Source organism: Triticum dicoccoides, chromosome 6A (assembly GCF_002162155.2).
Source record: "Triticum dicoccoides isolate Atlit2015 ecotype Zavitan chromosome 6A, WEW_v2.0, whole genome shotgun sequence".
Classification (NCBI taxonomy): domain Eukaryota; kingdom Viridiplantae; phylum Streptophyta; class Magnoliopsida; order Poales; family Poaceae; genus Triticum; species Triticum dicoccoides.
The window spans coordinates 494,926,047-494,998,135 of NC_041390.1; positions in this window are offsets into that span (position 1 = coordinate 494,926,047).

Genomic DNA, 72,089 nt, shown 5'->3' on the forward strand with positions numbered 1-72,089 from the left:
TCTCAACGGTGTTCGTTCATCCATCCCAAGTTGTCTTTGTTTTCCCACCCTCCCACCCTTGTTTCTCGAGGACTCAGAATTCTTAATCAAGTATCCTTTTATTCTTATGAAGTCTCTCCATCCTTTTCCGTCAATATTTTTATCTGGTGATTCTCATGAAGATCCTAACAGAGCTTCAAGTTATCATTCTTTGTTTCTTCTCTTCTTCGGCGGTTTCAAATCAACCTATTGGTGTTGATCATATCCCTTTTGCCTCATTTCTAATGTTTTTCATGCCGGTGCACCCTATATTCAGTCATTTCTCCCTATTCAATTGTTCCGGAGTGCTCAAGATATCTCGAAGATTCGTGTTTTCCACTCTGCATTCATTCAAGATCTTTCGAGAATGTTATCTTATTCAAGTCTTTTAGTTCAACCGGTGCTATCTCCTTTTTTTTCAAGTAATCATATCAACGGTGTTTTCTTTTGAGTGGGCCCTAACCCACAGGTCTTTTTCCCAGGATCTTACCTGACTCTTCTAAATTTTTCCGGAGTTATTCTCAAATTCTTTTCTAAAGTTTGACGTAAGAATGGATTATCATTAATCAAATGTCTTTTTCCAAGATCTTTCAAATTCTTTTCATCGTCGGTTCAACCTTTCTAATATTCATTCTCCCGGAGTATCTCAACAATTCATGGTGGTGTTTCTCGTCGTCATTCTCTGCATTTGAAGACCGAAGAAGTGTTTCCTCTAAATCTTGGTTTGTTCTCTTGAAGATTCATGGATCTAGCTTGTTTGCCATCCTCTCATAAGTGTTTTGATTATGAGAATTCTTTTCACCCATCCGGAGTAATTCAGGAGTCTTTTCAGTTTATTTATCTGAAGGCCATCAATTCAGGATTATTCATTCCATCTTTCAGCTCTCATTCTCCAAATCTTACCGGTGCATCATCCAAGTATTCTCTAATCAGCTTGGGATCTCTTTGTTTCACTTGTATCTAAAAAAATCTCTCAAGTATCTTCATTCATTTTCCAATTCTTCCCGATGAATTGTGCCTTTGCTACTTTCTTGTTCAATTCTTACGAGGGTTCGTTCAAGAGTAACTCTTCCTTCGTTATCATACAGATGTATTCGTTCTTCCATTCCTACCGGTGGTTCGTTGAAGACCTTCCGCAAGTTTGCGCCATATCTATATTTAATCTTTTCTACGAGAATAAGTAGTATGCCAAATCCATTTCTTGTCATCAATCTAAATTGGTGAAGGATAAGCATAATGCAATCCTTATTCTTGTTTCATTGAGTAAATTCAATTCCTTATTCTGGAGGTTCATCAAGTTCTTCGTTTTCAATTGTTTATCTTTTCTTTCCCGGAGTTCCAAGCTCTCGCATTTATATCACCACAGAGATCCATCTAAATCATTATAAGGCTTCACTTTGTGTTGTCAACTTCTCTTTCTTTTCATCATCCTTTTATTACCGGAGTTCTTTCAGCTTTCCTTTCATTTGACCATTCTTTTATTGTCGGAGTTCTTCGAGAGTTTCTTCATGGTGGCTCATCAAGGATTTATTTCCTTCTCGAAGCGTTCATCGAAATTCTTTTCAGAGGAGCTCATGTATTCTTCATCTTGTAATCCGGAGTGCCATTCTTTCTTCCGTATCATTGGAGGTGGTATTATGTCATTCTTGGTAATGTGAATTCATGTTTCACGATTCACATGTTGTCATGAATGAGATATTTTAAATCCATCAATCTCATCATTGGAGTTATCTTGGGTTATATTTCACCTAAAGCCTTCCCTAAGGTTTGTTGCTATCTATGGCGCTTATAAAGGACCCAAGTTCTTCTTTATCCTCCCGGTGAAATACTTTCTCGTCTCCTTGTTCATATCAATCCAGTTCTTCTTCCCGTGAGTGGCAGGTTCACCTCATAATTTGAGATGGATTCCATAAGACCATATCAAGATTATTCTTTTCGTTGTTGGTTTTCCAACAACTCCGTCCTAGCATTTGTTGTAAGCGTGCTCTCTTAAGATCGTGTTTCCCTTCGTTCATTCCATTCCATTCTTACTTTTGTTCCGGAGGCATTGTGTTGTTGCTCTCTTCAACCCTTCTTCTTGTTCTTGTCAGGACCTTGTTCTTTTCTTGCTTACCCATTCAACCGGAGTGTTGTGCCCTATTGCTCAAGTTCTTTTTGCTTTATCAAGTCTTCCATCACTTTTCAATCGGAGTGCTGCTCAAAGTTGCTCTTCTTGTCCCTCTTGCTTAACGGAGTGTTTTCAACTTCATTCATCCCTGTTGTACTCTTTTCTCGATATGGCTTAACCTTTTCAAGGTTGTTTGGTCTCACTCGTTTGTCAAAGAAGCAACTTAGTTTTACCTCTTCTCTTCCTCTTCCTTTTCCCTCCGGTGCCATTCTAGATCTCGGGACGAGATCCTCTCGTAGTGGTGGAGTGTTGTAGCGCCCCGAGACCGTTGTGCCAGGTGTCGTCCAGTTATTCGCTATTGTTGCCATGTCATTTGCTTGCGTGTTGCATCTTTTCATGTCATCATGTGCATTGCATCATCATGTTTCCGAAACTTGCATTCGTCCGGGTTTCCCCAGTTTCGTCCGTTGTCCGTTTTGAGCCCAGACACACTTGCACGCGCCCGCGGCATGTCTGAAATATTATTTTCTAAGTGGCTGGAAAATGTTCTCGGAATGGGATGAGAGTTGGTGTGTGGTCTTATTATAGTGTAGATAGACCGCCTGTCAAGTTTCATCGCATTCGGAGTTCGTTTGATAGCCCAACCGTTAAAACTATAGCGGCATTATAGCCGATCTTTTCGTCGGACATTTTCGGTCTCCGGAAACAGTCGCCGGGTCTCTCTCTTCTCTTCTCTCAACTCGAGACCGTCTACATAGATCTCTACCTACCGCCAGTTCCAACCTAACCTCTCTCTTCAGCCCGCACCCCCCCTCGCGCGCGTCCGAGAGTTGTCCCGAACCTGACCTGGGCAGTCGTCACCGTTGGATCCGGATCAACCCCAAACATCTACAAAACGTCTTCGTTTTGTTAATTGGACTTCCTAACCTATATTTTCTCAGCCGTCTGATTTAGATCGAAGGGCTTCCCTTAGTCTGCATATAGACCCACTTACTATATAAACCAGCAACCCTAAAAACTACGGCGTTTGTCCCCCTGAGCCGCCGACACACTCCAAATCCCCCTCGGGATCCATCCCCTAGGTAGCCACCGCATCTTCCTCGTTTTTCTCAGCCACCCAACGAGATCCACTTCCCCCTCCCTCGGATCCACTCCACAAACCACCACAACCTTCTTCCACTCGATCTGGACCGCCAGATCTCTGATCCGACGACCCAGGAGGCTCCCATCGCCCCAGCCTTGCCTCCCGCACCCTCCCACAGAGGCACTCACCTCGACCCCGAGCGGATCGAGCCAGCCGTCCCCGCCGGTGATGGGAAGCAGCACTAGCAGGACCCCGCGGCCTCCTCTGATCTCTCCTCGAGCCAACAGGTCCAAGGCCCCGTCCCTCTCTCTTCTTCCTCTACCGTTTCTTCTCTCTCTCACGCGTCTCCCCTTCTCTCTGTACCGCTGCAGCAGGGAGCACGTCAGGCGCCATCGCTGCCGAAGAAACTCCGCCGCCTCGCCGATTCCACGCATACGGGTCGCCATCCCTGCCGGACCTGCAGGACGCCAAGTACAACTCCGTGCTTCTCCTCTACCCCGAGCTCCTCCCATGGCGCCCTCGTTCCTGAGCAAATCGACCCCACCGCATTGATTTCCTGTGCCGAAGCACCACCTCGCGTGCCTCCGTCATTGATAAGAAGCTCGACCTGTTGCCGGCGACCTCGCCCTCCGACGACCTCCATCGCCCAGGGCCCCGGCGACCTCTCCGCCCTGGCCTCCGCCGCCGCACCGGAGAGCGCGACGCGGGAGCACCGCCTGCGTCGCTGCTGCCATCTCGGACCTCTCCTGCCGCTCCTTCGTAGACCCCGCGCCAAGTACGTGCCTCGTCGGAGTGGTCCTCGTCGCCGCCCTTCTCCCTCCGCCTTGCCCGCTCGCCGGAGCTCGAGCGCTGCTCTGCTTCGTGCCCGTTGGCCCTGTAGTGCGCTGCTCTGCTTCGGCCAAGCCTCCCCGTTCTGCTTTGTCTAGTTTAATAATTTGCAACTTTCATCCATGTTTGAAATTTTTAAATTGCTGTTTGTTTTAATTTGCTTAAATAACTTGCTAAAACGGTTTAAATCATAACTAAATAACCGTAGCTCGGTTTCTAATAAACTTTATATGTAAATGGGGTAGAATTTTGCCTAGTTTAACATGATGTCATCACTTTGCATGCTTAACAACTATAAAATTTGGTTTAGGGCAGAACAGCACCAAACCTAATATCTGCATATGGGGATTTACCGGAACTGTTGTTCGTTGCTTCCGGCCTCATTTAAACTTGACTAGATAGGTAGTTTTATTTTGCTTCACCCTCTTGCCATGCTAACAACATTTAATCTTGTTGGATACATAAACGAGATCGAACTAAGTAACTCGAATGTGGTGTTCCGTCAATATGCAACTCCGTTGCATAATGAGCTCAACTTAATTTGTAGGATTGTTTGTGCACTTTGCCATGACATGCTTCTTTAAACCGGACATGCATCATACTTGATTGTGCATCATGCCAGGTCTATGTGGTGGTTGTTTACTATGTTGTGTGCTTCTTTCCGGTGTTGCTTCTTCGGGTTGGTTCCGGTAACGTCGCGTTTGTGAGGATCCGTTCGACTTCGTCCGTTTGTCTTCTTCATGGACTCGTTCTTCTTCCTTGCGGGATTTCAGGCAAGATGACCATACCCTCGAAATCACTTCTATCTTTGCTTGCTAGTTGCTCGCTCTTTTGCTATGCCTATGCTGCGATACCTACTGCTTGCTTATCATGCCTCCCATATTGTTGAACCAAGCCTCTAACCCACCTTGTCCTAGCAAACCGTTGATTGGCTATGTTACCTCTTTGCTCAGCCCCTCTTATAGCGTTGTTAGTTGCAGGTGAAGATTGAAGTTTGTTCCTTGTTGGAACATGGAGATGTTGTTCCTTGTTGGAACATGTTTACTTGTTGGGATATCACATTATCTCTTATTTAATTAATGCATCTATATACTTGGTAAAGGGTGGAAGGCTTGGCCTTATGCCAGGTGTTTTGTTCCACTCTTGCCGCCCTAGTTTCCATCATATCGGTGTTATGTTCCCGGATTTTGCGTTCCTTACGCGGTTGGGCTATAATGGGAACCCCTTGATAGTTCGTCTTGAATAAAACTCTTCCAGCAATGCCCAAAATTGGTTTTACCATTTGCCACCTAGCCTCTTTTTCCCTTGGGTTCCGTGGACTCAAGGGTCATCTTTATTTAAACCCCTGGGCCAGTGCTCCTCTGAGTGTTGGTCCAACCTGTCAGCCGCCGGTGGCCACCAGGGGCAACTCTGGGCTGGCCTACCAGAAGTTTGGACAATCTGAGTGTGCCCTGAGAACGATATATGTGCAGCTCCTATCGGGATTTGTCGGCACATTCGGGCGGTGTTGCTGGATTTGTTTTAACTTGTTGAAGTTGTCTTGTAGAACCGGGATACCGAGTCTGATCGGAATGTCTCGGGAGAAGGTATATCCTTCGTTGATCGTGAGAGCTTGTCATGGGCTAAGTTGGGACTCCCCTGCAGGGATTTGAACTTTCGAAAGCCGTGCCCGCGGTTATCGGCAGATGGGAATTTGTTAATGTCCGGTTGTAGAAAACCTGAAGTTGACCTTAATTAAAATACATCAACCGTGTGTGTAACCGTGATGGTCTCTTTCCGGCGGAGTCCGGGAAGTGAACACGGTGTTGGAGTTATGCTTGACGTAGGTTGTTCTAGGATCACTTCTTGATCATAGTTGCTCGACCATGCTTTTGCCTTCTCTTCTCGCTCTCTTTTGCGAATATGTTAGCCACCATATATGCTAGTCACTTGCTGCAGGTCCACCTCATACCTTTACCTTACCCATAAGCTTAAATAGTCTTGATCGCGAGGGTGTGAGATTGCAGAGTCCCCGTGACTCACAGATACTTCCAAAACCAGTTTGCAGGTGCTGATGTTGCCGAGCAGGTGACGCAACCAAGCTCAAGGAGGAGCTCGATGAAGATCTTGTCCTTTGTGTTGTTTCGTTCTAGTTGATCAGTAGTGGAGCCCAGTTGGGGTCGATCGGGGATCTGTGTAGCATTTGAGGTAGTCTTCTTTTATTTTGGCTCCGTAGTCGGGCCCTGATTGTATTTGAATGATGTAATGCTTTATTCATGTATTTGTGTGAAGTGGCGATTGTAAGCCAACTATGTATCTTTTTTCCTTATGTATTACATGGGTTGTGTGAATATTACCTCACTTGCGACATTGCTTTCAATGCGGTTATGCCTCTAAGTCGTGCTTCGACATGTGGGAGATATAGCCGGATCGAGGGCGTTACAGCACCCATTGAGCACAACTCACAAAGTTACTTGGGGGCTCTTTGTGTCAAATACCAAAGAGCTTGAAAGGACCCTTGTAGCTGGGTATCGACCCACGTCTTGGAAGCCTGGTGTATTCACCTAAAACCCCGGGTTAACCTGCCTTCATCAAGTAAGCCACTCCTATCCAGGTAATCCTGGCACGACCCGTCGAATGTTTGACAGTTACTCTCATTGAGACCCTAAACTTGTCAAAGTTAAAACGATGATTGGTTAGTTGGAGGGCCATCTTAAAAGGCTTTGCCAAAATGGTTTAACTCAGTGGCCTGGCAGCCCATGAAAAGCCTCGATTTGGGCCTGGCAGCCCTCGAAAAGCCTTGACCATGGTGTTGACACCTCATTTTGGCAAGATACAGATTGCAATGAAGATGGTCTCGAGTGAATGAGTTTTCAGCATAAAAATATTCACGTCACCAAGTGGAACCACTTTGATGTTTCGGTCATATTCATTCGACTTTATCTTACGGACCGAAACTATACTCCGAGTGGCATAGTTCAATGTTCCGAGTTGTTTTTGGCCAATCACGTCTTCAAGATGACCTCGGATGAAGGAGCACTCTTAAGTAATTGTCTTCGTCTCATCGAGGCAATCGATTTTGATATATAAATCATCTCAATCCAAGTTCATATGCAAAAGTTAGAGGCAATATACTGCAGACTGAACCTCAACGGAAATATGGCGCGAGGTGCCAGACACTTGTCTGATAGGTTGCACGAGTAATTCGGCCATCAATACGGCCTTGAATCGAAAAACCTTCAACATGGAAAAGTTTCGTCTCGTCGAGCCGATTGGTTTTCATATAAATTTCGTCTCAATCCGAGATCATATGAGGCCTGGAGAGACAAATCAAGATCGGGCTATGTTTTTCAGTCGGAAATCCGAGTGAAAAGTTTACCATCCGAGTGAAAGTTTACGGTCGAGTGAAAGTTTAAGGTCGAGTGAAATTTTACGGTCGAGTGAAAGTTTGCTGACCGGATGAACTTATTATTATCCAAGTGGAAATGTAGTCATCCGAGTGAAATTGTCGTCCAGGTGAAAATATTCCGAGTGAAAAGATTACCATCGGGACGAAAACTTGCCGATTGAATAGGATAGTGCCTTCCGAGTGGAAATATAGTCATCCGAGTGAATAAGATAGTGCCTTCCGAGTGGAAATATAGTCATCCGAGTGGAAATATAGTCATCCGAGTGAAAGATTGTCTTCCGAGTGAAAAAGTCCAATCAGACGATCCGAGTGAAAGTATCTAATATCCGAGTGGATGAGCTCAAGTCCGAGTGAAATTGAACATGTGCTCAAAAGTTTATCAAAATGACCTTGGATAAGAAGTGGCCAATACAGAAGTTGTACGTATCATCAAGACAGTAAATTTTGATTTTGGAGTCATCATCATTAGAGATAATATATAGCCTACAAATTCACTACGAAACTCGGATAATCCAGTCTACTGCAAAACCGAGTCCGACTGGAAGATAAAGATGACCTCGAAAAGTATTCAAGATGGCCTTATTTGAAAAAATGATCAACATGAGAGTTGTACGTATCATCGAGGCGCACAAGTTTGATATTTGGGCCGTCTCGATCGGAGATCATATGCAAGCCCGGCGGCCCGCGCAAGAAGGAAGACAGAGTTTGGGCCAGATTCAGAGTGAATCCGAGTTGGAATAGAATTATGACTCTAGGACGTGAATTGATGTAATTTTTCTTGTAAGGAAAGCCTAGATGAATCCTTTACTTGTACGAGAAGTCCAGCCGCCTCTTTTATATGTTGGGGGTGATGGCAAATTGAATAACACACAATCGAACAAATCAATATACTACTTTTTCATCTATGTTTTATCTCTCCACCATTTTTCTATCTCGTTCTTCGCTGTTCTTCGTGTTTGAGAGCTGCGAATCCCGAGGCTCTATGGGCGAGCGAATCGACCTAGGGCAGACCATAGCCGCCGCACTCCCTGACGGGGTCCCTCCCGGGGGTGTGGGGTTTTTGGGTCTGCAAAAACACCCGTCGACTGTCTTGCGTATCGCGCTGTCGGTCGGGTCTCCTTTGACGTGAGCTGCGGTGCATCACCCCCGGCGTCGAGGGTACACGTGACATGTTTGTGTGTCAACACACTTTTTGGCGACTCCGCTGGGGAACAAAGATCAATCGTCATCATCCACCATGTCTGATATTCCCAAGCCATCTGAGGTAGACGCCGATAACATCATTAAGCCCAGTCTTGATGAGATATCGGCCGATCATCGCCAAGTTTATGAGGAGTACAAGAAGGCGCGCGAGGAGAAGGACTTGCAGGAGTTCCTTGCAAAGTTCAAGAAGGATCGCCAAGGCAACATCACTCCGATTGAAGAAATCAAGTTCCCTCCTCTTCAAGCCGAGCAGGTTAAACCCTCTGTAAGTACTGCCTTTTCTCCTGAGCAGTTGGCTGAGATTGAAAGTCGTATTGCTGATGGTAACAATCTAGTCTATCAAACTTTTATAGAAAATACTAATGCTCAGAAGAATATATCTCAATCGTCTAATGGTAATAATGGTGTAGCTGCTAGTGTGCAAAACCCTAATCTGGCTTTACCTATTGCATCGGCGCCTCCCGTGCCGATGACTTATTATCCTACCCAAACAAATCAGATTGTGACTACAGCCATTAATCCTATTATGAGCATGACAGGTTCGGTGGCAACGCCAAACCAAACTCTACCTACAGCTACAACCACTCGACCACTACCAAATTATGGGTCGACATACATGCCACAATTCCTACCCACAACTAGCAACCCTACTCCTTCTATGCCACTGCCACAAGCTGCATCGTCCACTATGGATGATGGTCTAGCTAATCTTAGAGAGGAGATGGCTAAGATGCTTCGAGAAAATTTTGGAGTTGACTTACCTCGGAATCGGATTTACCAAAAGCCATACCCCGTGTACTTTGATGCCATCCAGTGCCCTCCGGGATGTAAGATTCCAGATTTTGTTAAGTTTAATGGAGAGGGCACAAAAACCACATGGGAGCATGTTAGTCAATACTTAGCACAACTAGGTGAAGCAGGCTCACTAAATGAGTTGAAAGTGCGTTTGTTTCCTTTATCTTTAACTGGTACTGCATTCTCATGGTTTTCTTCTTTACCACATGGTTCCATTCGGGTTTGGTCATAGCTAGAGCAGAAATTTCATGATCACTTTTATAGAGGCGACAATGAACTCAAGTTATCACATCTAACATCGGTTAAACAGAAGCATGATGAATCGGTCTCCGATTACGTCAAGAGATTCAGAGAAACAAAAAACCGGTGTTTTAGTTTGGTGATAACCGAGAGAGACTTGGCAGACCTAGTGCTGAGTGGTTTGAGAACTCCCATTAGAGAAAAGCTAGAAGGTTATGAGTTCTTAAATATCAACCAAGTCTTACAAAGGGCTTTGGCTCAGGAAAGCCAAAGCAAAGATCTCAAAGAAGTGCATAGATACAAAGCCGATCGTCCAAAGATGAATATGGTGGAATATGATAGTGATCACTTGGATCATGAGGGTGATGTTTTTGCTACTGAATTTGTTTGGCCATCTAAGGCCAAACCCTTTACTTGCAATGATCTGAAACCGATTCATAAGAATCGTGATGAAGAGATGAAGTTTACTTTTAACATTGCTAAGTGTGATAGAATATTTGATGCTTTGCTGCAGGCTAAGATTATTAGAATATCTCATACTTTACCGCCGTTTGAAGAGCTAAAACGGCGTGCTTATTGCAAGTATCATAATTCTTTTTCTCATGCTACTAACGATTGCAATGTTTTTCGACGACAGATACAGTCGGCCATTAATGACGGACGATTGAACTTTTCTAAGATGCAAGTTGATAAACAGCCTTTTCCAATGAATACCATGGATTTGGAAGGGAAGAAGCTACTCATTCGGCCGGAGGTAGCCGAATCTGCTAATAAAGCTAACGTCATTGTTGGTGAGCCCAGGAAAGACAAGGAGGACAACAAGGTCTTGGGGAGACAGGTTGTGCTTGGTAAGCAACCCGATGGCAAGGAAGTTATCAAAATCACCATCAAGAATCCTACACTCGGGGGGCAACTGCAAGTGCAAGAAAATGCTCGTGTGAGATTTGTCAAGCCCAAGAGTCCAGAAATTGGCAAGTGGAAAAGGAATGAAGTTGAAGTACAATGCAAGCGGATCAAGCCAACTTTTGATATGTTGCTGTCCAAGTACACCAACCAGTCGGCCGATTCTAGCTTTAATCGGCCGACTCATCTGAAGTGACCATGGTCACCATCAGCTGATATGTTCAGTCAGTATATGAAACCGAGTGGACCGAGGGTGCCGTTTCCAGAAGAGCATACGCAGTCTGTTTGGGATCGACTTAACTATTCATATAGAGGCCGACTGAACATCGGTAAATATCGGTCGGCTGGTCAAAACATGCGACCGGATGGAAATTATCCGAGTGTAAGAATGCACCCAGGTGGAAGCTATCCGAGTGAAAAAATGTGGCTGAGTAGATTCCATCCGACTGAATTCCATCCGAGTGATATTCATCCGAGTGGATTCCATCAGAGTAAAAAGGTGCGCCGAGTGGAAATTTCATGCATCTGGAAAGTCGAAAAGAATGGCGTGTTAAATCACCAAGTGTTGCAGCGGTTGAGTCGGGAAAAGGCAAGGAGAAAATGGATGCCGACTCACTTATCTTGGGCACCGAAACATTCGCCATACAGCAGCCGATTGTGCATAGCAATCCGACTGAGCCGATACTTGCTATCGCGCCAAAGCACTCGGCTAATGACCATGAAGCAAGCACCAGCCGAGTAAAAACGAGAGATCCTAAATACACTCAGCCAAAGTGGTGTCCTCCAGGGCTAACAAAGACACAAAAGAGGAAACTACAGAGGTTAAGGAGTCGAGAGATGGCAGAACAGGAGGCCGAGAAACAAAGGGATAAGTTGTTCAATGACACTCGACCCATGGTTCCACCAAAACAAGTGTGGAGGCCTAAACAAATACAAGATACAACAGCTTCTACATCTATCACAACAATACCTACATCACCAAAGGAGGACGATGCAACAGATATGACATCGTCTGCGACACTTCTTACTTATCCATCACTCGGACAAATTTCAGAATCGGTGGATGCACTCGAGGAGGAGGCTGATATGTTGGACTATGAGTCTACGCCGGTTCATGAAGGTATGGATATCAATATGGTGTACTACTTACCTGCTGACTTTCGTGCTGTAGATGAAGAAGGGGAGGTGGCTCAGCTGGATTTTGGCCCTAAAAACGCAATATTCGAGAAGCCAAAAGAACCAGTAACGCATCTTAAACCATTATATCTCAGAGGTCATATCAATGGGTCGCCGCTCACTCGGATGCTTGTTGATGGTGGTGCTGTGGTAAATCTTATGCCCTATTCGGTCTTCAAGAGATTGGGTTTGCCTGATGAAGAATTGATCAAGACCAATATGGTGCTCAATGGATTTGAAGGCAAAGAGAAAACTGAAGCCAAAGGTGTGATGTATGTGGAGCTTACAGTCGGAAGCAAAACTTTGGCTACTGCATTCTTTGTCGCTGAGGTGCAAGGTAACTACAATGTCATACTAGGCCGTGATTGGGTTCATGCAAACCAGTGCGTGCCATCCACTATGCACCAGTTTTTGATTTAGTGGGTTGATGATGAAGTGGAAGTTATTCACGTGGATAGCTCGGCATGTGTTGCTTTGGTCGATGCATCGGTGGATTGGCAACATCCCAATGCTACTTGCTTGACGGGACGTGACTTATCAGAATTTGATTTTCTCAGCGCAACCAAGAATGGTTTTGTGCCCGTCTCTTTAAAGCCGAGTGAATGCAATCGGCTCCAAGGTATGATATGTTTAAATGCATCCTAATTCTGAGTGGTTACAAAAACGTCTTGTAAAGTATCGGTCCAATGAGAATGATGTGTATGAGTCTATAGAGGAGTTGGATGACATGGATAAACTTGGACAAGGTTTGACATCAGCCGATCCGTTAGAAGAGGTAGATATTGGAGATGGTTCAATCACTCGACCGACATTTATAAACAAAAATTTGAATGCCGATTGTAAGGCTAAGTTAATCGAGCTACTGAAAGAATATGTTTGTTGCTTTGCATGGGAATATCATGAGATGCCAGGGTTAAGACGAGAGCTAGTGGAACATCGGTTGCCTATAAAGGCTGGTTTTAGACCTTATAAACAGTCGGCCAGAAAATTTAATCCGAAAACATATGACCGGATCAAGGAAGAGATCGGTTGACTGCTTGAACCTAATTTCATTCGACCTTGTAGGTATGCCGAGTGGATTTCTAACATTGTCCCAGTAGAGAAGAAAGGATCTGGCAAGTTGAGGGTGTGCATTGATTTCAGAGATTTGAATAGGGCTACACCCAAAGATGAGTATCCTATGCCAATAGACGATATGCTTATTAATGATGCTTCTGGACATAAGGTTATTAGCTTTCTAGATGGTAATGCCGGGTACAATCAAATTTTTATGGCCTAAGAGGACATGTACAAACAGCTTTCCGATGTCCTGGTTTCCTTGGTTTATTCGAGTGGACAGTGATGACATTCGGATTAAAAAATGCTGGCGCCACGTATCAAAGGGCTATGAATTTGATTTTTCATGATTTACTCGGTGTCATACTTGAGGTTTATATTGATGATATTGTTGTCAAATCGGATGCTTTTGAATCTCACTTGGCCAATTTGCGTTTAGCTTTTGAAAGAATGAAAAAGTATGGATTGAAAATGAATCCTTTGAAGTGTGCTTTCGGTGTGTCAGCTGGCAAGTTTTTGGGTTTCATTATTCATGAAGATGGTATAGAGATTGATCCCAAAAAGATAGAGGCTATACAGAAGGTGGAGGCTCCAACATGCAAGAGAGATATGCAAAAGTTCCTTGGCAAGGTCAATTATTTGAGAAGGTTCATAGCTAATCTATCAGGGAAAGTTGATGCATTTACTCCTATCCTTCGGTTAAAGAATGATTATGATTTCACTTGGGGGCAAAACAGCAAGAAGCATTTGATATGATCAAGAATTATTTGTGCACTCCTCTGGTGATGAAAGCACCCAAGCATAGGGAACCCTTCAGACTTTATATTGCAGTAGAGGAAGGAGTTATTGGTGCTGTTCTAACTCAAGAGACCGAAGGAAAAGAGCATGCCATCACTTATTTGAGCCGCCGCTTATTGGACGGAGAGACAAGGTATACATTTATTGAGAAATTATGTCTATGCTTATATTATGCTTGCACAAAACTGAGACATTATTTAGTGCCAAGTGTTTGTGTAGTAGCTTGTCAAACCGATGTCATTAAATACATGTTGCATAGGCCAATTATTAGTGGTAGAATTGGCAAGTGGGCTTATGCTTTGATTGAATATGATTTGGCTTATGAATCTCTAAAATCCATGAAAGGCCAAATTGTTGCTAATTTCATTGTTGAACATCGGGTTAATAACAAGCATGATGTTGATATGGACCTTGTTTCATTAGTACCATGGAGATTATACTTTGATGGTTCAGTTTGTAGCAATGGCCAAGGTGTTGGTATTGTTTATATATCTCCTCATGGTGCTGTTTTTGAAGCCTCATGCCGCTTAGAATATTTTTGCACAAACAATCAAGCCGAATATGAAGCATTGTTATTCGGCCTAGAGATGTTACTTGCTATAGGTGCTACACATATTGAGGCTTATGGTGATTCGTTACTAGTGGTGCAGCAAATATCCAAAGTCTTTCAGTGTTTGGACGAATCACTTAATGTTTATCTTGATAGATGTCTAGATATAATTTCTACTTTGGGTTGCTTTAGCATTGCTCATATATCTAGACATGACAATTGGAAAGCAAATGAATTGGCACAACAAGCATCCGGATATCATGTTGATCATGGCATGTTTCATATCTCTCAAAGACCAATGTCTTGTCTTGCCAACATGGGAGAGGCCGAACCTGAACCCACTGATTCAGCCATTAAGAAAAAGTCTAGTGCAGGTGACAATCCCGACTGGAGGAAGCCCATTGTTGATTACTTGTGCAATCCGAGTGAAAGGGTGGACAGGGTTGTTCGGCGTATGGCTTTCAAGTATACAATAAGAGATGATGGTCTTTATCGCCGAACCGTCGATGATGTTCTTCTAAAGTGTTTGGACGAGGACCAGGCAAGAGTTGCTATGGGAGAAGTACATGAAGGTATTTGTGGCACTCACCAGTCGGCTCCCAAGATGAAATGGTTATTGCGACGTGCTGGGTTTTATTGGCCGACTATGATTAATGATTGCTTCAGATATTATAAGGGGTGTGAAGCTTGTCAAAAGTTTGGTGATATTCAATTGGCTCCTGCTGCTATGTTACATCCTATTATCAAACCGTGGCCTTTCAGAGGTTGGGGTTTAGATTTCATTGGATAAATCCATCCGTCTTCCTCAAAAGGGCATCGGTTTGTATTAGTGGCAACTGATTATTTCACTAAATGGTCTGAAACAGTAACTCTCAAGAACATGACGCATACGGAGGTAATTCTATTCATAACCGAGCACATTATTCATAGATTCGGTATTCCTCAAACGTTAACTATAGTTCAAGGTTCATCTTTCATGTCACACCAAGTCAGAGAGTTTGCCGAATCTTATAACATAAAGTTGCTCAATTCCTCTCCATATTATGCCCAAGCTAATGGACAAGCTGAGTCTAGCAATAAAATTTTAATCAAGCTCATCAAGAAGAAGATTGAGGATAATCCAAGGAGATGGCATGACTTGTTGTCTGAGGCATTATGGGCACATAGAATCTCAAGGCATGGTGCTACGAAAGTGACTCCATATGAGCTAGTATATGGTTAGGAGGCTGTTTTACTGGTGGAAGTAAATTTGAATGCTTTGAGAATAGCCAAACAAAATGATTTATCGGCAATAGACTTCTATAACTTGATGATGGACAACGTTGATGAGGTTGCTGATAAACGTTTGGCTGCTTTGAATGCCATAGAGAGAGATAAGTTGAGGGTGGCAAGGGCTTACAATAAGAAAGTCAAGTTGAAGAATTTTCAAGTTGGTGATCTCGTTTGGAAAGTGATTCTGCCGATAGGTTCAAGAGATAGAAAATTCGGGAAGTGGTCTCCAAGTTGGGAAGGTCCTTTTAGAATTACAAGAGTTGTTCCCGGAAATTCATATTTGGTGGAATCAATACAAGGGGCATTGTTACCTCGAGCTCTCAATGGCAAATATTTGAAGAAGTACCACCCGAGTGTGTGGCAGGAAGCCTAAGTGGGCAATGGCCGATATATGATTATCGCCCTTAGCACAAACATGGCCAATACATAATTATTGCCCTGAGAAAAATAAATGTCCGATGGAGTGTTGATATCGTCCTTAGAACAAACACTATGCATATTATTTTTCGGCGTGCAAGCTTTGCCGAAAAACAGGGGGGCATGTGTTGACACCTGATTTTGGCAAGATATAAATTGCAATGAAGATGGTCTCAAGTGAATGGTATTTCAGCATAAAAATATTCACGTCACCGAGTGGAACCACTTTGATGTTTCGGTTATATTCATTCGACTTTATCTTACGGACCGAAACTATACTCCGAGTGGCATAGTTCAATGTACCGAGTGGTTTTTGTCCAATCACGTCTTCAAGATGACCTCGAATGAAGGAGCACTCTTAAGGAATTGTCTTCGTCTCGTCGAGGCAATTGATTTTGATATATAAATCATCTCAATCCGAGTTCATATGCAAAAGTTAGAGGCAATATACTGCAAACTGAACCTCAACGGAAATATGGCGCGAGGTGCCAGACACTTGTCTGATAGGTTGCGCAAGTAATTCGGCCGTCAATACGGCCTTGAATCGAAAAACCTTCAACATGGAAACGTTTCTTCTCATCGAGCCGATCGATTTTCATATATAATTCATCTCAATCCGAGATCATATGAGGACTGGAGAGACAAATCAAGATCGGGCTATGTTTTCAGTCGGAAATCCGAGTGAAAAGTTTACCATCCGAGGGAAAGTTTACGGTCGAGTGAAAGTTTATGGTCGAGTGAAATTTTACGGCCGAGTGAAAGTTTGCTGACCGGATGAACTTATTATTATCCAAGTGGAAATGTAGTCATCCGAGTGAAAATATGATCATCCGAGTGAAATTGTCGTCCAGGTGAAAATATTCCGAGTGAAAGGATTACCATCGGGACGAAAACTTGCCGATTGAATAAGATAGTGCCTTCTGAGTGGAAATATAGTCATCCGAGTGAATAAGATAGTGCCTTCTGAGTGGAAATATAATCATCCGAGTGGAAATATAGTCATCCGAGTGAAAGATTGTCTTCCGAGTGAAAAAGTCCAATCGGACGATCCGAGTGAAAGTATCTAATATCCGAGTGGATGAGCTCAAGTCCGAGTGAAATTGAACATGTGCTCGAAAGTTTATCAAAATGACCTTGGATAAGAAGTGTCCAATACAGAAGTTGTGCGTATCATCAAGACAGTAAATTTTGATTTTGGAGTCATCATCATCAGAGATAATATATAGCCTACAAATTCACTACGAGACTCGGATAATCCAGTCTACTGCAAAACCGAGTCCGACTGGAAGATAAAGATGACCTCGAAAAGTATTCAAGATGGCCTTATTTGAAAAAATGATCAACATGAGAGTTATTCGTACCGTCGAGGTGCACAAGTTTGATATTTGGGCCGTCTCGATCGGAGATCATATGCAAGCCCGGTGGCCCGCGCAAGAAGGAAGACAAAGTTTGGGCCAGATTCAGACTGAATCCGAGTTGGAATAGAATTAGGACTCTAGGACGTGAATTGATGTAATTTTTCTTGTAAGGAAAGCCTAGATGAATCCTTTACTTGTACGAGAAGTCCAGCCGCCTCTTTTGTATGTTGGGGGTGACGGCCGATTGAATAACACACAATTGAACAAATCAATATACTACTTTCTCATCTACGTTTTATCTCTCCACCGTTTTTCTGTCTCGTTCTTCGCTGTTCTTCGTGTTTGAGAGCTGCGAATCCCGAGGCTCTAGGGGCGAGCGAATCGACCTAGGGCAGCCCATAGCCACCGCACTCCCTGACGGGGTCCCTCCCGGGGGTGTGGGGTTTTCGGGTCTGCAAAAGCGCCCGTCGACTGTCTTGCGTATCGCGCTGTCGGTCGGGTCTCCTTCGACGTGAGCTGCGGTGCATCACCCCCGGCGTCGAGGGTACATGTGATGTGTTCATGTGTCAACACTGTGTTTTTGTTTGCTTTTTGCCAAGTTTTTGTTTTTCGTAAGGTTTATGTTAAACCGGTGTTTCTTAACCCGGTATGGCTTACAGATCTTCTGTTAAAGCATATACAATTAAAGTTAACCCGGCATCCTTCAAAACCGGTCTGGCTTTGACACCTTGTCTCCAGCAATCGACCGGTGTTCATCACAACCTGGTTCTATATCATATATATACCAGCATGGCATGGTGGAAGTTGGGTTTTCACCCTTCTTCAAATCACAATTGGTAAACCAAACAACAATGTTTGTATCACAGATTTTTCTTATGCAGACACAGGGATTGCATAATATTGTGAAAATACATAAGCCAGTACCAAAATTATCATGACCAATCAACGCAAAGTGTATCCCAGTGCACGATGGCAATGGATTAAAGTATTTTCACTAGCCCATTACAAGGCGCTTGAAGGCCCAAAGTATGGTGTTCCCAACAGAACAAGGTTTCTAGAGCATCACTCTGATTGCCGGATCAAGTCTCATTACCATGTTGATGCGAAGTTGATGGGTCATTTGGCGTCGGATCAGCCTCCTCCTCCACACCTAGCGGCTGGAAGTTTGTGGTGGTCCAGTCAATCCGGGTTAAGGCCTGAAAGATAGCTTCTTCACTGATAAGTTCTGACGGATCAATGTCAGGGGCATAAGTGTTCTTACGGATTCGCGGAATAAGATTTTGTGCCTCCAGCATAACAGTGTTAACCCGTTTGTTGTTGGCATCATAATAAGACCGGTGAACAGTCAAGTTAGCATCTTCTGCCAGCTGACTCGCCAGAGGACGCATTTCCCTTGTCACTTTTTTAAGGGCTTCATCATCAAAATCTGCCCCGTTTTCTTGTGTGCTTGGAAAGCCTTTGGCAAGGTCAGCCGGATCCAAGTCAACTATCCACGCTTTGGCTCGGGTAAGTGCCAACAAAGCGCCAGCCCTGGCAGCAGATCGCTTTACCTCTTCTATCTGTGCTGGTGCCATGGATAGCCTTGCCAGAGTGTCCTTGATCAGTGTTGGGGCCGGATTGTCATAGGATGCTGCGCAGACAACATGTTGAGCACCGGCGTATATTTGTTCAAGCAGAGTATATGCTGCTTTTAGCTTCATCCGTACATCTGAGCCCAGATGAGTAATGCGGCTACCTGCAACGGTTTAAGAATTTCATATTTCAACCGGCACATTACAAGATGGATATTTCAGATGCCTTGATAGGAGTACTTACCAAATACTGCGGAAGTCATGGCGTTCGCTTGACGCTTCAACCCAGAAAGTTCTTCTGCCACCGGTTTAAGAGCAGACTCGGCATCTTCAGCCCGTTTCAGTAATGTACCCTTCTCAGTGTCCCAACTGGCACGTTCAGTCTTGAATTCTTCCTTCAGTCGTTCCATGGAAGTTAAAGCGGCTCGAAGTTCATCTTTGGCCTTAGAAGATTCTTCTTGATGAGATTTGATACTCTCTTGAAGATCAGCAATCTGCGTCCGTTGATGGTTTATGTCAGCCTGCCACAATCAGAGGAGCATATCAATATTTTATCAAAAGTCCCAAGCATACAACTGGTTCTACACTTGGCACTTGGGGGCTAATGCGGATTGCTTCTTTCCTACTGCTTATTCAAAGTCCCGAGGATTAATACAAGTTTCAATCCTGGCACTTGGGGGCTAATGTGTATTTGTTTAAAAAACTTAAAAGTCAACAATGTGCAGTTTGGAAGTTCAAAAGTCCCGGTTTGTCTTTACAAGCTAAACCAGCCCTTGGGGGCTACAGGATACAAGGCAGTGAAAATACAAAGATAAGGATGAAAATGTTTACCTCATAGCGTTCCTTCATTAGATTTACCAAGTCAGCCTCATTATTTCGGTTTGTATAAAGCTAGTTCAAGAATCCGGAATGAAGATCCTGGGCAGAAAGATTAGCATATTTTGACAAGTCAACTTCCATCTTCCTCTTGCCCATAGAAGTAAACTCATCCTTGGCGGTATGTTTTGCCAAGGTAACTGGATTGCCCGGAGCGGTATAAGCAGTGCCAGTAACAATAACGTCATCATCTTTGGCTGGGTTAGGAGTGGTATCAGGGCTTGGAGGATTAGCAGTTGACCTCAGTGGATCAAAAACCGGACTTGCAGGTATAGCATGTGAACTTGAGGTGCCATCATGTGCGGCCGGATCAGCTTCCGGTGGATCAGCGTTGTTAGTTGGCTCCGACGGGACAGAATCATCCATGATATTATCAAGATTTTATCAGGATTTTCAGGAGTTTTCTCCGGTTCAACTTCGCCGGTAGGGGCACTGGTCTTGGCCTTCTTACTCAGACAAGCTTTAGCACTAATATTAAAAACAAGGATTAGCATGATTAACCGAATTATGAAGGAGAAGGGAGGGCTGTATGCTTACCCAGGGATGGTTTTCAGTGGAGGCAGCTGAGTGGTTGATGAACCGCCGGATAAATTAGAAGATACCTGGTAGTTTGAATCAGATGGATTGAGAGGGCATCGGAAGAAACCTCTCAAAAGATAATGTTTTTCAGGAGAACAAGCAACCTCTGGACGACGTTTCCGGTTTGGTGTATGAGGTAAACTGGAAGAAGTGACCTGTTGACCACTGTGCCTGGTTGTGCGACGCCCTTCGGTTTGCTGTGTCTTCAAAGAAAGTTTTTGATCCAAATGAGCAACAGGGTGAGAGCATTTCACTTTCCGAACTACACGGCGAAATCGTTGAACCGGCACAAGTTCTGAGTCAGAAAGACAAATTACCTCAACATGATCTGCATGGCTGGCCTCCACGTCATCCTGGGAGTAATCATTATCAGTAAAATATGTGAATAGAAGTCAAGGGAGTCAAACTTTACCTCTTCAGCTGAGTCACCGACATCCTCTGGTGGTTCCGAAGACTCAGCAGTTTTCTTTTTGGCAGCTCTCTTGATGACCTTGGTCCTAACACGAGGAGCCTTAGCCGCTTTGTCTTGAGATTTCCTTTTCCAGAAGGAGCTACTGGCCTATGAGATTGCACAAAGAGTTATTATAGCAGTGTTAAAGCGGAGAAGGATCAGGAAAAGTACAAGGTTAAAATCTTTACCGCTGGTGGTTTGTTGGAGGTATAAAAAGGACGCAGACCAATTTGAGTACATACGGTGAGCGGTTCGTCAAGTATTTTCTTTACACCTTCAGTGACTTCATCGTCAGTCAGTTCTATTTCATTAAACCGTTGTGGAGCATTGGTGATGCCGGTATATTCAAACATTAGTCCGGGCCGGCGGCTTAAAGGAAGAATGCACCATGAAATCCAACAGCGGACGAGATGAACACCAGTTAAACCATTGGCAAGGAAAGCCCGGAGTTTGGCTAGTTGAGGTGCATAGGCTTGTCGGTCTTTGGCAGACAATCTCTGAGGTAAATGGTGATTATTGATGAGCCGGTGTGGACGATAGCCCGGTAAAGGATTCTGTTCAGCAGGGGCAGTATTCTGACAGTAGAACCAGGTTTGGTTCCAGTCTTTTGGATGGCTATGAAGTTTGGCGTGAGGAAATTCAACCTCTTTCCTCTTTTGGATCGACACACCACCAAGTTCAGTATTGGGTCCACCAGAAAATTCAGTCCAGCGGTTTAAGTGAAAGAGATCTTGAAAAAGGTCGACAGTTGGTTCTTCTTGCAGGTAAACCTCGCAGAATACTTGGAAATCGCATATGTTGGACACCGAATTTGGTCCAATATCTTGAGGATGAAGTTGGTACCTGGCTAGAACATCCCGGAATTTTTTTGATCTAGGAGGACTGAAACCTCGAGCTAGATGTTGCATGAACACAATTACTTCTCCAACTTGAGGCTCAGGAGGGCACTCAGGGCCAGGAACTCGCCAATGGAGGACATTTTTTGAAGCTAAAGCACCTGTGGTGACATATTCATTGAATTGCGTTTCTATGATCCAAGATGGAACCCAGTTACAAGCAGCAAATTGCTTCGTCATCTTACAAAGTCTGTAAAAGGAAAATGGACGGTTTACGATTGGCGGTTCATATGTGTTTGTCAAATGTTAAACCGGCAATTCAAGATATACGTATGAAGTGAACCGAGCATTGTTGTTCAAGTCTAGATGGCGGTTTAAGAGAGGGCTAATGACATATGATGGATTATCAATACTAAAGGATAAACCGCCCTTGGGAGGCAGAACCCAATCTGAAAATTTGTTAAGTGTTGCGGAAACAAGTTTCACAAGGTGGTGATATAATTTTGGATCTACCATTGTTCAAAAAACAAATTTTTCTGAGTCTTACAATGGTGTTAAACAGAACAGAGAAGGTTCAGATAAGGATTTATACAAGAACAGTAAGATGCTGTAGTACAGCAGATTAAAGCTACAGATCCAGCCGCAAGGGGAAACTATCAAGATTAAAGCTACAGATCCAGCACGCATCGGCGCAAAGCTAGATTCAGTACGATGCTAAAGGAAAAGCAGAGAAAGTACTGATGAACACTGACGAACACCGAAGAAACTTCAAAACCCTAATGCAGATTTAACAAGTAAAGGGAAGGAGTATTTACCAGAGACACGCAGCGGTGGAGTATCTTAAGAGATCTGGTATGAATAGGGTGATGCAGCGGCCTAGTTGGTGCAGACTGGAAGATTGACGACGGCGGCGGCGGCGATGCTTGAGGTCTTCGGGTCGCGAGGAGGAAGTCGATGCGAATAGGAAAGGGGGGAAATGGAAGGCGCCCCAGTCTTATTTATAAGGGAAGTGGAATAAAATAGCAGGCGCAAAAATCAAGGAGTCGGGAGCGGCAAAAGAGGCTGTAGTTGTCGCCTCGATCTTCGGGAATTAATTAAAGAGAAGGGAATCTTCATTAATCTTTTTATACAGGGATGATGTCACAATGATTTACTGCAGTGACAGAAGATGACGTCATGGCGGTTCACCAAAGTTCACAGGGAGAAGACAATATGGCGGTTTACGAGAATTGTCAGAAAGTCAGGTAGTTTTTCTAAGGATTGAAGATTGACATGAACAGGTTCAAATCAATCTGGGGGCCTAATGTTGAGGATATAACCATTAAGGGTAAACCGCCCAGGAGGGGCCGGTTCACCTTCACCTATGCTGAAGCCCAAGGAAACCCAGAAGATGGCGCTTTACGGATAAGGCATAGAGGCCCAGAGCCCGCAGACGATTTAGGGCCCATGGTAGTAAACCACCATGATTGTATAAACTTGTATTATAAGATAGGAAAGAGGAGACCGATGCGGATACTTGTATGAACCAGCCTCGGGGCTCTGTAGACTGGCCGGGGTCCTCCTGAGTATATAAAGGGGTGACCCGGCGGCGATTCAAGGAGAGAGAACAACAACTCGAGAGCCAGACAAAGCGGATTCGCTCCCTGGCCTTCGAACCCATAGCAATACCAATCACAACTAGACGTAGGCTTTTACCTTCACCGAAGGGGCCGAACTAGTATAAACTCCCGTGTCCCTTTGTCCGGTTTAACCCCTTCGAGCTAACCCGTAGCGATGGCTCCACGACTAAGTCCTTTCACGAGGATATCTGCCGTGACAAACCCACGACACGGGGATTGGGTCCTTGCCTTCACTCAAGTACTTCTTGTACAACACGTGCTTCCAGTTTCTCCAAGCATCCTTAGCCTTCTTCTGTGAAGCGTGTTCCACCTGCATTCTCCACTGCTCTAGAACGTTGAAGTGATCCATGATCTCCCAGACTATCCTTCGCCGTGTTTCTATGTCAGCCTTCCAAAACCCCAACAGATTAATGTTGAGCCTTGCCCTGGCAACAAATCCACACACACTCCTGAAACCTCAAGCATGCTTTATCTGGTTTAGTTGGAGCCCAAGACTTTAAATCAATCTCGTTACTTCATATACACATTTAGGCTGGTGTGTGGGCTTCCTTGGAGCGTTCCTCCGTGTCCTGACCGGAAGGGTAATTGCTGCAGCTCTATCCCGTTCAAGACTACTTGATCCCTCACAATCTGCTGAAGACCTAGGGTTGTCCGAATCAGATGAAGATACATGGCCTGAATGAGTGTTGTCACTGCTACTCGGAATCTACAGAGAACACATGCGAAACTCAGGAAAGGAGGATACGCATAAAACTAACAACTTGGTATCAAGCTTTTTAAACATGCCATGCAATAATTTAGAAAATGTACGGCTAATTTGTTAAGTTTGTGTGACTCAGGCACCCGCGATCTGTAAATAGGCAGTAACTTATTGGAACAAATACAAGTTATATGTAGTAAGGAAGCTAGATAATGAACATATACATGCTCTCTATTATTTTATAGCCAATTTGGGAACATACGGAACAAAATTGGAAGAGGGATTGCGAGGAAATATGCCTCACCGTGATGGAGAGCAGTAACTAACAGGCTTCTTAATGCAAACCCGGCCGGACCACAGGAGAGGCAAGGGTTACTGCATCGATATGCTCAAGGGTGGCTGGCGAGCAAATGAAGACGGTGAGGCGCGGGACTCCGCGTGTTGGGAACGGAAGTGGAGGTAGGCTTGATGCCGAAGAGCGGGCACACAGCCGGGGTGAGCACGGCAGCGCCGGAGAGGGTTCTGTGGGAGGGGGGAGCCGGCGAAGGAGATTGGGTGGACTAGTTGAGTGAAACACGGGCGGACGGTGGGGGGAGGGTGTTGGGGACTCCGGGTGTTGGCGGCCTAGGTGAAAAGGGTGAAAAATATCCTTGGTCGCCGCACACGCGGAAAGACCTATGCAAATGGTTGCCTCTAAGCGCTCGTGTGCACAAACAAAATAATTTCGTTTGAAATGAAGACGTACTAATTTTGAAATGAAGACGTGAGTTCATCATTTCGCCTCTAAAATTTTCCCACGTAAACCAATCACAATTTTACCACAGGTTTGATTTGCTGGCGCATTTCAGGTCTCGTGTGCTATATGCAAGGCATTTTTTGGCATTTACCGTGCATGTTGACATATAAATCAATTCCTAGCCGGACTGCATTTCCTGTTGAAAGGGATGAGGATTGCCATTCGATCTGGGAGCATCCAACGGTGCAGACGTATGATTCGTGGGGTTTGGGTTCTGGCCAATCAGAACGCATGACTCAGATCGTGCATGTAGCAAAGGGGGGGCATTGGCCATGGTTTGGTAGGCACACGGCTTTCGTGTGTGAACTGTGTGCTATTTGAAAACATTTTTTTGGGAGGGGCTATTTGAAAACATTTACATGTGCTGTCAAAAGGATCGCCGTTCGATCTGGGAGTATCCAATGGTGCAGACATACGATCCGTGGGGTTTGGGTTCTGGCTAATCAGAACGCATGACTCAGATCGCGCGCGTGGCAGAGGGGGGGGGTGCCTCGGCCAAGGTTTAGTGGACACACGGCTTTCATGAGGGAACCATGTGCTCTTTGAAAACATTTACATTACCTAACATCATATTTTTGTTCGAATGAAAACATTAGTTTCGTTTCGCCTCCAATTTTTTTCCACGGTAAGAAATCACTAGTATAGTGGAGAGTGGCATATACTAGTATCATGAATATACAGTATATTTGATACTAGTGTATGATACTACCTTTAATTAATTATAGCGCATAGTATAATCTCTCCCTAATAATAAAGCACGGATTCAGTCTCCGGGTTCACCGTCGTGGCAGTTTTGCAAAACAACCCTTGACTTTTATGAAAATCAACCCGCAATCCAGATAAAACTCATTGATCCCGAACCGGTATGAGCGAGAGAAAAAAAGAAAAAAACGCAGCCCTGCCTCTGAATTCCCGATCCCATCTCACCTCCAGCGCGCCGCCGACCGCCGCCTCACCGCCAACTCCGCCGGCGCACCTTCACCCTCTGCCATGCTGCCGCGCACCGCCGGCCCCTGCTTCTCCGCCTACTCATCCGGCATGCCAACCAGCTAGCCCTACCCCAAGTGCCCACCCCGTGGCCTTCCATCAGCGACAACACTCGACGCCACAGCCGTTGCCGGCTCCAGCCGCCCCTGCTACCACGGTGCCGCCGGGACTCCTCCCTGTTGCTTCGACCTCTGATTGGTTCCCCCAACCCTGCCGGTTTCCTCACCAACAACTTCTTCCCTGCGCGCTCGGCCAGCCGTCGGACCTGTCTACCTGGCTCCCGTGGCCAACATCACCGCCACTTTGTTGTCGCTTCCCACTCCAGCGGCTCACCTGCACCTGCGTGCCACCCCCCGACCTCCCCTTTCTGTGTGGTATGCTTCCCAATCTCCTACATCATTTCCTGACACATGCCATGTCTAATCTGGACAAGCAGGAGGAGCCAACCACATGCGCCCCTCTGGACGGCTTGCTTTCTACGTGATGCTGCTTGCTTGCCGTGTGTGGGGTATATTTTTGTTGTAGTCTTAATTTGTGTTCATATACATGCAACAAAATGATTATATTAATTTCCAGGTACATAGATTATTTGTAGGAGTACAAAAAGAAATATAAGTTCTACAATTATTTAAATAGCCAGATAGATAAAACACAGTATGTGTTACACTGAATTTTCCTTATAAAGTTCATTTTTGTATTCTGCTTATTTATTCAGCTGATGTTATGTTATATCCTATAATTGGCTTGCTTTATACACAAGTCTGAATTTCAATGTTGCTAAAGAAAGATACAAGGATCAGTGCTCTAACATTGCTGAAAGACTCAGAGACATGTATAATGAATCAGACACAGTATGCTTCTACTTGCCATTTCCTTACTGACTAAACCTGAGTACATGACTATTTTTAGTTTTCTCATAGGAGAGGCAGTGGAGGGGACACACATAAGCTGCTATCCATATGCACAGTGGGCGGTAGATTACAATGACATTGGCGCCTGCGACGTTGTCTGCTTCTTTTGTTCTTCTTAATTAATTCTCTGGCTCTTCGTAATGATGCAATTTTGGGATGTGTGTGCTGCTGTTGCTTAGCTTACGTAGAACAAATAATGGAGATAATTTTGCTGCTTATATATTAATGTTATTTTCTGTTAATTACATTGCTTCATAAAGATTCTCTTGCTTGGTTCTGTTTTTTAGTGTTCGATTGGTTGAAGATGCTAAGATGATGATATTGTTACAATTCGTTTGAGTTGTACTAATCTCCTCACTCCTCGCCCTGATGGAGGGCACCATGTAGCAGGACTGCAACCTTCAGTTCATGCCCTGCTCACCATGACCCGCCTTCTCATCTAGGGTAACGTAGATTGTCTCCTCACCATTGAAGTTCATGTGTCCTCTCGACCCAGTCTATGCATGTCAGCTGAAGAATTGTTTGCATGTTCACAATTGGTGATTGAAGAGTGGCCGATGGTTTCCCTAATTTTCTTGTAGTTGTTTGTTGAATAATCTTTAAAATTAAGATTGTGGAGAGCTCTAAATTACTGTAAAACTTGGTCTTCTTCGTGTTGCTGCTTACTGATTCCATTATGCTAACTTATTTCCCTATTGAGTCTGAAAGCAAAAATGATTTTATTGATTAATTATCTTTACAGGTTTTCATCGAGTCAGTCGTGATTCCATTTTAAAGCATAGTTGGACTGTTGCAGTATTTGTTTTCATCATGTCGGATACTCTGAAATGTTTGCTTGAAGAGGTAATGTAGTATTGACAGAGGCTCTTTTGCTTAATTTAGGCCACATTATTGGGCTTGGTTGAAAATCACATCCATGCTTAGTGGCTTACCATTTATTTAGTGCTTAGTTATCTATCCGTCTTTTTATTGCTACTAGCAGATATTCTGGCAATTTTTTCCAACCAACATATTGACATTTTCAATATCTTTTGATTGGCTATTTCTTTGAAGCTTAAATTATGAAAGGGATAAAGGAGAAATAATGTGTAGCATGGTATGGTGTATATACCAGTTTCATGATGTGTGTATCCAAGCATATAAAGCACAACTAAAATTATTTAATAGCTTCTACGTTTTCTCTTGGGGAAGGAAAGAATGTGTGGATTGTGATGGAAATGCTGGTCCAGAGCAAGTTTGAGTAGTAACTGCAAATCTGGCACACCGAAGTCCCCTGAGCTCCCCTCTAGACTAAGCCATTTTTCTACTTTTGTACTGTCAATTTTAGCAGAAATTGGTTGTTTGTGGAGACACAAGGTGTAGTAATAGATGATTAGAGAACAACAAATAAAAACTATGTGCTAAAAGCCTAAAACTGATAGATTTAGCTCCAGGCATTGCATTCTTTTGCTTTGTTGTACTGTTCTATCCATGAATTATATATTTGCAGTAGACTGTATGCATACGAATCTTATGTTGCATTACGCTCACTTCGTTGTTAGTAGCCCTCTTACAAGAGATTGCGGTAAGTAGCCAATCCGTGTTTGGTGTCAAACAATATCCAATCGACTAAATGGTTTCTCAGTCTCAAGTTCACAATTTCTGCATCCTTTGAATTGTATACAATAAGATACATAAGCAATAGATCCCCAACCGGCAGAAAAAGGCAAACTTGATCTATTTCAGTTCATCAATACATCTATTAGAACTTACAAGTTACCCTAGCTAAGACAAGAAAATCAAGGACCGATGTACTTCTAACATCATTTCTTATTTACATCAAATTAGAAGAACATTGATGGAACATATTCTTTTATACTCTCCTTGCTTGAGTTAATGGAGTATAGTAGTGCATTTGGCTGAGATGAAGCACAGGAATACTTCAAACTTTTAAGAGCTTGAGGAGGAGGGGCTTGTTCAAGCAGTTCTTGCCTGGTGGAAGAAATTTTCTATTATTAAATGAAATCTTTTACTTACAAAGATTGTTGTTCAAATTTTCTGTTGTTATATGGAATTCATTACTTACAATTATTTTATGGGTCCATGGAGTTGCTTATTTGCATTCTATATAAATGACACTGACAATTTTTTTATATTCATCTAATAATGGAGAAGATTCAAACCTTCGATTATGTAGAAATGATTTTATTGCTCGAGTACAATATGTGTTTACCAAAGAATATGAAAATGGCAAGTTTTTCTACATTGGAACTTACATTACCCCCAGCATTTTAGTCCTTTTCCTTGCATCTTGCTCCCCGGAATCCTTGAGTGAATAGGTTGTCTCTATTCAAACAGTTTAGGCAGAATATTTATGGTCGTAATAATTGTTTTAGCAGTATTTTAATTTCAGTTGTGCAAAATTTTGATTGTGGCTCTAAAGATTCATGTTTGCTTCAAGGCGTTAGCTCACAGTAAACCTTATTAGTGACAACTGGTAAAACTTGAAAATTGCATCCATTTATGTTATATTCTGCTGAATAATATAAGAACTATCCATCTCTTTTAGAGTAGTTTGCTTTATTTGGCATACCATTTCTAACCACATCAAATGTACGCTTTGACAAATCCTCAACATCCAGATATATATATATATATATATATATATATATATATATATATATATATATATATATATATATATATATATATGTACATCTTGATTAGGCTGCCTAATCAAGAGAGCAGACTTTCTAACATGCTTCGAGTTCTCGAGTATGAACTAATCAGTTGTCTCTGGGGAAACTTCATCTATTTATTTCAGTTTCTGCATATATGACAGGTCTAGACTATACGGAGGATGGTTGATGTTATCGTGCATGTTAAGTTGTGCTTAACAAATGTTATTCTGTTGGAACATAGACCTGGGCTATTAAGACTTGCTTCTAATGGTTATGCGTTAGAACATGAAAATGGAAATTCACACCCGGCTACAACGGAAATTGATGGAAGTTGTTTTTTTAAATGTTACTGGTTATATTATGTATTGGAACTTGTAGTCTGCCTCAAAGATCATACTATAAAGAAGATTGGGATGATTTTCAAAATATACAATGATATAACAAGTGTTTAGGATTAGAAATAGACTCCCTTCCTAAGTTAAGGCAACAAATGCATGCATTCTCTCTCTTTTTCCTCGTCCTTTCTATTGAAGATAGGTAAAAAACAATATTGCTGAAGATTCGGTGTAAAAAGTATCAAGTCATCAACCACCATTTGAGTATAATTGTCTTGGCTAAAGATTAATATGATATGTAATGCCGATGACTAGAGCAAGGGGTGATGATTAGACAAAGAAAAGGATGATGAAGATTTATATTCTGAAGCGGAGCTCGGTTGAAAACAGACCCATGTGTAGGTGAACAGAACAAGATGGAAACTTATGTCTTATTATGTGCGGTAATTGTAAGACTTAGTTAAGCTGAGTATCATTTGTTTTCCACAGAAGGGGTGCGAGGGTTGTTTCTCCCGTAGCAACGCACATGCACATTTACTAGTACATATATATATATATAGAGTATAGTATCATATATAGATCATATTTATTGCCATGCATGACACAAATTAGTATCACATTTAACATGATACGCTATCTACCTATATGTTACTCTAACCCTCTTTATATATATTTAATTCTTTGCCACATCAGCATACTTGTGCTATTTTCGGGTGCATGACATCGTTGGCTATGATACCACCACTATGGCCAGCTTTATATAGTGGAGAGTATCATATACTATATATATAGTATCATGCATATGATACTAGTGTATGATACTACATACGTACCTTCATAGTGCATATATATATCATAGATGACCGTATTTATGGCCATGCATGACACAAAGTATTATAGCATTTGTTATATATATATGTTATGGTATCTACCTATGTTAACAAAGTAGTATAGCGTTTGTTATATATATATATATGTTATGGTATCTACCTATGTTACTGCTTCTTTGCCATGTCATCATATTTTCTATTCCCGACTCCCGAGTGCATGATACCGGCTATGATACCCCCACTATGACCACCCTAATAAGGCTGGTCGTAATATGGGAGTATCGAGCGATATGATGCATGCCAACTAGACTTTTTGGATGATGTGGTACACAGTTAAATAAGGAAAGAGAGGTTGTGGTATCATATCATGATACCGTATCATATTAAATGTTGTACTACTTTGTGTCATGCTTGACAATTAATAAGGCAACCTAAGATACTAACTTACGATAATATGCATGCGCGCATTACGGAGGTATTGTCGATCATATACTAGTATCATCCATATATGTACTCCCTCCTTTCCAGTTTATAGGCTTATCTCAAAATTTTAGTTTTTCCATTTTATAAGGCTCAGTTTAGTTGTTCACCATCACATGTTCAAATTCCAAGGTGCATTAAATCATTGCATGCATGCAAGTATTTATTAATAGAAAGTTGACCAATGCATGTACTTTACGCATGCATGTATTGCAATTAATACATTGCAAAACATAAATTTTTGAAGAAACCAAAAGTATTAATTGGGTGTTTTTGCAAACTACAAAAAGTATTCCACCACTCACCATCTACCTGTGTTGGTGTGATTTTTGAATTGAGCCTATAAGGCTGACCATAGTGGGAGTAACATAACCGGTAACATGCACTTGGGACTAGCAAACATGCTTATGTGGCACACAATTAAAGAAGAGAGAGAGGGTTATAGTAACATAGGTAGATACCGTATCATGTTAAATGCTATGCTACTTTGTGTCATGCATGGCAGTAAATATGATCATCTATGATACTACTTTATGATACTATATATGCACTATGGAGGTAGAATCATGCATACGTACACTAGTATCATATGCATGATACTAGTATGTATGATACTCCCCACTATGAGTAGCTTAAGGCTGGTTGTAATGGGGAGTATCATATACTAGTATCATGCATATGATATATACTAGTGTATGATACTACTTCCGTAATGTATAGTATCATAATTAAGTTAGTATCTTAGGTTGCCTTATTAATTGTCATGCATCACACAGAGTAGTACAACATTTAATATGACATGGTATCATGATATGATACCACATCCTCTCTTTTCTCATTTAATTATGTGCCACATCATCCAGAAAGTCTAGTTGGCATGCATGATACTGCTTATGATACTACCATTACAACCAGCCTAAATCGGAAAGGAGGGAGTAATACTACCTAGTCTATGATATACTAGCTACCTCACTAAGATCATGGTTAATAATACAGCCAAGGGTCGGCTATAAGATGTTGCCATGTCATATACAGCCAACCGCTTAGCAGGCATGTACAATAATAAGTTTTAAATACGTACTAGTTTATCAATAGTTGGCCCACCTTACATCCTCACAAAGTGTCTTGGGTCTCGTGTTGCAGCTGGCTCTACTAACAAAGAGCCAACTTCTCTTCTCTCTCCTCTTCTCTTTCCTCCAACTAAAGCACACACACACACACACACACACACACACACATATATATATATATATATATTATTCTATTTCTTATAGTCTGCTTAGACTACCCACAGTGGGAGTAACATATATAGGTAGTAACATTACACGTATCTAGATAAAATAGATGATGTGGCAAGCAATAAATGAAGAAAGATAGGAAAGTGCTAACCTAGCTAGTTACTAGTAGTATGAGTAGCATCACACATCTCAAGGCAAGATGAGTCTATAGCCTAATAAATGAAGTTTTGCATGTTACTACACATATGTTACATATGTTACTCCCCACTAGAGAGGTAGTAACATAGACTAGTAACATTCTATGTTACTATCCATTGTGGCTAGTCTTATGTCACTTTATTGTACTTGCTCTAATGCATAGTATCATAGAGTAGCTAGTATCATATGTAGTACTTTTATATTGTCAATCATGACACATAGTAGCATATCATTTATTATGATACGGTTTCATGATATGATACTTAACCCTCTCTTTCTTCATTTACTTAATTCTATGACAGCTCATCAAAATTGCCTAGTTGTCATGCATGATACTAGCTATGACACCCCCTTACTATCAGCCTATCAAAGAAGGTGTACAGATCATTTGTGCGTCACATTGTGAGTTTTCATCTGTTTGTTTGAGAAGCGGGGAGAAGTTTCAAACATTTCGGCTGCGAGGTGCGGCCACTAGCGTAGGCCTAGTTGGTATTTTAATTACAGGAAATTCAGATGGAGTTCAGACATCATCAAAATCGATGTGCGTGCTCTCACGGCCCCGTGGAAAAAAATTGGTAAAGTTTGGCACAAGTTTTGATGACCGCTCCTTCCAAACCAGAGCATCTCACATGAAGGATCATACTTTTCCAAAAGGAGACGTGTCAATTCAAACTCCTGTGGTCGGCGACTTCATAGTTTGGCCACATAAAAATTTCCACGATAGGCAATCACCATTATACCATGAGTTTGATTTTCTGGCGCATTTCACATATCGTTGGCTATATTTAAGACATTTTTTGAGATTAACATGCATTCTGTGCATAAAAATAAAATTACAATAGGAACTGCATGTGCTGTCGAAAGGGATGAGGATCGCCGTTCGATCTGGGAGCATCCAACGATGCAGACGTACGATCCGTGGGGTTTGGGTTCTGGCTAATTAGAAAGCACGACTCAGATCATGGGCGGGGTGGCGGGGTTTGGTCGGCACACGACTTTCATCAATGAATCGTGTGCTATTCACAAACCAGATTGCATATTTTTTTCACACATACTATATCGAGATCAATTGAGTGTGCTACCTCTATGAGATAATAATAATAATAATAATAATAATAATAATAATAATAATAATAATAATAATAATAATAATAATAATAACAAAAAACAGTTCATATTCATTGCCTGAGCTGACAGCATATCAAGGTCGACATATTAACGGTTCTTACATCAACAAAACCGGGATAACTCACAAATTCAGTACATGCGACAGTTCTAAATCGAACGAATTAAGTTGCAGGGTAGGCATAAAGACTAGTCTTACGGCTTAATTCCCATGTACATGGGGGAACTGGGATAATTAAGTTGACCCCGAATGAACTTGGGGTTTTTGATGATTTTACGCTGCTCTGTTACACGGGTGCGTGATCCCTTAGCTGGCAACTCATCATATCCATCATACTCGTCCTCAATAGCAACATCGTCGATGCCCAGTACCCTTCTCTTCCCATGCATCACTAAATGGCAGTTCTTATGCAAGGGGTCTTCCACAAAGAAAATCTGGGTAGCATCGCTGGCAAGAATGAATGGGTCCACGTGATATGCCATCGTTGTCCTGTTAACACGGGTCTTCCTGTACTCATCAATCCTTACCTGACCAAGATGTATCCATGCACACCTCAATAATGCCACCTTAACTTTCACATAGTCAAGCTCCCAAATCTCTTTGATAGTTTGATAGTATACCCTTTTATCAGCTTCATTTACAGTCATGCATTCTATTCGAACAGAGCTGTTCTGATACGAGGTCTTCTGATGACGTTCCTCAGTGTAGAATGTGTATCCATTTATGTCATATGCTTGGTACGTCAACACCGTAGGTGATGGCTTTTGTGCCAACCATGTAGCAATGTCATCGATGGATCCTTGTGCCAAACGATTCTTCAGCCATTTGGCGTAGTTCTTAGTGTGCTCCTTGATCTCCACATCTGATGAAGGCACCATTGGTAAGAAGCTTTGGCATATCTCCGCCAAGTGTTCTTCGGCATAAGTGATGAGAACTGGGCTGTTAAGCAGTACCGTCAAATGGGTTTTCTCTGCCAATTCTCCGGGTGCAACAATTTGCATGCCAGCAAGGACCAGCTTACCTTTCAGCCTTCCCTCATGGCGAGAGAGGGGCAAACCTATAGGTCTTTGTTTCATGTATTCACTGCAAAACTCAACCACCTCCTCCGCTGTATAACCTTGTAGGATGCTTGCCTCGGGATGGTTTTGGTTTCGACAAAAGCGCTTCAGTATTCCCATGAACCACTCGAAGGGATACATGTTGCGAAGAAACACAGGACCACAATACTTTATCTCGTCGACAAGGTGCATAGTGAGATGGACCATGACATCAAAGAATGACGGTGGGAAAACATCTCTAGGTTGGACAATATTCTTGCAATATCATCTTGCATATGATCCAACTCTTCAGGATTTACAACTTTCTGCCATAGTTGGTTGAAGAAATCACAGAGGCCAATGAGTGTGTTTCTTATGTCTTTGTCCATCAAATTCCTGATGGCCACTGGGAGGATTTGTGTCAACATTACGTGGCAATCATGTGACTTCATGTGTGCCAACTTCATTTTACCTGAGCTCACATCCATGAGACTTCTGATGTTTGCGCAGTAGGAAGAGGGTGTCTTAACCGACAACAAATAGGTGAAGAACTGTGTTGCTTTTTTTGTACTAAAATTGTAACTCTGGCGAGCTTTCATGAATTTGTCATCATCTTCTGCTTCACTCTTGCGTTTCGATTGATCAGCAAGCATATCGAGCCGTGAACCGTCACCATCCTTTCTTTTGCCTTTAATATTAAGCAGAGTACCAAGGATGCTTTCACATACGTTCTTCTCTATGTGCATGACATAGATGCAGTGACGTACACGTAAAATCTCAATTTCAAGAACACTGATTTCTTCTTAAACACCTGATCCTTGGGTGTTTGTTTCACCGTCAAAGGGTGGTTCTTGCCAAGCACAACATTATTTTTTTAGCCATGTTGTGGACCACCTCCCGTCATAGGTTCTTGGGCCCACACGTGCCTCTGTTGTACCATCAAATTCAGCTTTCATCTTTCGGTATGGGTGATTTTTCCGTAAGAACCTACGATGACGCAAATACAATGTTTTGCATGAGCTGGGAAGTCTTATGCTAGCTGTCCTGTCCATGCATGTGACACACCCTACATCTCCCTTTGTTTTCTGCCCTGATGTGTTGCCTAATGTCAACATATCTTGAATGGTGTGCACCAGCTTCGCATGTAGATCGAAAATCTATTTTCTGTAAGCATCATAACATTTTACAGCAGGCGCATCTATCCACACTGTGAGCAGTTCTTCTACCAGTAGCTGAAAGTAAATGTCGATGTCATTTCTAGGTTGCTTCGGGCCTTGTATAATCATTGACATCATAATGTATTTTTTTCTTTATACACAACCAAGGAGCTAGGTTATATATGCACAGAAGCACCGGCCATGTGCTATGGTTGGTGCTCATATGGCCAAAAGGATTCATCCCGTCAGTACACTCCCCGAGCCTTATACTTCTAGGATCCTTGGCAAAAAATTTAAACTTTTTGTCGATTAATTCCCACTGAGCCCCATCTTTTGGGTGCCTCATAAACCTATCCGCACTTTGCTCATTGTGATGCCACGGCAACCTCTTTGCCTCTCTAGGGTTTGCAAACAAACGCCTCAACCTTGGAATTAAAGGCAAGTACCAAACAACCTTGAACAGGATTCCTGTCTTTATCTCGTCGTCCAATTTGTACTTGTCCTTTGCTCTCCTGCGCTTGTATCGTGCATGCTTGCATGTGGGACATGCACACAATTCTTTGTACTCACCACGGTACAATATACAATCATTCACACAAGCATGTATCTTCTATACTTCAAGTTCCAATGGGAAACAATTTTCTTCGCTTCATTTGTGCTTTCGGGGAGCACATTATCTTCTGGAAGAATTTCTTTGAAAAGACCTAACATCTCTGTGAAGCCCATGTTTGATAGACTGTTTGCTGCTTTAAATCTGAGAAGCACCAGGGTGGCACTCAACCTGGAATATTTCTTTTTGCAACCTGGATACAATTCTTTATTGGAGTCCGCATCAATGGTTGGCAGATCCTTGTACCCAATCATATCCTTTTTTGAGCCCTCAAAATCTGCAATCATAGCAGAAAAATCTAGCATATCAAGATCGTCATCATCTGCATCGACGTCTTGGTTTTCCAGTGGGCGTTTTGGCTTTCCGGCGTTCCATTGGTAGCTTGACGCATGTGCCAAGATGTTAGATTCAGCATCCATGTGACACTGATCAGGGTTTAGCATCTCGCTGCCCTAGGTATTTTCATCCATGACCTCCTCTTCACCGTGTTTGGTCCAACATGTATATCCACCCATGAATCCCCTACAGACTAAGTGCATCTGGACATCTGCAACTTCATGTGACTCTGTATTGGCACAATCAGTACATGGACACAGGATGTAATCCGCATCACCAATTCTCCTCTTTCTACTTTCAACCAAATTCATGAACTCTGTCACGCCACTGATAAAATCTGCGGTTTTCCGATTCTTCATCCATCGAGATCGTTCCATCTGCAGCACATGAATGGTAATTAGAAACAAAGCAACAACATTAATACATAGATTAACTGCTGCCCAAAGATGTGTGCATAAATCACAAGGTTTTATTTTAATAATTACTGAGGGAGCTCCATGTTGTTATCCAGACTTGCAATGACAAAAATTAATGGCGAGTCAATTTACACTCAGAGTACTAGTACAACACTACACTTAGGAATTGAATACCTTAATTAAGCCACTCATGAAAAGAATACCTTAATTAATTAGCCGCGCGGCGACCTCCACCCAGTAGACAGACAATCGCGATGCGGTGGCACGCTGAGACAGTAGGGTCGAGGAGCAAAGCTTAGGGCGGCTGCCGCCTGAAGTTCGACCTCCACTATCTCTCCGTCGACCGTGATGGATGTGCTCGAATCACGCCGCCGCAGACCTTGATGGTTGAGCTCCTCCTATCTCCCGCCGTAGACCGAGGATTGACCTCCTATGACGCTGCACCGCCCATCGACCGAGGATTGACCTCTTCTTCGGTAGCCGCTCCCTAGGCTGCCAGCGCCATATCTATATGTAGAGCGGCTGTTTTTTTATGGATATCCAGGGAGCGGCTATTTACACGGTATCTCAGTGTAACTCAATTATATGGACAGGGTAGTACATCACATACGGTTATGTAACGGCAACCGTGTCTAATCTATGTTGTCTTCTCACACGGTTTGGTGCGGAAATCGTGGGTGACGTTGTAATACCTAACACAAACGACATGTATAAACAGTGTGTCATATACAACATATAGTGCCATAAGTAGTTCCCGACCGTTAGCTAATCTCCACAGTTTCCCCATTTCCCCAAATCCCTACATAGACTCCAAATTCCCTCATGTGGCGCTGACATTGGGGGAATGCGGACGAGTGGTGCTGATGGTTTCGGTGCGGCTTACTCCTGCTCGTATCGCTGCCACGAGGGCGGTCGCCGGCGAGCACTTGCCTAAGGTCATCAGAAGGCAGGTGTACTATGGATCTGAATCATCCTGTCAGGTTCCAATCTATCCCGATCTTTTTTAGCATGTCCAAAGTATAGCTCTTTGCTGAATCCATCCTGAATGACCCCCTCCCCCAGGAAAGGGATCTGCAGCCGGATCCGGAGCTTGACTCCAGACTCCTGCAACACGAGTTTGACTCCGAGTTTTGCGCCACCAAGAAGTACCAAAAGCTGAGTTGTGTACACGGGCACACTCCCGCTCGACGTGTATGCACGGAGGGATTCGACATTGGCAGGCGATTTCTCAGTTGCCCCTTAGAGGTTAGTGCTAATTAAGTTCATCATTTTACTTTAGTTAATGCCACCACTCATCCAGAATACTATTTAACATTGGCAGGGATATGAGGCTTATGCCTTTTTGTTAACTGGCTAGATGAAGAATGGCATGGCAGGGCTTAGAGTGTTATCACCAAGTTCGGAGAAGATAACATAAAGCTGAAGAAGAAACTGGCTGATCTGGAATGTACAATTAGTACAATGAAGCAATAAAGAATCAATCATAGGCAACATATGAAAGCAAGAGACAAGAAGGAACTAGCATATGTAGTTATGGTTGTCGCATTAGCCATGTTCTACGCGCTATTTGCAATGATGATTAGGGGTTTTGTTTGACAGTATTGCTAAAGCACATCTAGATGTGCTCTAAGTAATGCACATAGGTCCTATGCCATTGATGTTACGCGAAGATTCGTGCAGATATTTTTCTTTGTTTTTTTCTTTTCCTTTCTAGTTTGATTATTACTGGCTTTATGAATAAGAAGAGCTCAATGTATTGCTTGCCAACTATCCTACTCCGTTCGTACCGGTACTGGTGCATAATCCCAAAACTCGTTCCTTGTTTTTGTCCTGAAAAAGGAAACCAACCAAATAGCCAATAGGAGTCCTACACAACCCCGGGAATTTGGAGCGACTGGGTACAAATAATTGCGGTTGATTATATCAGTGGTTAGATAATACGTCAACCCCCGCTTCAATCCCCGCTTCAATTGACAGTTCCTCTGCTCTGATACCCCGCTTAAGTGTCCACCATCTTCATCGTCCCCGGCAGGCTGCGCTACACACTGGCACACACTCTGCAGCCATGTCGAGCGACATCAAGGATGACAGTTCGGCCAGCAGTCTCGCACCCGATGATAGGTCAACATTGGAATCATTCCGCTCGTCTTCCATAAGTCCGACGTCGAGCTCAGACCTCGATTATATCCGGTTCATGGAAGGGACACCTCCTCCGGAGTCGTTAGACGACAACCAGACAGACGAGGAGCCGTCGGAGGACGAAGAAGAGGACGACGATGATGATGATGAGGAATCGTCGAGCGAGGAGGAGGAGGACAACGACAGCAACGACGATGACAACGGCGGCGACGATGAAAACCGAACGGTCGGCGGCAAGAAGCGTCCTCGCCAAGACGATGTCACGGGGCCAACCAATAACAACAACAAGATGAAGGACTAAATTAAGTAGAATGTATATATCTCTATGCATCCTGTCAATCTCATCGCAGACGGTTAGTAATATGTATTCGACAGAGATCTTCTACATTATCACCAACATGTTGGTTTGTTGAACTGTATGCCTTGATGAGCACACAATTCACAAAAAAAGACCGTATGGGCTGTTTATAATGATCGCACATAGTTCTGATTACCGACCTATTTGCCGCATATCACACACATCTTGTTACGCCGAACCGTTTGTGTTCACCTCAATCATCGCAAATGGTTCATCGGAGTGAACTGTATGCAGTATATCGCACACACCTTGATATGGCTGCCCGTTTCTGTTGTTCTATCTCATCGCAAACAGTTCGTACAGATCAACCGTATGCCCCTCATCGCACACACAACTAAAATCTGAACCGTGTTTGATGTATCATTCATTGCAAATGTTTTGCATCTTTTTTGATGGTTTTTTACATCATCGTTTGTGATTAATTCATCTCACACAGTTTTGTCAATGGTTCTCTGATCATAGTGTCGCGTTAGCAGCATCCTGCAGTAGTGTTAACACCCATAGTTCACATCGCCATGTGACCAATACCCAAAGGGTTTACTAGAGTCAATAATCTAGTTCACATCACCATATGATTAATACCCAAAGAGTACTAAGGTGTGATCATGTTTTGCTTGTTTGGGATGTTTAGTCAACGGGCCTGCCATATTCAGATCCATATGTATTTTGCAAATTTTTATGTCTACAATGCTCTGCACGGAGCTACTCTAGCTAATTGCTCCCACTTTCAATATGTATCCATATTGAGACTCAGAGTCATCCGGATCAGTGTCAAAGCTTGCATCGACATAACCCTTTACAACGAACTCTTTGTCACCTCCATAACTGAGAAACATTTCCATAGTCCTCTTTAGGTACCTAAAGATAATTTTGACTGTTGTCTAGTGATCTATCCTAGATCACTATTGTACCCCCTTGCCAAACTCATGGCAAGGTACACAATAGGTCTAGTACACAGCATGGCATAGTTTATAGAACCTATGGCTGAGGCATAGGGAATGGCTTTCATTCTCTCTCTATCTTCTACCATGGTCGAGTTTTGAGTCTTACTCAACTTCACACCTTGTAACACAGGCAAGAACCCATTCTTTGACAAATCCATTTTGAAATTCTTCAAAACTTCGTCAAGGTATGTGCTTTGTGAAAGTCCTATTAAGCGTCTTGATCTATCTCTATAGATCTTGATGCCCAATATATAAGCAGCTTCACCGAGGTCTTTCATTGAATAACTCTTATTCAAGTATCCTTTTATGCTTTCTAGAAATTCTATATCATTTCCAATCAACAATGTCATCTACATATAATATCAAAAATGCTACAGAGCTCCCACTCACTTTCTTGTAAATAACGTGTTCACCATAAGTCTGTATAAAACCATATGCTTTGATCACCTCATCAAAGCGTATAATCCAACTCTGAGATGCTTGCACCACTCCATAGATGGATCGCTGGAGCTTGCATTCTTTCTTGGCACGTTTAGGATCGAGAAAATCTTCTGATTGCATCTTATACAACTCTTCTTTATGATATCCATTAAGGAATGCAGTTTTGACATCCATTTGCCAGATTTCATAATCATAAAATGTGGCAATTCATAACCTGATTCGGACAGACTTAAGCATCACTACGCGTAAGAAAGTCTCATCATAGTCAACCCCTTGAATTTGTCAAAAACCTTTCAAGACTAGTCGAGCTTTGTAGATGGTGACATTACCATCATCGTCTGTCTTCTTCTTGAAGATCCATTTATTCTCAATGGTTTCCGATCATCGGGCAAGTCCACCAAAGGCCATACTTTGTTCTCATACATGGATCCTATCTCAGATTTGATGGCCTCAAGCCATCCGTCGGAATCTAGGCTCATCATAGCTTATTCATAGTTCATAGGTTTGCCTTGGTCGAGTAACATGACTTCCAAGACAGGATTACCATACCACTCTGGTGCAGAACGTGTTCTGGTTGACCTACGAAATTCAGTAGTAACTTGATCTTAAGTTTTATGATCGTCATCATTAGCTTCCTCTCTAGTTGGTGTAGGCATCACGGGAATGGTTTCCTTTGATGTGCTAATTTCCAATTCGGGAGAAGGTACAATTACCTCATCAAGATCTATTTTCCTCCCACTCACTTCTTTTGAGAGAAACTCTTTCTCTAGAAAGGATCAATTCTTAGCAACAAAGATCTTGCCTTCGGATCTATGGTACAAGGTGTACCCAATTGTTTCCTTAGGGTATCCTATGAAGACACACTTCTTCGATTTGAGTTCGTGCTTATCAGTCTGAAGCATTTTGACATAAGTGCAACCCCGAACTTTAAGAAACGAGAGCTCAGGTTTCTTGCCAAACCACAGTTCATATGGTGTCGTTTCAACAGATTTAGATGGTGCCCTATTTAACGTGAATGCGACCGTTTCTAATGCATAACCCCCAAAATGATAGTGGTAAATCGGTAAGAGACATCATAGATCACACCAGATGTAATAAAGTAAGGTTACACCGTTCAGACACACAATTACGCTGTGGTGTTCCATGTCGCATGAGTTGTGAAATAATTCCACATTGTTTTAAATCAAGGCCAAAGTCGCAACTCAAATATTCGCCTCCGTGATCAGATCATAGAATTTTTCTTTCTTGTTACGATGATTCTCCACTTCACTCTGAAATTCTTTGTACTTTTCAAATGTTTCAGACTTGTGTTTCATCAAGTAGATATACCCATACCTACTCAAATCATCTGTGAAGGTCAGAAAATAACGATACTCGCCGCATGCCTTAACACTCATCGGACCGCATACATCAGTATGTATTATTTCCAATAAGTCATTAGCTCGCTCAATTGTTCTGGGGAATGGAGTTTTAGTCATCTTGCCCATGAGGCATGGTGATATATGAAGTTCAAGGCCTTGCCAAAACCATCATGGCCCTATTATGTATAGGCCGTACTAAGCCAATAGCGAATAACAAACTCTTTCCTGCTCCCTCGACCTTAATTAACTCCCCCATCCTGCCAAGCCTCAGCTGCCAGCCCATTGTATCTAAGCACACTGCGGCAAATTGATACAGGTAGCTAAAGATCTCGCATCCGACATCTCCGGCCGAACGGTTAGGCAACACTAGGGCGCATGGGTCAAAATTCCACTTACCAAACACCAAATAACATTTATTTTAGGTTCAACACTAATCCCGAAGGTAGAGGGAGTGTGCGATGGTGATCATAGCAACCTTGGATTCATTTCCAACACACATCATCACTTCACTCTTAACTAGTCTATGTTCATTCTACAACTCCTGTTTCGAGTTACTAATATCTACAACTAAACCGGTATCAAATACCCAGGGGTTGCTATGAACACGAGTAAATTACACATCAATAACATGTATATCATATATACCTTTATTCACTTTGCCATCCTTCTTATCCGCCATGTATTTGGGGCAGTTCCGCTTCGAGTGACCATTTCCTTTGTAGTATAAGCACTCAGTTTCAGGCTTGGGTCTAGCTTTGGGCTTCTTCATGGGAGTGGCAACTTGCTTGCGATTCTTCTTGAAGTTCCCTTTCTTTCCCTTGCCCTTTTACTTGAAAGTAGTGGTCTTGTCAACCATCAACAATTGATGCTCTTTCTTGATTTCTACCTTCGCCGATTTCAGCAACGCGAGGAGCTCGGGAATCGTTTTCGTCATCCCTTGCATATTATAGTTCATCATGAAGTTCTAGTAGCTTCACTAGTACATCGAGGTGCTATACGAACGGTTTTTAACCCCTATCCGCGATGGCATTTGGAACCGTCGTATAGTGAGTGACGGTGATAGGGGTGTCCTTGCCACATGATCCAGAAACCGTCGGGGATATTCCCTCCTGGCACACACGCTCGGCAAAATGAGGTCGTGTGCGACCGGCGAGCGCTCAAATACAGAAATACATATAGTAGAGCTAAAAAATACAATTATACAGGCGAAATTGTTTCCGGACGCAAGTACATCCCACACAGTCAGTCCCCACTAAACGTTTCCGTTCATATGTACATCCCATGTAGTCGCTCCAAGGAAAACGTTTTCGTTCATAGGTACATCACAAAAAAATTTCCCCATTAAATCGTTTGTGATAGCCTTGCCATTGCACACGATATTAACAATTTTATCATTTGCTTTACTAAATGCATCACACACGGGGCATAGAAGAAACTGTTTGGCAAAGGCTGCCCATCACACACAGTTTTTATGTGGTAAACATTTGCGTAAGGTGGCCTAATGCAAACAGTTTTCAAGAGGATGTCGTGTGTGATTGTTCATTAATCTAACACAGTTTATTCCTAGAAACTGTGTGCGTTATTGAATGCATCCCACACAGTGTTTTCTCAATAACCGTTTGCAATAGAAAACCCCAATTAGCAGGCTAAGTATCCGATTATTAATAATCCATTTATTAATCTAATTGACATTTCATATTAAGCACACAATATATTTCATTTTCATAATTGAAATACATCAGAGTACAGCATCATATAGCTTCAGCATTCAGCTGCCCCATTACACAACTACACCAGCACCAAGTTTCACATGCAATATCTATAACCTTTCGAAATTAGCATCATAGACGATACATAGAAAAATGTATCTCATCTGGAAAATTGCTGAGGCAGAAGGCGAATATTGAGCCTTCATTGATGTTGAAGGTCTTTGTAACTTTAGGCCAGTGCATGTGGATGATTGACCGTCCATCCTTCGTCCTCTTCAGGAACACTTCAATATTGAACCATGGGTGTTGTATGAATACCTTCCTCGCCTCCTGACCATACAGATAGTTTGAGAGGTAATCATCACTGAACTGCTTTGGAAAGTCCTGAAAACAAGGATGTGCGTAAATATCTTCTCTATATTGGAAATGGGGCAAAGGAATAAAAAGGAAAGGTATAATAGTTAGTACCATCCTGTAGTGAACTGATGTCTTCTTCATTGTGCAGACAAAGATCTTGTTGTTTTTTGTTGCTAATTTCTTGATCCTAACAATATTTCTGAGTTTCTTGACTTGACTAATATTCATGGACAACTCATTTCCCCATATGCAAAAAGAGTCGAATAGTGGGTCAAAACCTCTGACAGCAGGACCTACATGTGCAAGACCAAATTGTTAAAAACCTAAATATTAGAAAGGTTCCTGCAATTGCACAATAATGTGCTATTGGACAATGAACCATGGATGTGCTAACCTCAATTGTAAACCTCAGTGCTTCCCATTGTTTCCCTGCAACACATACAAGGTAGTTAGTCATCAGGTTAAGTAAGTGTTCACATGCTATCAGTAAAATATGTTGATGAAAAATAAGCACATTACAGATTTATCAGATTAATTCAAGCCACATGGAAAACCCATTTATCCAAACCAAACATGATTAAGAACTACGAAATATAGCACTTGTATATGTTTCTCATGTATTAAGTGCAGCCAAATTTGATTTATTCCTCACATGCACAACAATACAAAATTCTACCCACGACTATTGGACATGCATTGCAGAATTGAACCAAGCAGTTAACTAAACACCACAACAAATGAACCAAACATTAACTTAGCACCACATTGCACAATATAACATACTCCTAATAGAAGATCAGATAGTTAACCAAACCAAGCATGCTTAACAACTTGGAAATATAGCAATTTTATTTGTTTGTCATGTATTTAGTACAACCAAATTCAATTTATTCCTCACATGGTATACAATAATAGAATGCACCCACAACAATTGAATATCGCATTGCAGAATTGAACCAAAAAAAACAGTTAACTAAACACCACAACAAATGAACCAAACATTAACTGAGCACCACATTGCACAATATAACATACTCCTAATAGAAGATCAGACAGTTCACCAAACCAAGCATGCTTAACATCTTGGAAATATAACAAGGTATTTGTTTCTCATGTATTTAGTACAGCCAAATTCGATTTATTTCTCACATGGTATACAATAATAGAATGCACCCACAACAATTGAACATCGCATTGCAGAATTGAACCAAGCAGCCAACCGCGTCACGTCATTGGCGCGTGAGGCATCGACGATGGCCTCGACGGCGAGGTGGTCCTCCAAGATCTAGGGGTCAACATGAATGGCAGCCATCGTGACCTCATCCGCGCGTGCAACTGTGAGTTGCTTCTCCGCTGCCAAATGCTCCTTGAGATCCTGGCTATACTACACGCACCATGGCTTAGGGAATGCTTATTTGGTGTAGGGGTCGGGGATTTGGGTGGAAGGTGTCGCGCCGGTGGTCGGGGCATGTGGGATGTGGAAGGAGGAGGAGGATGGGGGTCGGGTGTGGATTACCTGCCTGGATAGGTGAGGCCGAGCAGCGTGAAGGACAGTCCCCGGTGAGGAGGCGACGCTGCAAGCAAGGAGTGAAGGTTTCAATTTGGAAAGGGAGGCAGAAACAGGGGAAATGTGGCTTTTGGCAAGGGGGAGGGGCGGGGAGGTAGATATTTCCGCGGAAGCCGAAATTTTGGAATCACTTTAGTGAAAAAACTGGCACGCAAAGTGTCATCAGACACGGTGCCTTATTCAGAACTGTGTATGATATGTGAACATCACAAACGGTTCAGATAGCTTAACCCGTATGTGATGAGTTTGAATGTCAAAAATTTTGGTTCAAATTTCCCTAGTTACTGTGGTCATCCACGTCATTGCATAATTTGGGTACACAAAGGAGACTGCATCACACCCACACTTCTTAATCGACCAAGTTCAGCAATTAAACAGAGCTAGCTGACATAAACATTACTCTAACAAATTAAAGACCGACACTCTTAATTAAACAAAACAAAGAGTAATACTATGGCTAGTGCTTGTCGATCTCTGCCGCCGCCTCCATGTCTAGCTCATGCCCGACGGTCTCCTGGGGAAGGGGCTCCATGACATCAATTGCTCCAAACTCGGCAAGCATCTCGTTATCCGCGTCCGCCATATCTTTGGAATAGGAGGCCATGATATGGGCGTGGGCTTTGGCGGGCTCCGTCGTGGCAAGGTATGCCGCGCAGGAACAAACGGCGGCTCAAACTCTCTCGGTGATTGCCAACTCTTCGGCTGTGGGTTGCCGACCGTTGTCGGAGAAGCTTCGCTCAATTTGTGCGGTGACCTCCATGACCTAGGCGTGGACGGCCTCAACATGGTGGTGGGTGGCCTCCATCAGGGCTAAGGCCGCCGCTGCAGAACAGAAAGCTGCTGTGCCGCTCTCACTAGTTGCTATCCCCAAGGAAGATTCTACTGCCGGTGCTTGAGAAGCAACAGCGGCCGATGGGGCTGCCTTGGCTGCTCGAACGCATATTGTGGTTGCCCTCATGAAGCTTGTTAGCACGTGCCTAGCGGCTGCGGCCGCGCTCTCGCCGGAGTGGGCCGCCGAAGTTGCCCTCACAACGCGAGTCCAAGTCCCCATCTTTCACTAGCGATGATTGAACAGTGAAATGATATTTGAGAGCAGGCTAGTGCGCTTGACACTCCGACGGTGCTCCAAGATATTTTGTACTGCATCTCACACAGTTGGTGATAATAAACTATGTGCGATCTACTTGATTTTTCATCTTGATTTGAATTACATAATGGGGTCACAACTACAAAGGATGGTGTTTGAATTCCTAGAACTTTTATCTGCAGTGAACATGGAACTATAGGTGTGTCGTCAAAAAAATTGGAATTATGCAGGGTTCGTTTGGACGTTTTTATACATTAACTTGGTTTTGTAGGCATTTCATGTGCATAATTCAAATTTGAACTACATGCACATGCTCCAGTGCATATAAATGGGTTGAAAACACAAATCTGTGTCCTTGGTTGCATGCATAGGTCCCATGCAAGAAATGAGAATGAATGTCAAACATGCTGCCACCGTCACTCGGCCACAAACATTGAGATATTTGGTTTTTAAATTCTAGTAAATCCAAAACTTGTTTGAAATTCATGAAACCTGGCATGCTATCATGGAACGGCATCAACATGTCGTGGTAAATTTTTTGTCCCATTTGGGGCAGGTTTGGGTATAAGATTCTCCCAAACCAGAGCGTCTCACAATAAGCGTGATGGTTTCGGTAGGGAACATGCCACCTTTGTGGACGAAACGATATCCGTTGCCTCTTATTGCTTTCAACAATTTTCTAGTGTCAACATAGAACAACAGGAGTGTTGTGTTCAATTTTGGAATTTTTTAGGGTTCGTTTGGACATTTTTATACATTAACTGGGTTTTCTAGGCATTTTATGTGCATAGTTCAAATTTGAACTACATGCACATGCTCCAGTGCATTTAAATTGGTTGAAAAATCAATTTTGTCTCGTTTAGTGCATGCCTAGGTCCCATGCCAGAAATTGGAATGAATTTCAAACACCCTCCCACCGTCACTCGACCGCAAACATTGAGATACTTGGTTTTAAAATTCTAGTAAATCCAAAACTCATCTGAAATTCATGAAACTTGGCATGTTATCATGGAGCGGCATCAACATGCCATGGTAACTTTTTGTCCCATTTGGGGCAGGTTTGGCTATAAACTTCTCCCAAACCAGAGCTTCTCACAACAAGTGTGATGGTTTCGGTAGGGAACGTGCCACCTTTGGGGACGAAACGATATCCATTGCCTCTTATTGCTTACAAAATTTTCTAGTTTCAACATAGAACAACAGGAGTGTTGTGTTTAATTTTGGAATTTTTTAGGGTTTGTTTGGACATTTTTATACATTAACTGGATATTCTAGGCATTCCAGGTGCATAATTCATATTTGAACTACATGCACATGCTTCAGTGCATTTCAATTGGTTGAAAAATAAATTTTGTGTCCTTCGGTGCATGCTTAGGTCCCATGCAAGAAATTGGAATGAATTTCAAACACCCTGCCACCGTCACACGACCACAAACATTGAGATACTTGGTTTTAAAATTCTTGTAAATCCAAAACTCGTCTTCAATTCATGAAACTTGGCATGCTATCATGGAGCGGCATCAACATGCCGTGGTAAAATTTTTGTCCCATTTGGAGCAGTTTGGGTATAAGCTTCTCACAAACCAAAACTTCTCATAACAAGCGTGATGGTTTCGGTAGGGAATGTGCCACCTTTGGGGACGAAACGATATCTGTTGCCTCTTATTGCTTTCATAAGTTTTCTAGTGTCAACATAGAACAACAAGACTGTTGTGTTTAATTTTGGAATTTTTCGGGGTTCGTTTGGACATTTTATACATTAACTTGGTTCTCCAGGCATTTCAGGTGCATAATGCAAATTTGAACTACATGCACATGCTCCAGTGCATATAAATTGGTTGAAAAATCAAATTTGTGTCCTTCGGTGCATGCTTAGGTCCCATGCAAGAAATAAGGATGAATTTAAAACACCCTGCCAACGTCACTTGGCGGTAACATTTAGATACTTGGTTTTTAAATTCTAGTAAATCCAAAACTCGTCTGAAATTCATGAAACTTGGCATGCTATCATGGAGCGGCATCAACATGTCGTGGTAAAAAATTGTCCAATTTGGGGTAGGTTTGGGTATAAGCTTCTCACAACAAGCGTGATGGTTTTGGTAGGAATGTGCCACCTTCACGGATGAAACGATATCCATTGCCTCTTATTGCTTTCAAAAATTTTCTAGTGTCAACATAGAACAACAGGAGTGTTGTGTTTAATTTTGGAATTTTTGGGGTTCGTTTGGACATTTTTATACATTAACTTGGTTTTGTAGGCATTTCAGGTGCATAATTCAAATTCGAACTACATGCACATGCTCCAGTGCATATAAACTTGTTGAAAAATCTAATATGTGTCCTTCGGTGCGTGCTTAGGTCCCATGCAAGAAATGATATGTAACATCCCAAATTTTCAATTTGGTATGTTATACATAGGTCATTCTTGCATATAATATTTTATTGCATTTTCGTTCCGCAATCCTTGAAATCCTAAGCAACTCAAGGACCCTCGAAGAGAGTTGGGGATTTTCGGGTTTTCATATTTGATTTTTATCAAATAATGAAACGAGGATTTCTGATTTTAATTATTTTCTCTCCAAAAAGTATTTCATATTAAAATATAGGAGAGGAGATAATATGAATTCTCCAAAATAACTAAAATATTGGAGGAAAAATATTAAAATCATTTATTTGATTTTATTCGATTTTATTTGCATTAGAAAAATTCCACATTTTCAAAATTGCATTTTAGGGCCAAGAAAATGTTCATCTCGTCCTAAATATTTTATTTAGACGATGAAAATTTGATTTGGCATTTTAGATTTTTATTTTATTTTCTAGGGTATATTTTCTGTTCGGCGGAATTATTTAAAAAAAGAACTTCCAGCCGACTGGGCCGAAACCCAGTCGGGCCGGCCCATCTGTCACCGCCGCCGTCTCCCGCACGGAGACCGCGCCGCCGCCGCCGACTCGGAGGAGTCCGAGCCGGACTCCACTGTCGCCGCCTTGGCCCCTCCTCCAAGCCGAGCCGCCCCGCCTTTTTATACTCCCCCCGAACCCGGCACCACTAACCCGCGCCGCTGCAGCCACCCACCGCCGCCGCCCGCGCCGCTGCTGCCTGCGCCGCCTAGTCGCCCCGTTGCCCTGGGAAGCCGCCGCCCCGCAAGCCCCGCCTCGCCGGAGTTGCCTCGTCGGAGAGGTAACGCGCCGATCCGCCACCGCTGTTTTTTTAAAAGAAACCGATTCGTTTTTTTTAAAAAACCCTAGTTCATTTTTTTAGATCGGTTCACCGGTTTTTCCCGGTTCCTCTATTTAGCGGACGTTCGTCTGTACATTCGTTTCAACGAACGGTTTTTGCTCGTTAGTTACAGATAACGAACGCTCGTTCGTTAGTCTGTTCGTCAGTTTTCTTTTTATCGGATTTTTTTTCTGCGATTATTCTCGATCGCGATTTCTGATCTGATTTTCTTTTCTGTTTATCTTTTCGCTTGTTAGTCGGAATCAGGCGATTCAAGCGCCTAGATCTTCGTCTCGAGACCCTCTTTCCGCTTAACCAACTTGAACAAGTTTTGGTAATGTAAAATTTGACCTTAGTTCAGATTAGTAAACAGATCTTGTTTCTTTCGCCGTTTGAGTTTCGTTGCTCCGTTTGGTTTAATTCTTTTTTCAAACCAGAGTTCTTAAGTTGAACTTTCTATTCAATCTCTCTTATTTGAGTTTTGCCCATGTTTCTTTGTTTGTTGCTTATGTATGCTATTGTTTGTTTGCGATAGAATTCCCGGAGTGCGAAGCGTGTTATTTGGAGTCTCTAGGTTACGCGGATCGTCAGCAAGGCAAGTAACACTTTGATCATACTCCTTTATCACCCAGTTTTTATGCATTAGTTCCAATCCTCAAACATTGCATGGTTAGGATGTCATTAACTTGTGGGTTGGGAAGTAGTTGATGAGGTAGATCCTATTGCCCTGTTACATTCAAACCCTTGGGAGTTACTTCTACGCGTTACTTATATTGCTATGCCATGCTTGTAGACGTGGTTTGGGTGAGTGAAATCCATGATAGATGTGAGATTGTTAAATAATGGTTTAATTTAAGGTGGCAACTTAAATAAACATCTGGGTGGATTGAGGCACCTAGAGTACCCAGTGTTGCCTGTATTTTTTTGGAAATCCCGGAGTACCTGTGTGATCTTCCTATGGACCGCCACCCAGGCTCAAAGGGAACTGAGATTATTCATGATAGAAAATTTCGTGCGCAGCCACAAGCTATTATGGGCTCTAGCATAGTTGAGTAAGTTACGTGAAGCTCTTGAAGAGGTGGATCAACAGGTAGTGGGTTGTAGGTTTGGTATGGTCTACCCGAAGTAGAGAGTTAATGTTTCTGAAAGACTGTGTCTCGGTCATCCGTTTCTCAAACACCATGCAGTGCGAGAAATCCAACGGAGGCGATCGAGTCTTGTGGGGAAAAGTGCGCAAACCTCTGCAGAGTGTACAAACTAATCATGGTTAGCCGTGTCCCCGGCTATGGACAATCTTGAGTATCTAGTACTTGGAGTATCTTAAGTATCTCATCACTCTTAATTAATATTGTTGGGTTGTTAATCACTTTAATTGGGATTGAGTTGGAGGAACCTTTTCAATGATGTTTCAACCACCATGATAGTTAAATTAAAATATATTCCTTTGTTGTAGGGAAAATTGGCTATTCGCAAAAACTATAACCATAGAGCTTTCCACCAGCGATATATGCATGTAGTGATAGCATTATTCTGTTCTTGCTCTACTGTGTTATATTGCCAGCATATTCCATGTGCTGACTCGTTTTCGGGCTGCAACGTATTATGTTGTAGACTTTTCAGACGAGGAGTAAGGTTCGTTAGGTCGTTGTCGTGCAGCTCAGCTATGCCATTGGAGTTGATGGCCTCACTTTATCTTCCAAGCCTTCCGCTGTTATCGTATTAGATGGCTTTAAGCCATATTTATTGTAATAAGTTCTCTTTGGAGACATTCGATGTAATAAGTGTGTGATTGCTACTCTGTTATAAATCCTCGAGTACTATGTGTGTCAGCATTACCGATCCAGGGATGACACTGAAGCACAGAGACTTGACCGTTTGAGGTCGGGTCGCTACATGATAATTAACTCCAAACACCCTGCCACCGTCACTCGATCACAAACATTGAGATACTTGGTTTTAAATTCTAGTAAATCCAAAACTCGTCTGAAATTCATGAAACTTGGCATGCTATCATGGAGCGGCATCAACATGCCGTGGTAAAAATTCTGTCCCATTTGGGGCAGGTTTGGCTATAAGCTTCTCACAACAAGCGTGATGGTTTCGGTAGGGAACATGCCACCTTTCGAGACGAAATGATATCCGTTGCCTCTTATTGTTTTCAAAAAATTTCTAGTGTTACCATAGAACAACAGGAGTGTTGTGTTTAATTTTGGAATTTTTCACGGTTCGTTTGGACATTTTTATGCATTAACCGGGTTTTCATGGCATTTTATGTGCATAATTCAAATTTGAACTACATGCGCATACTCGAGTGCATTTAAATTTGTTGAGAAGTCAATTTTGTGACCTTTGGTGCATGCTTAGGTCCCATGCGAGAAATTGGAATAAATTTCAAACACCCTGCCACCGTCACTCGGTCGCAAACATTTTGAGATACTTGGTTTGAAATTTCTAGTAAATCCAAAACACGTCTGAAATTCATGAAACTTGGCATGCTGTCATGGAGCGGCATCAACATGTCGTGGTAAATTTTTGTCCCATTTAGGGCATGTTTGGCCATAAGCTTCTCACAAACCAGAGCTTCTCACAACAAGCGTGATGGTTTCGGTAGGGAACATGCCACCTTTGGGGACGAAATGATATCCGTTGCCTCTTATTGCTTTCAAATTTTCTAGTGTCAACATAAAAGAACAGGAGTGTTGTGTTTAATTTTGGAATTTTTCAGGGTTTGTTTGGACATTTTTATATATTAACTGGATTTTCCAGGCATTTCAGGTGCATAATTCAAATTTGAACTACATGCACATGCTCCACTGCATTTCAATTGGTTGAAAAATCAATTTCGTGTCCTTCGGTGCGTGCTTAGGTCCGATGCAAGAAATGGGAATGAATTTCAAACACACTAACACCGTCACTCATCCACAAACATTGGGATACTTGGTTTTAAAATTCTAGTAAATCCAAAACTCGTCTGAAATTCATGAAACTTGGCATGCTATCATGGAGTGGCATCAACATGCCGTGGTAAAAAATTTGACCCAATTTGGAGCAGGTTTGGGTATAAGCTTCTGACAAACCAGAGCTTCTCACAACAAGCATGATGGTTTCGGTAGGGAACGTGCCACCTTTGGGAACAAACAATATTCGTTGCCTCTTATTGCTTTGAAAAAATTTCTAGTGTCAACATAGAACAATAAGAGTGTTATGTTTAATTTTGGAATTTTTTCGAGCTCGTTTGTATATTTTTATACATTAACTTGGTTTTCCAGTCATTTCAGGTGCATAATGCAAATTCGAAATACATGCACATGATCCATTGCATATAAATTGGTTGAAAAATCAAATTTGTGTCCTTCGGTGCATGCTTAGGTCCCATGCAAGAAATGAGAATGAATTTCAAACACCCTGCCAACATTACTCGGCCACAAACATTGAGATACTTGTTTTTAAATTCTTTTAAATCCAAAACTCGTCTGAAATTCATGAAACTTGGCATGCTATCATGGAGTGGCATCAACATGCCATGGTAAAAAATTTGTCCCAATTTGGAGCAGGTTTGGGTATAAGCTTATGACAAACCAGAGCTTCTCACAACAAGCACTGGTAGAAAAAGGGCCTGTTGTCCCGGTTCGTAAGGGCCTTTAGTCCCGGTTCCTGAACCAGGACTAAAGTGTCGGTACTAATGCCCTGCCCCTTTAGTCCCGGTTCAATCCAGAACCGGGACTGATGGGCCTCCACGTGGCCTGTGCGCGGAGCCCAGGCAGGAGACCCTTTGGTCCCGGTTGGTGGCACCAACTGGGACCAATAGGCATCCACGCGTCAGCATTTCTGTGGCTGGGGTTTTTGTTTTTTTAAAGGGGGGGGGGGTTGGGGGTTTTGGGGGGTTAATTTAGGTGTTTCATATATTGTGTTAGCTAGCTATAATTAATAGAGAGAAGTGTCCTCTCTTATGTCCGTGCTTGGTCGATGCTACGTACTATACATACGTATAGAGAGGACTAGACACGCTAGTTAGCAAGTAAGCAAACGAAGGAAACAGAAGATCGTCATGAACATATATGCATACAGAGAGAAGTGATATCGACCACCTCTCCTTCTCCGAGAGATTGGTCGAACAACAAGTTCTCGTATATCTATCCGACACTACCGGCTACATATATACAATAATTATATCTTACAAATATAATCATACGGACTCATGGTCCACATAGTATTCTCCGTCTTTAGTGAGAAATCCAACGGAGGCGATCGAGTCTTGTGGGGAAAAGTGCGCAAACCTCTGCAGAGTGTACAAACTAATCATGGTTAGCCGTTCCCCGGTTATGGACAATCTTGAGTATCTATTACTTGGAGTATCTTAAGTATCTCATCACTCTTAATTAATATTGTTGGGTTTTTAATCACTTTAATTGGGATTGAGTTGAAGGAACCTTCTCAATGATGTTTCAACCACCATGATAATTAAATTAAAATCTATTCCTTTGTTGTAGGAAAAAATTGGCTTTTCGCAAAAACTATAACCATAGAGCTTTCCACCAGCCATATATGCATGTAGTGATAGCATTATTCTATTCTTGCTCTATTGTGTTATATTGCTAGCATATTCCATGTGCTAACCCATTTTCGGGCTGCAACATATTATGTTGCAAACTTTTCAGACAAGGAGTAAGGTTTGTTAGGTCATTGCCGTGCAGCGCAGCTATGCCGTTGGAGTTGATGGACTCACTTTATCTTCCAAACCTTCCGTTGTTATCATATTAGATGGCCTTAAGCCATATTTATTGTAATAAGTTCTCTTTGGAGACATTCGATGTAATAAGTATGTCATTGCTACTCTGTTATAAATCCTTGAGTACTGTGTGTGTCAGCATTACCGATCCAGGGATGACACTGAAGCACAGAGACTTGACCGTTTGAGGTCGGGTCGCTACAAAGATGGTATCAGAGCACACGCTGAGTGTAGGACACGACCACTAAGATAAAAACATAGGTCACTCTTCTCTACTCATTTCTGACTCCTCTCCATTTTCTACTCTTTAGGATGGCGGAGATGAAGAACAAGTTTGCACAACCGGTGGAAGAATCACCTTTTGGACGACACTTGAGGGAAGTCACTAGGTACTTGAACATTGGAATACCAAGCTTCACTAGGACCTACAACGCCACTTTGCCTGAAGAGGAGTGATGGATGATACAATTTCAAGTTCCAGGAAGGACCTTCACGCCAGTCACTAAACCTATAGATTTTTCCTTCGACGCACCAACCTGGAGTTTAGGAAAGAGTATGGCAGCTCACATCACCATGAGACGCATTGAGAAGTATATCACAAGGATCTTAAGGACACTATCTACCAGATATGTGGGCACCGAGACGAGAAATGGGAGATGATCAGCACCAGGAAGGATAGATCAATTACAGATTTCATCCAGGAGTTAAACCAACACATTCGACGTTAGGAGAATCAGATGCGCATACATGATAGATTTGAAGAAGGCGAAGACAAGGATCATCGAGCTGGAACAAGAACTTAAGTATACACGCGATGGATATGAGGAGGAAATTGCGACACTACTAGAGAAGAATGACGACCTGATTAAGAAGATCGGATATTCATGAGAGACCCCACACCAGTAGAAGAAGATGAAGAACCCAACGAGATTTGTTCAAAGGACTACATCATCATCGATGACACCGACTCCGAACCTAGTGATGATGACTTTGAAGACGAAGCTGGAGCAGAGATCATGGAGTCTTCCACCGATCAAAATTTCTAGATGACCACCCAATGATTAGTAGTATCCCCGTGTATTCAGTAGTAGTTGAGCACTTTTGCGATAGTTCTAGACCGCTTGTATGCCCTTGCTTGATTGATTGAGTGAAGTGATTGTGTTTGTCTCATGTGCATATGGGTAGTGCTTTCTGATTAGACCTCATTCTATTCTAATATCTTCCATCTAAACCCATCAGATGCCTCCGAGACGTGACCCCGGATTTGCCTTTCCGTCGGAGCTCACTCAATGGATCCAACAGCAGAACACCTTGATGCAATTGCTAGTTCAGAATCAGGGGAACAACAACAACAACAACAACCCGCCGCCAGTGGACAACCTAGCCCGTTTTCTAAGGTTACAGCTGCCGGTGTTTTCTAGTAGCACCGAGCCTATAGTTGCTGATGATTGGCTACGCCGTATTGGAAGGGAGTTGACCACTGCAGGTTGCACAGGTGCTGAGAAGGTGCGCTTTGCCGCACATCAATTGGATGGACCAGCAGCCTCATGGTGGGAGAATTACACGGCCACTTTCCCCATAGCCAACATCACTTGGGACCAGTTTCAGCAAGCTTTCCGTACATCCCATGTCTCAACTGGAGCCATGAATCTGAAGAAGCGTGAGTTTGACAACTTACGCTAGGGGAACCGTACTGTGGCTCAGTACGTGGATGAGTTTAGCAAGCTATCTCGCTATGCCCCTGATGATGTGGCCACAGATGCCGCGAAGCAAGAGAAATTTATGGAAGGGCTGAATGATGAGATGAGTATGCAGTTGATGGTAGCAACCTTCAAAAACTACCAGGAGTTGGTGGATAAGGCTCTTATGATTAAAGGGAAGCAACAACAGATTGAGAGCCGTAAGAGGAAGTATGGACGAGGGAGGTATAACTCAGGAGCTCAGCAGAAGCCTCGGCTAACCCCGAACTCGGGAGGACTTGTTCATAACCATGGAGGTCATAACCACACCGGAGGAGGATCGCATAACCACAATGGTACTAAGAATGGGAATGGGAACGGAGCCAATAACAATCAGAACCGCCTCAATCCAGCCACACCCGCCAAAAGAGATCTAAGTCACGTTACTTGCTTCAAGTGCGGGAAGACTGGACACTATGCCACGGAGTGCCCTGAAGGAAAGAATGGAAACGGAAATGGGGGCACTGGGAAGAAGCCGAATCCATTCAACAAAGGACAAGTGAACCACGTTAACATGGAGGAGGTTGAAGAGAAGCCGGACGCGGTAATAGGTAAGTTTTTGGTTAAGTCATTTACCGCTCTTGTTCTATTTGATACTGGTGCATCGCATTCATACAGATCAAGGGGATTCGTGGGTAAGTTTAAACTACCAACCCAAACCCTTAGGACCTCTCTCTTAGTGAGTTCACCTGGAGCAGAGTATATGTCTAGTCGATGGTGCGACCAGATACCCCTAACCATTGGCACCCATGTTTTTCCGTCTGACCTAATTATTTTGGAGTCACAAGGATTGGATGTGATATTAGGCATGGACTGGATGTCAAAGTATGAAGGAAGCATTGACTGTGCTAGTAAGTCGATTTATTTCACCACTCCGGAGGGAAAAAGGATTAAGTATGTATCTAGGCATGTGCCTAGGAGGAGCCAAGTGAATACTCGCACGGGAGTTGTTCAGGAGGGAGTGCCTATAGTGAAGGATTACCCAGATGTTTTTCCAGCGGAGTTACCAGGCATGCCACCAGATCGAGACATCGAGTTTTTGATAGAGCTATTGCTAGGGACAGGGCCAATATCCAAGAGACCCTATCGGATGCCCGTGAATGATCTGGAGGAAATTAAGAAACAGATCAAGGAGTTATTGGAGAAAGGATACATTCGAAGGAGTTCATCACCTTGGGGAGCCCCAGTGCTTCTGGCCGAGAAGAAGGATAAATCCCTAAGAATGGTGTTGATTATCGGGCCTTGAATGAAGTGACGATCAAGAACAAGTACCCACTGCCGATGATCAATGATCTGTTTGATCAGCTGCTAGGAGCTAAAGTGTTTTCGAAGATCGATATGTGATCAGGATACCATCAGTTGAAGATTCAAGAGAAGGATATAACAAAGACAACATTCACCACGCGGTATGGATTATACGAGTATTCGGTCATGTTGTTTGGACTGACTAACGCCCCTTCCTATTTCATGAGCATGATGAACAAGGTATTCATGGAATATTTGGACAAGTTTGTTGTGGTGTTTATTGATGATATTATGGTATACTCGAAGAATGAAGAGGATCACAAGGAGCATTTGCGTTTAGTTCTCGAGAAACTCAGGGAACATCAGTTGTATGTCAAGTTCAGCAAATGCGAGTTTTGGTTAAAGGAAGTCGGATTCCTTGGACATGTTATATTACGAGAAGGTATAGTAGTAGATCCTAGCAAGGTTCAGTCAGTTACTGAATGGTTAGCACCCACTTCAGTTAGCGAGATCTGCTGTTTTCTTGGACTCGCAGGATACTACTGGAGATTCATTGAGATTTTTTCCAAGATTGCAAAACCAATGACCGAGTTATTGAAGAAGGATAACAAGTTTAAATGGATGGAAGATTGCGAGGCAAGTTTCCAGGAGTTGAAGAAACATTTGAATACAGCCCCCGTGCTGACACTGCCAGATATACATAAGGATTTCCAAGTGTATTGCGACGCCTCTTGCTTGGGACTTGGAAGCGTGCTTATGCAGGATGGAAGAGTTGTTTCGTATGCCTCGCGATAACTAAAACCTCACGAGTTGAATTATGCCACGCATGATTTCGAGTTAGCAGCCGTAGTGCATGCATTGAATACTTGGAGACATTACCTTATTGGAAACAGTTGTGATGTGTACACGGATCATAAGGGTTTGAAGTACATCTTCACACAGAAGGACCTGAACCTTAGGCAGAGGAGATGGTTGGAGCTTATAAAGGATTATGACATGAAGCTGCCCTATTATCCAGGAAAGGCCAATGTCGTAGAAGATGCTTTGAGCCGGAAGAGTTATGCTAATATCCTTGCGAGTAAGGGAGTGCCGAAGGAGTTAGCAGAGGATATCATGGAACTTCGATTAGAGATTATTCCCAGAGGTTTTGTTGCAACAATGGAGGTTCAGTCTACATTGTTGGGCAAGATTCGAGAAGCTCAGAAGGATGACAAGGAGATTACTGAGATAAAGGAGAAGATGAACAAAGGAAGGGCCAAAGGTTTTCATGAGGATGAGCACGATACCTTATGGTTTGAGGACCGAGTTTATGTGCCCAATAACACAGAGATCAGGAAGTTAATACTGCAGGATGCCCATGACTCACCATACTCGATACACCCCAGAAACACCATGATGTATTTGGATTTGAAGAAACGTTTCTGGTGGACGAGTATGAAGAAGGAAATTGCCGAGTATGTAGCCGTATGTGATGTATGTCAGAGAGTAAAGGAAGAGCATCAAAAGCCAGCAGGATTGTTACAGCCTATGTTGATACCCGAATGGAAGTGGGATAAACTTGGCATGGACTTTATCACCGGATTGCCCAGGACCAAATCAGGATATGATTCCATGTGGGTAGTAGTTGATCGCTTGACCAAAGTGGCTCACTTTATCCCAGTGAAAACCACTTATACAAGTGCGAAGTTGGCCAAGATATATATGTCTAGGATCGTATGTCTGCATGGAGTTCCGAGGACCATCGTATCAGATAGAGGAACACAATTTACCTCAAAGTTTTGGCATCAGTTACACGAGACTTTGGGAACAAGATTGGAGTTCAGTACAGCGTTTCACCCGCAGAGGGATGGACAGACAGAGAGAGTCAATCAGATTCTGGAGGACATGTTGAGAGCCTGTGCGCTAGATTATGGATCTAGTTGGGATGCCAATTTGCCTTACGCAGAGTTCTCATACAACAATAGCTACCAAGCCAGTTTGAAGATGGCACCGTTCGAAGCCCTGTACAGACGAAGGTGCAGAACGCCATTAATGTGGGATGAAGTAGGAGATCAACAATTGTTTGGACCAGACCTGATCAAGGAGTCTGAAGAGAAGGTTAAGCTGATTCGTGATAGACTGAAGATTGCCCAGTCTAGGCAGAAGAGTTATGCAGACTCGAAATGCAAGCAGGTAACCTACGAAATTGGAGAAAGAGCATATCTACGAGTATCTCCCTTGCGAGGAGTGAAACGTTTTGGAGTTAAAGAAAAGTTAGCCTCGAGATTTGTAGGACCGTATCGTGTTTTGGAACGGATGGGAGAAGTTGCCTACAAGTTGGAGTTACCTGAAGGACTGTCAAGAGTTCATGACGTGTTCCACGTTTCACAGTTGAAGAAGTGTCATGCTGAGATGGCCGATATACCGTTAAGAGATACAGTACCCTTGGAGGCGATTCAGTTGGACAGTGATTTGACTTATGAGGAAAAGCCAGGTAAGATTCTTGAGTTTGCCAGCCGAGTCACACGCAGCAAGGTTATCAAGTTTTGTAAAGTTCAGTGGAGCCACCACACCGAGGATGAAGCCACCAGGGAACGAGAGGATGATCTACTCAAAGACCACCCACACCTATTTTCTAGCCAACCCGAATCTCGCGGGCGAGATTCATCTAAGGGGGGTAGGTTTGTAACATCCCAAATTTTCAATTTGGAATGTTATTCATAGGTCATTCTTGCATATCATATTTTATTGCATTTTCATTCTGCTATCCTCGAAATCCTAAGCAACTCAAGGACCCTCGGAGAGAGTTGGGGATTTCCAGGTTTTCATATTTGATTTTTATCAAATAATGAAACGACGATTTTTGATTTTAATTATTTTCTCTCCGAAAAGTATTTCATATTAAAATATATGAGAGGAGATAATATGACTTCTCCAAATTAACTGAAATATTGGAGGAAAAATATTTAAATCATTTATTTGATTTTATTCGATTTTATTTGGATTTTATTTGCATTAGAAAAATTGCACGTTTTCAAAATTGCATTTTAGGGCCAAGAAAATGTTCATCTCGTCCTAAATATTTTATTTAGACGGTGAAAATTTGTTTTAGCATTTTTTGATTTTATTTTATTTTCTAGGATTTATTTTCTGTTCGGCGAAATTATTTTAAAAAAAAGAACTTCCAGCCGACTGGGCCGAAACCCAGCCGAGCTGGCCCATCTCCCGCCGCCGCTGTCTCCCGCGCGGAGACCGCGCCGCCGCCTTGCCCCTCCTCCAAGACGAGCCACCCACCTTTATATACTCCCCCGAGCCCGCCACGACCACCCTGCGCCTCCGCAGCCAGCCACCGCCGCCGCAGCTGCACGCGACGCTGCTGCCCGCGCTGCCAGCCGCCGCCCCGCGACGCTGCTGCCCGCGCTGCCAGCCGCCGCCCCGCGACACTGCTGCCCGCGCCGCCGAGTCGCCCCCCGCCCTGCGAAGCGGCCGCCCCGCAAGCCCCGCCTCACCGGAGAGGTATCGCGCCGATCCACCGTCGCCGGTTTTTTAAAAGAAACCGATTCGGTTTTTTAGAAAACCCAAGTTTGTTTTTTAGATCGCTTCACCGGTTTTTCCTGGTTCCTAGCTTGTTCGTTAGTCTTTTCGTCAGTTTTATTTTTATCGAATTTTTTCCGCGATTATTCTCGATCGCGATTTCTGATCTGATTTTCATTTTTGTTTATCTTTTCGTTCGTTAGTCGGAATCGGGCGATTCAAGCGCCTAGATCTTCATATCGAGACCCTCTTTCCGCTTAACCAACTCGAACAAGATTTTGGTACTGTAAAATTTGACCTTAGTTAAGATTAGTAAATGGATCTTGTTTCTTTCGCCGTTTGAGTTTCGTTGCTCCCTTTGGTTTGATTCTTTTTGCAAACCGGAGTTCTTAATTCGAACTTTCTGGTCAATCTCTCTTATTGGAGTTTTGCCCATGTTTATTTGTTTGTTGCTTATGTATGCTATTGTTTGTTTGCGATAGAATTCCCAGAGTGTGAAGCGTGTTATTTGGAGTCTCTAGGTTACGCGGATCGTCAGCAAGGCAAGTAACACTTTGATCATACTCCTTTATCACCTAGTATTTATGCATTAGTTCCAATCCTCAAACATTGCATGGTTAGGATGTCATTAACTTGTGGGTTGGGAAGTAGTTGATGAGGTAGATCCTATTGCCCTGTTACATTCAAACCCTTGGGAGTTACTTCTACGCGTTACTTATATTGCTATGCTATGCTTGTAGGCGTGGTTTGGGTGAGTGAAATCCTTGAAAGATGTGAGATTGTTAAATAATGGTTTAACTTAAGGTGGCAACTTAAATAAACATCTGGGTGGATTGAGGCACCTGGAGTACCCAGTGTTTCCTGTATTTTTTTGGAAATCCCGGAGTACCTGTGTGATCTTCCTATGGACCGCCACCCAGGCTCAAAGGGAACTGAGATTATTCATGCTAGAAAATTTCGTGCGTAGCCACCAGCTATTATGGGCTCTAGCATAGTTGAGTAAGTTACGTGAAGCTCTTGAAGAGGTGGATCAGCAGGTAGTGGGTTGTAGGTTTGGTATGGTCTACCCGAAGTAGAGAGTTAATGTTTCTGAAAGACTGTGTATCGGTCATGCGTTTCTCAAACACCATGTAGTGCGAGAAATCCAACGGAGGCGATCGAGTCTTGTGGCGAAAAGTGCGCAAACCTCTGCAGAGTGTACAAACTAATCATGGTTAGTCGTGTCCCGGGCTATGGACAATCTTGAGTATCTAGTACTTGGAGTATCTTAAGTATCTCATCACTCTTAATTAATATTGTTGGGTTGTTAATCACTTTAATTGGGATTGAGTTGGAGGAACCTTTTCAATGATGTTTCAACCACCATGATAGTTAAATTAAAATATATTCCTTTGTTGGAGGGAAAATTGGCTTTTTGCAAAAACTATAACCATAGAGCTTTCCACCAGCCATATATGCATGTAGTGATAGCATTATTCTGTTCTTGCTCTACTGTGTTATATTGCCAGCATATTCCATGTGCTGACTCGTTTTCGGGCTGCAACGTATTATGTTGCAGACTTTTCAGACGAGGAGTAAGGTTCGTTAGGTCGTTGCCGTGCAGCTCAGCTACGCCATTGGAGTTGATGGCCTCACTTTATCTTCCAAGCCTTCCGCTGTTATCGTATTAGATGGCCTTAAGCCATATTTATTGTAATAAGTTCTCTTTGGAGACATTCTATGTAATAAGTGTGTGATTGCTACTCTGTTATAAATCCTCGAGTACTGTGTATGTCAGCATTACTGATCCAGGGATGACACTGAAGCACAGAGACTTGACCGTTTGAGGTCAGGTCGCTACATGATAATTAACTCCAAACACCCTGCCATCGTCACTCGACCACAAACATTGAGATACTTGGTTTTAAATTCTAGTAAATCCAAAACTCGTCTGAAATTCATGAAACTTGGCATGCTATCATGGAGCGGCATCAACATGCCGTGGTAAAAATTCTGTCCCATTTGGGGGAGGTTTGGCTATAAGCTTCTCACAACAAGCGTGATGGTTTCGGTAGGGAACATGCCACCTTTCAAGACGAAATGATATCCATTGCCTCTTATTGTTTTCAAAAAATTTCTAGTGTTAACATAGAACAACAGGAGTGTTGTGTTTAATTTTGGAATTTTTCACGGTTCGTTTGGACATTTTTATGCATTAACCGGGTTTTCATGGCATTTTATGTGCATAATTCAAATTGGAACTACATGCGCATACTCGAGTGCATTTAAATTTGTTGAAAAATCAATTTTGTGACCTTTGGTGCATGCTTAGGTCCCATGCGAGAAATTGGAATGAATTTTAAACACCCTGCCACCGTCACTCGGTCGCAAACATTTTGAGATACTTGGTTTGAAATTTCTAGTAAATCAAAACACGTCTGAAATTCATGAAACTTGGCATGCTTTCATGGAGCAGCATCAACATGTCGTGGTAAAATTTTTGTCCCATTTGGGGCATGTTTGGCCATAAGCTTCTCACAAACCAGAGCTTCTCACAACAAGCGTGATGGTTTCGGTAGGGAACATGCCACCTTTGGGGACGAAATGATATCCGTTGCCTCTTATTGCTTTCAAGTTTTCTAGTGTCAACATAAAAGAACAGGAGTGTTGTGTTTAATTTTGGAATTTTTCAGGGTTTGTTTGGAAATTTTTATATATTAACTGGATTTTCCAGGCATTTCAGGTGCATAATTCAAATTTGAACTACATGCACATGCTCCACTGCATTTCAATTGGTTGAAAAATCAATTTCGTGTCCTTCGGTGCGTACTTAGGTCCGATGCAAGAAATGGGAATGAATTTCAAACACACTAACATCGTCACTCATCCACAAACATTGGGATACTTGGTTTTAAAATTCTAGTAAATCCAAAACTCGTCTGAAATTCATGAAACTTGGCATGCTATCATGGAGTGGCATCAACATGCCGTGGTAAAAAATTTGTCCCAATTTGGAGCAGGTTTGGGTATAAGCTTCTGACAAACCAGAGCTTCTCACAACAAGCATGATGGTTTCGGTAGGGAATGTGCCACCTTTGGGCACAAACGATATTCGTTGCCTCTTATTGCTTTGAAAAAATTTCTAGTGTCAACATAGAACAATAAGAGTGTTATGTTTAATTTTGGAATTTTTCCGAGCTCGTTTGTATATTTTTATATAGTAACTTGGTTTTCCAGTCATTTCAGGTGCATAATGCAAATTCAAACTACATGCACATGCTCCATTGCATATAAATTGGTTGAAAAATCAAATTTGTGTCCTTCGGTGCATGCTTAGGTCCCATGCAAGAAATGAGAATGAATTTCAAACACCCTGCCAACATTACTCGGCCACAAACATTGAGATACTTGGTTTTTAAATTCTTGTAAATCCAAAACTCATCTGAAATTCATGAAACTTGGCATGCTATCATGGAGTGGCATCAACATGCCATGGTAAAAAATTTGTCCCAATTTGGAGCAGGTTTGGGTATAAGCTTTTGACAAACCAGAGCTTCTCACAACAATCGTAAGGGCCTTTAGTCCCGGTTCCTGAACCGGGACTAAAGTGTCGGTACTAATGCCCTGCCCATTTAGTCCCGGTTCAATCCAGAACCGGTACTGATGGGACTCCACGTGGCCTGTGCGTGGAGCCCAGGCAGGAGACCCTTTGGTCTCGGTTGGTGGCACCAACCGGGACCAATAGGCATCCACGCGTCAGCATTTCTGTGGCTGGGGTTTTTGTTTTTTTTTGAAGGGGGGGGGGGTTTGGGGGTTTTGGGGGGTTAATTTAGGTGTTTCATATATTGTGTTAGCTAGCTATAATTAATAGAGAGAAGTGTCCTCTCTTATGTTCGTGCTTGGTCGACGCTACGTACTATACATACGTATAGAGAGGACTAGACACGCTAGTTAGCTAGTAAGCAAACGAAGGAAACAGAAGATCGTCATGAACATATATGCATACAGAGAGAAGTGATATCGACCACCTCTCCTTCTCCGAGAGATTGGTCGAACAACAAGTTCTCGTATATCTATCCGACACTACCGGCTACATATATACAATAATTATATCTTACAAATATAACCATACGGACTCATGGTCCACATAGTATTCTCCGTCTTTAGCGATCACGTGGTCAAGAAAGAATGGCGCCAACTCCTCTTGAATTGCTTGCATGCGAGCTAGTGCTAGGAGTTCATCCCGCTTCCGAAACATCTAATTTGAAGAAGGGGGTGAATACATATATATATGAATGAATGAAACTCAATACAAATGATGGTAATAAAATAAAATTGTGAATGTTGTTATTTACGTACTTCATATTGTTCGTCAGAGTACCCGCCCCGCTCACAGGTCGTGTGGCGGATGGACTCACAGACGTAGTATCCACAGAAATCATTCCCTTGTTCCTGCCACAACCACTTTACAAGAAATAGAGGTCAATCAAACTAATAAGCAAGAATGTTAAATGGTATTGATGAAACTAGCGCTTGAATCACTAGGAGATGCGCAGAACATGCTACTATAGTACTTACTTTCGGGTGTCTAAATTCCAGCTCCTTCGGCAGTCCCGGAACTTTTCTGGTGAATTTTCTCCAAACCCTGCCGGACAAAGAAAACAATTAATTGATATCAGGAAATGAACAAAGTGACTGATATGGTGGATAATGATTGATTTAACTTACTTCTTGAGGATTTCAGTCATGTCCGCATACTCCTGGGGATCTTTTCGTTTAGAGTCCAAGACAGTTACTACTCCCTGCTCAATCCTAATCTCTTGGAGAATATAGTGGAAACTGCACACGCATGCATAACTCATCAATTACATTACTATAACCTGGACAAATGTATAAGGGAAACCGAATATGCACAAGACAGTAACACTCACTTGAAGTTGTAAGGAAAGAGTATTATATCTTTGTTTTCATTTTTTTTGAATGATCGTAGCAAGTTGGCCTCGGTATCTCCGGGACGATGTTGAACCTCAGTTGCATCTATGAGATATGTGTTAACGAACCCAATATCACCGATTTGTCTTTTCTTCAATTCGGCGATCTTCATTCTGCATAATATAGTGAGGATAATTATAAATACATGCAATGAAAGAGATGAGCTATATAGAGAGACTTAATGACAGAAGTAGTAGTACTTACAGATAGTAGCAGGTGATCGTTGTTTTTTCGAGGGCCAATTGATTGAAAAACTGATAGAACTCCTCAAATGGAATAGGCAACAGCTCAATTCCAATGAGGTCATGCTCTGGTTTAACTCTCGCATACAAAGTACTCCTCCCCCCAGACTCTCTGCAGATTTTCAAGTACCAATCATGTAATCTTCGCATCATCGTTGTTAAAGATTTTTCATCTTTGACGAGAGGCTTCCCGTACTCGTATCTGTGTATCTGCACCTCCATGGGATCATAATGTACATCGTCAGGCAGGTAATCGTCAACATTGCCATAACCGGCACCATCCTCGGATCGACGATGTCGCTAGGCACCTTGAGGGGGGGCACGATTGCTTCACTTGTTCGCCGAGCTGGGCAATTTGTTTCCCAGCTGCTCGTCATTCTTTCAGCCTTTGATCACTGACTGTACTTCCCGACCGCTCCGCTTCGGCCCATGTCTTTGCAATAATGCGCTCATAGTTGCCTTTCAGCGCAGACTTGGGTGGTTTTGCCAGGGCAGCCAGAGTGCGCTTCACTTTCACCGGATCTACCTTCTCCTCCGGAGGTGGATGTCTCTTTGCTCTCAACCCTTGAAACCAGTCATCCACTTCGGTTCGCCCGATCTCGGCGTTCTCCTCCGGGGTCCTCTCATATGGTAACTTCTCTGGAGTCTTCAGAGAAGGACCGAATCTGTATGTTCTCCCGCCTCTGGTTGTACTGCTAGACACCGACCGAGCAGACGGAGCGGTTGTCTTCTTTACTTGCTTACGAGGCGGAGGAGAAGGACTACGACGCGCTGGAGCAGTTGGAGCGGCGGCAGGTCTCTTCCGCCCTTGCTGACGAGGTGAAGAAGGAGGAGGCTGGCTGCTCGGGCGCGTCGGCGCAGGCGGAGAAGGAGGCGGAGTGCCGCCACGCGCCGGAGAAGGAGCCGGCCGAGGGCCCTGATCGTTACTCACCGGAGGAGGAGGAGGAGGAGGCGGAGGCATCCAGTTCGGAAGGTTGATGAGCTCCTTCCACCATAGGTATGGAGTCTTCAGAGCAGACCCCAGCCGAGTCTCCCCTTCACCGGTAGGGTGGTCAAGCTGGAGGTCCTCAAATCCCTCCGTTATTTCATCCACCATCACCTTAGCATATCCTTCTGGAATCAGCCGGCAGTGAAAAGTTGCGCCGGGTTCAGTAGGATAAACAGAGCCAATAGCCGCCTTGACCTTCAAATTCATCCATTGTGTCATAAGGTGGCAATTTTGAGACTCCGTGATAGCATCCACAGGATAGCTGGCAGGAGCCATCAAGGCATGCTCCGGCTAAAGCAGCTCGGTGGAAGCCATGCTGCTTCTGCGCTGAGATGGCGGGGTAGCTTCGGGGGAGGCTTCGACAGTATGTTTGCTGCGATTTGCTTCTCGTTCCTCTATCGCGTCTACCCTTGCTTGCAGCGCCTGCATTTGGGTCTGCTGCACTTTTTTCCTCCTCTCATGGGATTTGTAACCGCCTGCGTCCGGAAACCAACCTTCCACGGAATGGAGCCTAGTGTGCCTCGTGTCCGTCCAGGGTGCTTAGGATTCCCGAGGGCCATTGTGAGTTCGTCGTTCTCTCTGTCTGGAAAGAACTTCCCTTGCTGCGCTGCTTCGATATACTGCTTAAGCTTCCTCACTGGTATGTCCATTTGATCGTTCGTCCAAATGCACTTTCCTGTTACAGGGTCCAAGGTTCTGCCAGCCCCGAAGAACCAAGTCCGGCAACAGTCTGGCCAGCTAATTGTCTCTGGTTCGATCCCTTTATCAACCAGATCATTCTCAGTCTTGGCCCACTTAGGCCGGGCTACGAGGTAGCCACCTGACCCCGTGCGATGGTGAAGCATCTTCTTCGCAGCATTTTGCTTGTTTGTTGCCGACATTTTCTTACTCTTTTTCGATGTCTTGTGGGCCACAAATGCGGGCCAGTGATCTCTGATCTTCTCATATCTGCCCTTGAATTCTGGTGTCTCATTATTTTCGACAAACTTATTCAGCTCTTTCTTCCACCTCCTGAATAGTTCTGCCATCCTCTTAAGAGCAAAAGACTTGATTAATTGCTCTTTAACTGGGTTCTCTAGATTATCCTCTGGCGGTAGGGTGAAATTTGACTTCAGCTCGGTCCAAAGATCATTTTTCTGCATATCATTGACATACGACACCTCAGGGTCTTCTGTAGCCGGCTTAAACCATTGCTGGATGCTTATCGGGATCTTGTCCCTAACCAGAACCCCGCACTGAGCAACAAATGCGCTGTTTGTCCGGAGGGGTTCAATCGGTTGGCCATCGGGCGCGATTGCTATGATCTCAAACTTTTCATCCGAGCTCAACTTTTTCTTCGGGCCTCGTCTCTTTACCGAAGTTGTGCTCAATCCAGAGGGCTAGAAAAAAGAACAAAGACTTAATTAATATGTGTCCATACCAAAAGAATGAATGCATCAATCAGCTAGTCAGCACAGGCTTAACTAATATATATACCTGGCCGGACTCAGTTCGGTCACCAGAGCCGTCATCACGGTCTCCTTCTTGCACCGGCATTGGGTCACCGGAGCCGTCCTCATGTTCTTCTTCTTGCACTGGCATTAGGTCACCGTAGCCAGCTTGCTCACCCTCTCCTTCCAGACCATTGGTGTCGTTGAGAAACAAGGAGACGGCATCACTTCCTTCTGCGATTATGTCCCTCAACAACGCTTCTTTTGCTTCGTCTAGGGCGGTGTCCATAGTCTCTACAAATATTTACAACATGGCAATTATTATTCAAACATGACAGATGGATATATTAGTGCCAAACGTAGAACTAGCTACCTAATCATAGTAAGGAATCATATATATTAATTAGTGGCCTCGACCCCCCCACGTGTTGAAGCTATCGGGAGGGGGTATATATCGACAACGACGACACTACATCTATATGTCCCTCGACGACCCTCGTTCCCGATAAAAAAAGAGGAAGAAGAAGAAAAAAAGGGGAGAAGAAAGAATAGAGGAGAAGAACTCCTCTACTCTTTCTTCTCCTCTTTTTTTTCTTCTTCCTCTTCTTTTTTTATCCTGTTCTTCCTCTCATGTTCGAGAGGATCGTCGAGGGGTCGGAAGGTTGCCTAGTGTCAAAGGATTCAACAAAACCATATCTTCATCATTAGGCGAAAGTAACATGTGCATGATGGTACGAAGCTCTCCAAAGTTATTTTGGAATGGAGTCCCAGATAAGATAATTCGCTTTTTGGTACAAAGTTCAGCAACCCCTTCCAAACATCGTTATTTGGAAGGCCTTTGCTGAAATTCATACAAAAAGGCAAATTATCCTATCCGAGACACCATTCCAAAATAACTTTGGAGGACTTCGTCATGCCCTGGTTACTTCCGGCTAATGATGAAGCCATGGATTTCTTCAATACTTTGACACTAGGAAACCTCTCTCGACCCCTCGGCGATCCTCGACCCCTCGAACCCTCGACGACCCTGGAACCCTCGACCCCTAGACGACCCTGAAATAAAAAGAGGAGAAGAAGAAAGGAATATCTAGAGGAGAAGATCGAAGAAAAAAAGAAGAAAAAAAGAGGAGAAGAAGAAAGGAATAGAGGAGAAGAAGAGAAAATAGAATATATTCTATTTTCTCTTCTTCTCCTCTATTCCTTTCTTCTTCTCCTCTTCTTTTTTTTTATTTTTCTTATTTATTTTTCCCCTTCTTCCTCTCCTCTTCTTCTCCTTTCTTCCTCTTCTTATTTTCCTTTTTCCTCTCCTTTTTCTTCTTCTTCCTTCTTTCTAGCTAGATATATAAAACTTTTCTAAAAATGTAACTTTTGCATATATACATGGAAAAAATTGTTATCGGGGAGGGAATATATTCTATTTTCTCTTTTTCTCCTCTATTCCTTTCTTCTTCTCCTCTTTTTTTTTCTTTTTCTTATTTATTTTTCCCCTTCTTCCTCTCCTCTTCTTCTCCTTTCTTCCTCTTCTTATTTTCCTTTTTCCTCTCCTTCTTTTTCTTCTTCTTCCTTCTTTCTAGCTAGATATATAAAACTTTTCTAAAAATGTAACTTTTGCATATATACATGGAAAAAATTGTTATCGGGGAGGGAGTATATCGACCCCCCCTCGACCCTCTTTTACTTCTTCTTTCTTCTTCCTTCTTCCTCTTTTCTTCTCCAACACCAAACACATCTCATCTCATCTCATTTCATCCAAAAATAATTCTTTGCATATGAACATACATACATTTACTTTTTTTCTTAAATGTTACATATGAACATTTTCTTAAATGAGCATATGAACATTTTTTTAAATATTAATGAGCATATGAACATACATATCAACAAAAAATAGACCTTTTTCTTGGTAACAAAAAAAATGCAAAAACGAGCATTATATATACAGCATATACAGAGCATTATACAGTGAACATACATACATACATACATACATACATACATACATACATACATACATAGAGCATATACATGAGCATTATACGGCGACGGCAACGATGGTTGGCGGTGGAGCGCGCTTACGGATGACGTGCGGGGACGGCAATGAGAAGGAAAAGGGGAGGAGGCAGGGGCGCACAGCGCGGGGAGGGGTCGAGCTCACCGGCCGAAATCGGTGCGGGCGATGATGACGGCGTTGGCGGGGGCGGCGGGCGGCTTCGGGGCAGCCTGGCAGCGACGGGGCAGGGGCGATGACGACGGCGCACGGACGGCGTCTGGGCGGTGGGCGGCGTCAGGGCAGCGGATCCGCCTCGATCTGGGCAGCCTGGCGGCGTCGATGAGCTCGGCGTCGTCGGGCGGGCCGGGGGGCAACTGGCGATGAGTTCATCAAATTTTCCCAAGTTCTACTTATATACCCAGGCCTTTGGTCCCGGTTCGTGGCACAAATCGGGACTAAAGGGGGCATTGGTCTCGGTTGGTGGCAAAAAACCAAGACCATAGGTCTCTTTTCAGCAGCCGAAAGGGCGGGAAGCAGAGGCCTATGGTCCCGGTTGCTGGCACCAACCGGGACTAAAGGGGGGCATTGGTCACGGTTGGTGACATGAACCGTGACCAATGCCCCCTTTAGTCCCGGTTGGTGCCACCAACCGGGACCAACGGCCTTGTGCTGCCCCGCGCCCAAAAGTTTAGTCCCACCTCGCTAGTTGAGAGGGCTCGGGAGTGGTTTATAAGCGCTGCTGCGCCCACCCTCCCGAGCTCCTCTCAACTGCAGGCTTTCGAGCCTAATCTATCACTGCAATGCCTGTGGGCCTACTGGGCCAGCTGTGGGCCTGAATCCTGGCCCATGGTAGGGTTTCTAGTCGTATTCAGGCCGTGGTGGCCTAGAAGGTGGCATTTTTTTGTTTTTTTGTTGCTTTATTTATTTTCTTTTGTTTTTTGCTTTATTTTTTAATTCTTTATGCTTTTAGTTTTAGAAAAATTATAAACTTTTTGTTAATGCCATTAGTTTTCAAATTTGAAAATATTTTTTTAGTTTTTTGTTTTCTTTGTTGCTTTATTTATTTTATTTTGTGATTAACTTTACTATAAAAATAGTTTTTTCCTGTTTTTTGATT